This window comes from Triticum urartu, chromosome 7 (genome assembly GCF_003073215.2).
Source record: "Triticum urartu cultivar G1812 chromosome 7, Tu2.1, whole genome shotgun sequence".
Lineage (NCBI taxonomy): Eukaryota > Viridiplantae > Streptophyta > Magnoliopsida > Poales > Poaceae > Triticum > Triticum urartu.
The window spans coordinates 554,682,798-554,754,675 of NC_053028.1; the positions used below are offsets into that span (position 1 = coordinate 554,682,798).

Below are 71,878 nucleotides of genomic sequence, written 5' to 3' on the forward strand. Positions count from 1 at the left end.
GCATCTAGTGCCCCTTAGTAATTTTGGTGTACTGAAGACTTATAGGTTAAGGGACTGATGCGTTTGTGAGTGTACACAGGTCTATAAGTCTATGAGGAGTTTGATATTTATAGAGAAAGTCGACCCCTAAAAATGAAGTTCTTCGACTGAAGACTTTGGGTTTCTGAAGACTTTCTGAAGACTTTGAAAGTGAAGAAATTGGTGTAATCCTGAAGACTTGGTATTCATTCGAGGAACATGAAGCATGAAGACTTTTGTTTTCGTAGTTTCTTTTTCTCTTTCTTGAGTCATAGGAAACACCGTACTGTTAAAGGGGGTCGAGGAAATACTAAGGAAAAATTTCCAAGTGATGCTCAACTCAAATCCTACCCCTACCAATCCCTTCGAGTGAAGCCATTAGAAATCTCATACAGTTCAATAAATTTCATCAGTGACAGAGACGAAGTTCTTCTGGTCTCTGAGGAATTTGATCTGACTGAGGAGTTAGGAATTTGCCAGTGCGGATTGCCTACACAGTGAGGAACGTGATAGCCCTGAGGAATTTGATACTCAAAATTCTGACCGTTGTTGTGCTATGCGTCAGCTGTCCCAAATATCTACCCACCTAACGGTCATATCATTGAAGGGCATTTATGTCTTATCATGTCGGGCTGCTCCCTAGGCTATAAATAGCCGCCCCCTATAACCACTAGCTGGCTGGCTGCTCCGAGAGAAACTGATACTTGTCATTTGAGAGCATCCTATCCTCCGAGGACTTTGAGCGAAAATCATCAAGTGAGGAAAACCCAAACCCAAACACCTACAAACCCAAAGTGATTGAGCATCACTGAAGAGATTGATCCTGTGTTGATCCGACGTTTGTTACCTTTGAAGACTGTGCATCTTCCAGATGGTTAGGCATCATGGTCTAGAGCATCCAAGAGGAAATTGTGGATCGCCGAGTGACCGAGTCAGTGAAGGTTTGGAAGTCACCTGAAGACTTACCACGAGTGATTGTACGAGGTCTGTGTGACCTTAGCTCAAGGGGAATACGATGAGGACTAAGTTTCCTGAGCTGCGTGTTCAGGATTGGGTGTCCGGGACTGTGTGTTCTCAGGTTTAAATACCTAGCCGGCCTAACAGACGTACAACTGTCACAACAATTGGAACTGGTCTACCAAATCATTATCTTCACCAAGCTACCTGGTTCCATTTCCTCAACCCTTCCATTTCCTCATTTGTGTGTTGTGTGCTTGTTCATATATATTTGAAGACTTTGACTGAAGACTTTCTCTATTTCCTCAGTTCAATTTCTTCAGTCTATTTGTCTTTATCATGTGTTATCCTGTGTTTACGCTTTCTGTACCCTGTGCTTGTTTTCATTTCTTCATGAAGTCCATGCTCATGATCTGTTATGTTTACTTCTGAGTACTTATTCCGCTGCAAGTAGTTCTTCACTTAGGAATTTCCTCACCCTGAAATTCCCCAGTGAAGAATTCATTAAAATCGCCTATTCACCCCCCTCTAGTCGATATAACGCACTTTCATCTATCAAAGAATGATTTTCCAGTGCAAAAAAAAAGATTGTTGTACGAGTGTTGAGAAGATATACTACCATTTAAAGCCAAATATAGTAATCCAGATGCTCTTTTTCTTGGTAATATATATGTGCTAGAAGAAAAACCAATCTTAAGTACTCAAGCAAACATGTGGCTTCTCAATCCAATTATAGAAACTCCAATTCTTTTGTAAACATATCAATTATTATTATTTTAGATTGGACAGGCGCAGCAACGCGCGCCTTTATGATCTAGTGTGTCTTGTAGGTCCTTCAACTATTCCAAAGGTGTCACGTATGTACGCATTTACTGCATTTTGAGAAACTTCGAGGACCTGGATGACATTTTTTATAGTTTGAGGACTGACACATCTGAAATAGTTCATGGACTTAAGATGCACTTCACTGGTTCATGCTAGCTTTTGATCTACTTTGGCATTCAACAGTACTCCCTCCGTTTCTTTATAGAGGGAGTAGTTTGTAAACAGACCATATGGTTTCTTTATATGAAATCGAGGAGGTAGACCTCTCTTTTACTCAAAAGAAAAAACTTTATCACCGATTTGAGGTTAATGCGGCGCATCCTTCTGTCGTTAAAGAAACACGTTCTCAAATTTCCCCACAACATATCCGTCCATCAATTACATGTGAACTTTTTTTTAAAAATACTCCTAACTCAAGGTGGTATGATTTGTAGTCCGTGGCAGGTCAATTACCCTCCCTAGTACAACACATTTACTCCTTTGATTGATGACTTTTTTTCTTTTTCTTGCAAGGAATTAGATTAAAAATTCTGACAAGCCAATTCAAACATAAGCATCAAACATATCGAAGGGTTAGTTTACCACAAAATAAAAATGTAATCAAAGGGGTCTGTAAGAAATCAGACAACAACCTACATAAAATGCAAGTACTTGCACAATTACAACCAAATACCTCGACCGAGACTTACTGAAAACTCTGGCTTTTCGTACAACCTACTAAACACCTACAACAAACCAAATATTCTTTCACCCCAAATACGATTAACAATTCACATGGATGTGCAGGGTTTCTGATACGTCTCCAACGTATCTACTTTTCCAAACACTTTTGCCCTTGTTTTGGACTCTAACTTGCATGATTTAAATGGAACTAACCCGGACTAACGTTGTTTTCAGCAGAATTACCATGGTGTTATTTATGTGCAGGAGCAAACGTTCTCGGAATGACCTAAAACTTCACGGAGCCACTTTTCAGAAAATAAGAAAAATACCTACAAAAGATGAAGGCCAGGGGGCCCACCACCTCTCCACGAGGGTGGGGGCGCGCCCCCCTACCTCGTGGGCCCCTGTTGCCTCTCCGACTCCAACTCCAACTCCATATATTGAGTTTGGGAGAAAAAAATCAGGGAGAAGAAATCATTGTGTTTTACGATACGGAGCCGCCACCAAGCCCTAAAACCTCCCGGGAGGGCTGATCTGGAGTCCGTTCGGTGCTCCGGAGAGGGGAATCCGTCGCCATCGTCATCATCAACCATCCTCCATCACCAATTTCATGATGCTCAGCGCCATGCGTGAGTAATTCCATCATAGTCTTGCTGGACGGTGATGGTTTGGATGGGATCTATCATGTAATCGAGTTAGTTTTGTTAGGGTTTGATCCCTAGTGTCCACTATGTTCTGAGATTGATGTTGCTATGACTTTGCTATGCTTAATGCTTGTCACTAGGGCCCGAGTGCCATGATTTCAGATCTGAACCTACTATGGTTTCATCAATATATGAGTGTTCTTGATCCTATCTTGCAAGTCTATAGTCACCTATTATGTGTTATGATCCGTTAACCCCGAAGTGACAATAACCGGGATACTTACCGGTGATGACCGTAGTTTGAGGAGTTCATGTATTCACTATGTGTTAATGCTTTGTTCCGGTTCTCTATTAAAAGGAGGCCTTAATATCCCTTAGTTTCTGTAAGGACCCCGCTGCCACGGGAGGGTAGGACAAAAGATGTCATGCAAGTTCTTCTCCATAAGCACGTATGACTATATTTGGAATACATGCCTACATTATATTGACGAACTGGAGCTAGTTCTGTGTCACCCTAGGTTATGACTGTTACATGATGAACCGCATCCGGCATAATTCTCCATCACCGATCCATTGCCTACGAGCTTTCCATATATTGTTCATCGCTTATTTACTTTTCCGTTGCTATTGCTATCATCACTATAAAATACCAAAAACATTGCTTTTACTACCATTACCTTTTGTTACCGTTACCACTATTATCATATTACTTTACTACTAAATATTTTGCTGCAGATATTAAGTTTCTAGGTGTGGTTGAATTGACAACTCAGCTGCTAATACTTGAGAATACTCTTTGGCTCCCCTTGTGTCGAATCAATAAATTTGGGTTGAATACTCTACCCTCGAAAACTGTTGCGATCCCCTATACTTGTGGGTTATCAAGACTATTTTCTGGCGCCGTTGTCGGGGAGCATAGCTCTATTCTTTGAGTCACTTGGGATTTATATCTGCTTATCATTATGAAGAACTTGAAAGATCCAAGAACCAAGATCTATCCCACAACTATGAGGGGAGGTAAGGAATTGCCATCTAGCTCTGCACTTGATTCACCTTCTGTTTTGAGTAAGCTTGCGACACCTACACCTGCTTCTGCTATTCGTTCTGATATGTCGCATGTTATTGATGATGCCACTTCTGCTATTCATGATACTTATGATGGAACTACCTCTATGCCTGATACTACTATGCCACTTAGTGATTTTCTTGACGAACAACTTGCTAGGGCTAGAGAGATTGAAAATATTGAATCTGATGATACTGATGAAAGTGATGATGGAGAATCACTTGTTATTCCTAAGGGTTATGTTTTTGATCAAGAAGCTTCTTTAGCTATTTTAGCTTGCAAAAATAGAAATGAACTCAAAAGGTTATTAGCTAAATGGAGTAAGTAATCTCTAAATGCTAGAATGAAACCTGACCCTGCTTTTGCTACTTCACCTATCTTTGTTACTGATAAGGATTATGAATTCTCTGTTGATCCTGATATAATTACTTTGGTTGAATCTGATCCTTTTCATGGTTATGAATCTGAAACTGTTGTGGCACATCTTACTAAATTGAATGATATAGCCGCCCAGTTCACTAAAGATGAGAGAACTCGCTACTTTTACATCCTTAAAATATTTCCGTTCTCATTAAAGGGTGATGCTAAGATATGGTTTAATTCTCTTGATCCTGGTTGTGTGCGTAGTCCCCAGGATATGATTTATTACTTCTCTGCTAAATATTTCCCTGCTCATAAGAAACAAGATGCTTTAAGGGATATATATAAGTTTGTGCAAATTGAAGAAGAGAGTCTCCCACAAGCTTGGGGGAGGCTTCTCCAATTACTTAATGCTTTGCCTGATCATCCTCTTAAGAAAAATGAAATACTTGATATCTTTTATAATGGACTAACCGATGCCTCCAGAGATTACCTGGATAGTTGTGCTGGTTCTGCTTTCAGGGAAAGAACACCGGATGAAGCTGAAATTCTATTGAATAATATGTTGACAAATGAAAATAATTGGACACCTCCGGAGCCAATTCCTGAGCTTATTCATAAACCAACTCCGAAGAAGAGGGGTATTCTATTTCTCAGTCCTGAAGATATGCAAGAGACAAAGATATCTATGAAAGAGAAAGGTATTAAAGCTGAAGATGTTAAGAATTTACCTCCTATTGAAGAAATACACAGTATTAATTTACCACCTGTTGAAGAAACATATAATCCAAATCCATTACCTATTGAAGAAACTCATGGTCTTGATAACCCGACACAGGTAGTAAAGGTAAATCCTCTCTATAGATATGATAAAGATGAAATCCCATTTACTAAGCTTGCCAGCCCATGCTTAGATGAGTTTGATAAATTTATGGTTAAGCAAGAAGATTTTAATGCTTATTTTGGTAGACAATTGAAATATGCTTGAACTCTTGGGTGATTATATGGCTATTGTTAAAGGTGAACTTAAACTTATTAGTAACATGCTTATATGGTTACCACTCAAGTAGAACAAGTACTTAAAGCTCAAAATGATTTGCTCAATGAATTGAATAGTAAAGATAATGATAATGTTGTTAGAGTTATGACTAGAGGTGGTAAAATGACTCAGGAACCTTTGTATCCTGAAGGCCACCCTAAGAGAATTGAGAAAGATTCTCAGAGAAATAATATAGATGTACCTAGTTCTTCTAAAAAGAAGAAAAAGAAAAATGATAGGACTTTGCATGCTTCTAGTGATCCTATTGTTGAAACACCTGAGAATCCAAATGATATTTCTATTTCTGATGCTAAAACACAATCTGGTAATGAACCTGAAACTAGTGATAATGTTAATGATAATGTTCATAATGATGCTCAACCTAGTAATGATGATGACATAGAAATTGAACCTGCTGTTGATCTTGATAACCCGCAATCAAAGAATCGACGTTATGATAAGAAAGACTTTGTTGCTAGGAAACATGGTAAAGAAAGAGAACCATGGGTTCAGAAACCCATGCTCTTTCCTCCCAAACCATCCAAGAAAAAAGATGATGAGGACTTTGAGCGCTTTGCTGAAATGATTAGACCTATCTTTTTGCGTATGCGATTAACTGATATACTCAAAACCAATCCTTATGCTAAGTACATGAAAGATAATATTACAAATAAAAGAAAGATACCGGAAGCTGAAATTTCCACCATGCTTGTTAATTATGCTTTTAAGGGTGGAATACCAAAGAAACTTGGAGATCCCGGTGTACCCACTATACCATGCTCTATTAAAAGAAACTATGTTAAAACTGATTTATGTGATCTTGGAGCCGGTGTTAGTGTTATGCCTCTCTTTATATCGTAGACTTGATTTGAATAAGTTGAGACCTACTGAAATATCTTTGCAAATGGCTGATAAATCAACTGTTATACCTGTCGGTATTTGTGAGGATGTGCCTGTTGTAGTTGCAAACATTACTATTTTAACGGACTTTGTTATTCTTGATATTCCCGAGGACGATAGTATGTCTATTATTCTTGGAAGACCATTTTTGAATACTGCAGGGGCTGTTATTGATTGCACTAAAAGCAATGTCACTTTTCATGTTAATGGTAATGAGCATACGGTACACTTTCCAAGGAAACAACCTCAAGTTCACAGTATCAATTCTATTGGAAAAATTCCATCGATTATATTTGGAGGTTTTGAATTTCCTCTTCCTACCGTCAAGAAGAAATATGATATTCTTATTATTGGGGATGTGCATATCCCCATTGAGGTAACATAGTGTTATTCGAAATTTCTCCGGTTCCATATTATTCAGAATGAGTTCGTTAACAAGACTTGATCAACCTTGTTAGTGGATTCCTTTTGATGATCATGAGAAGGATGAAACTAGAAAGCACAACCTTCTGTACCCCACTTTTACTTTCCTTATTTATATTAAATAAAATAAAAATAAATATTTTTCTGTCTGTTATCTGATTATCCTTGCAATATAAAAATACCTCGAAAATAAAAGTTCTCCAAATGCCCTGAAATTTAAATATGATTTTTTTTCCAGAATATTTGAGAATATTTGGCACTAAGAACACAGCAGGGGGGCCAACCACCTGCCCACGAGGGTGGAGGGCGCGCCCTACCCCCATGGGCGCGCCCCCCTGCCTCGTGGGCCCACGGTTGCCCTCCTCCACTTATCCTTTCACCCATACACTTCTTCTTCCTCCCACAAACATGAATAACCAGCTCAAACCCGAGTCCAAGCTCGTTTTGCTGCAATTTTCAATCTCCTTGCTCAAAGCACCTCTCACAAAACTGCTTGGGGAGATTGTTCCTTGGTATGTGACTCCTCCATTGGTCCAATTAGTTTTTGTTCTAGTGCTTTATTCATTGCAAATTTTTGCTGCTTAGGTGACCCTGTTCTTGAGCTTGCATGTCAAATTTATATGGTCAAAAGTAGTTTTGATGCATGATATAGGCCCTAGGCACTTGTAGGAGTAGTTGCTATCAATATTATTGAGTTTGGTTTACTTTTATTTTGAAGTTACTAAAAAAATTCAGAATTTTTCAGAGGAAGAAATATGCTTAGGAAAATGTTCCAAGGTGGTTCTTCAAGGAAGCAAGGACCTAGGCTTGCAATGCGTGATGTTGATGACGAGCCACCAAGAGACGCTCCAGTGCGTCCTTGTGAATGGCCTTCTGAGAACTTTATGGATCGAGCGGGAATTAAGGAAGAATTCAACGCATATTTGCGTAACGCTGATCTTGTGAGCTTCGAGGAAGAGAAGTGCATCCAGTATCATAACCTCACCAGTACCTTTGTGAGGAGGTTTGAATTTTCAACTTCACATAATTCTCCAACTGCCCTGTTTGACCTTTATGATAATTCTTACACTATGGACTTAGAGGATTTTACCACTGCATGCAAACTTCCACAATGGGGTAGTATAAGGGATCCTCGCAAATCTGAGTTTAGAGATTTTCTTGCTAGCATAATTGTGGGAGAATCTAGAGATATTACACAAGCTACCATAGGGAGCATTCACTTTCCTACTATACATTATTTTTCTCTCTTCATAGGTAGATGCATTAATGGTAAAGATGAGACATGTCACATGTGTGTCCCTGACCTCAGTATTCTTAGTAGTGTTGTGTTAGGAGATAAATCTTATAATTTGGGAGCCATTGTTGCACGTAGGTTGCATCTTAATAGATTTAATGGAGATTTCTTTGGTGGAATTTATGCAACCCGCATAGCTAATTTTCTTGGTGTAGCCATACGCGAAGATGATATTGAATTACCTCCTGCTTATCTAGATATTAATGCTATGGTTCACCACCAGTTTGTCGAGAGGAATGAATCACCTCTCCAGTATCGACTAATCTTTGACAGACGCCGTGCTGTCCGTATTACTCTCTCTGCTCCCGCCTTCTTTGATTATCAGGCAAGAGGAAGATATACTATTACCAGAGAGGAGGCAGGTGAGTACGAGAGGAGAGAGGAGGCCGCTCGTCGCCACGCTGCAGCTCAGCAGGCGATAGCCGCCGCAACGCAGTACGACCCCAACTATTATTATGGATATCCGCCAGGCCAGCCGTGGCCATAGAACAACTTAGGCCAAAAGCCTAAGCTTGGGGGAGTACGTATTTCCCACCGACATTACATTTATGTTCACACACTCATTGCTAGATGTCGGTGTTCATACTTTTTCATTGTATCATCCATGCTAGTTTATTTCCCTTTTTATGCTTTCTTCTTGTGTGTTCAATAAACCTTAAGGAAAACCAAAAAAAATTGTTGTAGCTTTTAATCAGTTTAATTTCCATGCTTGTAGTAGTAATTAAAAAGAAAACCCAAAAAGATTTCATGTTCTTCTTTTTGCTTGTTGGGAGCTTTCCCGTGTAAATAGTTTTATTTCTTTTCTTTTCTTTGGGGGTCGATAGGAGAAAACCATAATTAAATTGTTGAAGTGGCTCTTATATGCATTATTGTTTATCTGACAAAAGAGCCCATATTGCCTTGTCTTCTCCTGTTTATTGAATGCTTGCAGATTCCAGCTTAGTCCAATGCACGTGCACTATTATCATTATTCACATCGTTCGGTTGTGCAAGTGAAAGGCAATTATGATGATATATGATGGACTGACTGAGATGAGAAAAGCTGGTATGAACTCGACCTCTTTTGTTTTTGTAAATATGATTAGTTCATCGTTCCTGATTCAACCTATTATGAATAAACATGTTTGCAATGACAATTAGAGATCATAGTTTCTTGTGCCATGCTTGATTAGCTATGAGTTATAATGGTTTACCTTGCGTGCCAACATGTTATTAAAATGGTTATGATGTGGTATGATAGGGTGGTATCCTCCTCTGAATGATTTAAGTGGCTTGACTTGGCACATGTTCACGCATGTAGTTGAAACAAAATCAACATAGCCTTCACGATATTTATGTTCATGGTGGATTATATCCTACTCATGCTTGCATTCAGTGTTGATTAATTTTAATGCATGTTCATGACTGTTGTCGCTCTCTAGCTGGTCGCTTCCCAGTCTTTTGCTAGCCTTCACCCGTACTAAGCAGGAATACTGCTTGTGCATCCAATCCCTTAAAACCCCAAAGTTATTCCACATGAGTCCACTATACCTACCTATATACGGTATCTACCTGCCGTTCCAAGTAAATTTGTATGTGCTAAACTCTAAACCTTCAAATAAATATCATATTTTGTATGCTTGAATAGCTCATGTATCAACTAGGGTTGTCCGTATCTTCCATGTTAGGCGGGTTATTCTCAAGAGGAGTGGACTCCGCTCCTCACTCACGAGATAAATGACTGGTCACCGAGATGCCCAGTCCCATGCTTTATGCAAACTAAATCAAAATAATTGCAAACAAACTCCCCCTGGGACTCTTGTTAGTTGGAGGCACTCGTTGTTTCGAGCAAGCCATGGATTGATACTTGTTGGTGGAAGGAGGAGTATAAACTTTACCATTCTGTTTGGGAACCGCCTATAATGTGTGTAGCATGGAAGATATCGCCATCTCTTGGTTGTTATGTTGACAATGAAAGTATACCACTCAAAATATTATTCACCTCTTTTTCAAAACCAAGCTCTGACACCTCTACAAATCCCTGCTTCCCTCTGCGAAGGGCCTATCTACTTACTTTTATGCTGAGTCATCATCCTCTTATTAAAAAGCACCAGTTAGAGAGCACCGCTGTCATTTGCATTCATTATTGTTAGTTTACATTGAGTATGACTTGAATGGATCTCTTTCACCATGAATTACAATCTCTAGTCAGTCCTTGGTCTTTAAAGGTGCTCTACATTTATGTTTTGCGGTCTCAGAAAGGGCTAGCGAGATACCATCTTGTTATACCATATTATGATTGTTTTGAGAAAGTGTTGTCACCCGAGATTTATTATTATTGCTCGCTAGTTGATTATGCCATTGATATGAGTAAGCATGAGACCTAAGAGTTGTTGTGAATATGGTTAGTTATAATCTTTGCTGAAAACTTGAATGCTGGCTTTACATATTTACAACAACAAGAGCAAATAGAGTTTGTAAAAGTTTTTCTTTATCACTTTCAGTTTGTCAACTGACTTGCTTGAGGACAAGCAAAGGTTTAAGCTTGGGGGAGTTCATACGTCTCCAACATATCTACTTTTCCAAACACTTTTGCCCTTGTTTTGGACTCTAACTTGCATGATTTGAATGGAACTAACCCGAACTGACGTTGTTTTCAGCAGAATTACCATGATGTTATTTATGTGCAGGAGCAAACGTTCTCGGAATGACCTGAAACTTCATGGAGCCACTTTTCATAAAATAAGAAAAATACCTGCAAAAGATGAAGGCCAGGGGGCCCACCACCTCTCCACGAGGGTGGGGGACGCGCCTGCCCCCCTAGGGCGCGCCCCCTACCTCGTGGGCCTCCTGTTGCCTCTCCGACTCCAACTCCATATATTGAGTTTCGGGAAGAAAAAAATCAGGGAGAAGAAATCATCGCGTTTTACGATACGGAGCCGCCGCCAAGCCCTAAAACCTCTCGGGAGGGCTGATCTGGAGTCCATTCGGGGCTCCGGAGAGGGGAATCCGTCGCCATCGTCATCATCAACCATCCTCCATCACCAATTTTATGATGCTCACTGCCGTGCGTGAGTAATTCCATCGTAGGCTTGCTGAACGGTGATGGGTTGGATGAGATCTATCATGTAATCGAGTTAGTTTTGTTAGGGTTTGATCCCTAGTGTCCACTATGTTCTGAGATTGATGTTGCTATGACTTTGCTATGCTTAATGCTTGTCACTAGGGCCCGAGTGCCATGATTTCAGATCTGAACCTATTATGTTTTCATCAATATATGAGTGTTCTTGATCCTATCTTGCAAGTCTATAGTCACCTATTATGTGTTATGATCCGTTAACCCCGAAGTGACAATAACCGGGATACTTACCGGTGATGACCGTAGTTTGAGGAGTTCATGTATTCACTATGTGTTAATGCTTTGTTCCGGTTCTCTATTAAAAGGAGGCCTTAATATCCCTTAGTTTCTGTAAGGACCCCGCTGCCATGGGAGGGTAGGACAAAAGATGTCATGCAAGTTCTTCTCCATAAGCACGTATGACTATATTTGGAATACATGCCTACATTATATTGACGAACTGGAGCTAGTTCTGTGTCACCCTAGGTTATGACTGTTACATGATGAACCGCATCCGGCATAATTCTCCATCACCGATCCATTGCCTACGAGCTTTCCATATATTGTTCATCGCTTATTTACTTTTCCGTTGCTATTGCTATCATCACTATAAAATACCAAAAACATTGCTTTTACTACCATTACCTTTTGTTACCGTTACCACTATTATCATATTACTTTACTACTAAATATTTTGCTGCAGATATTAAGTTTCTAGGTGTGGTTGAATTGACAACTCAGCTGCTAATACTTGAGAATACTCTTTGGCTCCCCTTGTGTCGAATCAATAAATTTGGGTTGAATACTCTACCCTCGAAAACTGTTGCGATCCCCTATACTTGTGGGTTATCAGTTTCTTACCCGGTTGGTCCACAATGAAGGCCGATGAAGAGGACGACAATGAGGTGGAGGTAGCAAAAATTTGCAAGGCAGGCAGGTGCGGGAGCACGCATCCCGGCCATCCAATGCCTTGTGATCCACGAAGTAGTTGGATCCCGTGTTGGAGATATGCCCTAGAGGCAATCATGTATGATGATATTTCCTATGCGTTTATGAATAAAGATAGTCCTTGGACATTATCAATGATGTATATCAACAAGTACGTGACTTGTTTGTGGGACTATGCATTGTATGATGACCGTCGAAAAGGTCCCTAGTAGAAAGGGTTGTGTGGACGCACAACCAACTAGACTAGCATATGACACGATGGATGACTGGTCTCACTAGCCATGGAGCATTGGATGCTAACCAGATAATATGGGCTCGAAAAGATCTGGTCAGATTCGACATGGCCAGATCCGAGTCCAAATATGGACTGAGTCGGACAGACCCGACTATGAGATGCAGCGATAAGTCATCTGTGAGTCTCTAGTACAACATGCATTCTATATCCTAAGACCTGAGGTGACGCATGTACTCGGGATGATGACAGAACTGCTTTGGGCCGACCAAACGCTACTCCGTAACTGGTTAGTCATAAAGGTAGGTTTCAGACTTGTCCAGACACATGTTGCGAGACATGGTTGAGCAAGATGGGATTTTCCCCTCCGATCAGGAGAGATATACTCTGGGCCCCTCGTGTGATCCGACCAAAATAAGCATATATCATATATCAAAGAGAACAGAAGTGTGACATGGTGTACAGGTTCACCAACCGACTTCATTGTCTATTTGGTGGTCGACACGCCTTGCTATAGGCCGCTACCAACTGAGCAGACCAGCGACCAAGCCGACTTGAACGTAATGGGTCGCTCGCTTAAGGAAGGAACCTGTGAGGCCGGAACCGATTCCATAGGTCAGATGTGATCCTACTCAGACTTGGATCTAGGCCGAAAAAACTTTGGGCTTTAGAATCCGTGCGAGGCCCAAGTGTTGAGCCCGCGACAGATGCCTATATATAGTGAAGATGCGGCACACTCATTCAGTTGATCGCTTCGGCGCCGTCATTAGGGATTTGCATGTGTTGCAACTAGCCACCTCCACTCGTCGCCGGTTGTGTGATCGAACCTAGTACTCCGCCGCATGACGTTCTTCCTGTATGCGCAGATACCGTTAGAGGCGGTGCACTTGCGCCGCTTCATCAAACCTGTTCGTGGGATACAATCGGCTACGTGGGAGATCAACGAGGAGGGGACGACTCCGGAGATGCGCAGAAAAACAAAAGAAAAATGTGTCAGTGACTCGGTGCCCCTGCACCCGCGTGGCCATGTGCCACAAATCATCTTCCGTGGAGGTAGGCAACCCCGGTGGAGGAGGAGCGGAGAGGGGACGAGACTTGCCTGCTCCCCCGTCTACGTGGCTTGATTTGATTGGAGCAAAATAAGGCCCGGCCCCACCCCCTTAAAATCAGGGGGGAGATGATTAGATTAGAAAGAAAAAAGGAAAAAAGACAACCGTAGGATTAAGTGGGAGCACGGATGGGAGCACGGGGAGGGAGCAGGCAAGCCGGATCCACGGAGAGGAGGCTCATCCACTTAATTAGCTGCGAGATACATGCACCGCACGACGAGACACCTACACTTATTAGTGATTTATAAACGGTTTTATATTTCTTTAAGTAGGAGGACATATTAATACCCGGAGGATCAACTTCAAAGGAAAAAAATAACCGGGAACAGACGGCGGCGAAGTCAAGTCAACTGCCGGCCGGGGGCAAGTGTTTCCTGTGCGCTGCTCCTCTCAACCCCTGCACCGTCACTCTCGTGGAAAATGACATCCGAAGCAACCGAGCTATAGATGGATCAGTGGGCACGACACTTGTCTCAGTCATCGACACGGGTAATGCCACGGCTTATGAGTAGTAGTGTGTGATGATTATCCACTGAGGAGAAAGCCGAGAGTCTGAGCAACTTTGCTACGCGCACGGCGGAGGAGCTACATGCTGCTCTCCCGGTGGTTGGCAGCCCTGACCTGGTTTTGCTGGCCAGTCGGACACCTGATCTGCCAAAGTCTACGACGAGTAAGTACGTTACTAGATAAGTTTTTGTGTGGTTAATAATCTGATCTCGTGAAAACATAGGCGGCTGACGACCTATGTGACCGTGAGATGTGGGTTACAATATTTGACATACCGGCTTGCGTCACGAGGGAGACGTACACAGATGACTGTCTATTTGCCAAAGTACACGCGTTTGCGTTTTTGCTTGACAAATGTATCAAAGTCATAAACCCGAAGGTGATGGTTTCTCTAACCATGCTCGTGAATTGGACACGAGGAGCACAAGAAATATTCGTGTCTTTAGAAGAAGAAAAAAAATGACGCTGCCTCACTACATCCTATAGAACTCATCAAGGAGGAGACCAAGCTTTGGGTAACCACGGAGACGAGACGTTTGAGTAACATATTGTCGAGAGAGTGAAACCTTTATTTGTTGCTTTTCTGCCATGCTGGGGTGCTTATTTTGTTGAGCAGTAACTCTCTAACCCTCTCCTTATCAATGGATGAGTGGAAAAAGACACCATTTCGAATAGGAAAAAGTATCAAAGTCGTGTTGGAACAATTCTAAGTTTCATAATTAATTTAATTTAATTTAATATCACAGCAATATTGAAGATATGGTAAAGTTGACATGCCAATATGCATGAAACACCGGACAGTACATGTACGAGCTCATGAGATCATTTTCTCTCTCTACGCACCGCCATTGGAGTCCCCCGGTTCTCCTATCGTCCTCTTCCCATTTCCTCCACTAGCCTTGCAGGCCGAAGCGGGATGAGGATACGCAATGCAATGTATGTGTATGCCGTGAAATTAAATGTAAAAGATTTTTGTATATGTGTATATGTAATGGGATATTTAAATTATTTATGTTTGATGTTGTGATTTTGTATATGTGTATATGTTGTGATTTTGACTAGCAGTGCAGCCCCAAGTTGCCAGCCAGAACTTTTTACATCACTAACCAGCCACACGTCTACAGCCTTTCAGTGATATGCTTCAGCTTGCCGTCCATAGGATAGTTAGCACTGGCTGGCTAGCCTGTTTGTTATATAGTCATCACTCACCGGCGGGCTGGTCCGTCGCTGATGACAACGTTATCACTGACCCCGATCCACTAACAAGTCAGAAGCGCATCAGTGATTATACGATTTGACCAGTACTATTCGATTCGATAGTAGCGAGGGACAAATATTATCGTACATGAGTATAGGAGTTAATGCATATGGGATAAAGACGACTCATAGATCTTAAGACTATGATTGAGTTTTATCTTAATAAATTTTTAGCAGTCGATGCCTGCTAAGTTTTCAATCATAAGAACACGTGAACAATGGATTTTAAAACATGTTAGCACAAGCGTTCCCCACATATAAAACTGCAATACATGAGTCTAGTATCGTAACTAATTGACTAGGAATAATTCCACAACATCTACCATTGCTACTGCACACTTGCTCTCTCTCTTTTTTTTTTGAGTTAAACACACTTGCTCTCTTTTATTTTAGTGTACCTTAACATTACGACAACTAAGTTTTATTTAGCAGTACTTTATAATCTTGCAAATTAACCACATCAAGGATGCTTTCTTAGAGCAACTCTAGCAGACCCCGCATCCCGTCGGTCCGTAAAACACGTTTGCAGTTCGCGCAAAATCGTTTTTGCGGGCCGGCGCGGACGGCCATAGATGTAGACCCCTCAAACAGACCTGCATAAAAGTATATTCGCGAAATATGCTTTTTTAGGGTCGGCTTCTGCGGGTTCTGCTCGGGCACCACCGCGACGACCCGCAAATAGAAAAACTGCAAATCTCGCATTTGACATAGGGTTTCACAAACAAGTTCAAATTCAAACGACATAACACAGTTTTACGCGCAAATAAAAGCCAAGTTCATTACGGCAAACGCAAAAGAGGGCCCTGCAAAAGTTTGCGCCCATGTCGGCATCATCTTGGTCGATCTTTACTCCGCGCCATCGAGTCCATCTTGAAGTTCATCGCCACCACCGAATCCACCTCTTACGCTTGTTCCAACTCCCGCACCGAAATCATCAACATTGCCATCATATGGAGCGGAGAAAACATCTCCGGAACTGTAGCACGCACCGGCCGACATAACCATTCTCCTCTTCAAGATTTCTCTCCTTGCCATATCATGCCATGTTTTGATGAGATCGTCCATGTCATTGCGGTTCATTGACATGATCTTGTTCTCTTCGGCGAGCAGCTTGGACATGGCTTTGTTTTCTGCAGCGCGTGCTCTTCTCTCCTCAATGGCAGCTTTGCGCAGCCCCTCTTCTTTGAGCAATTGCCACTTTTCTTGCTTCTCCTTTGCCTTCTTCTCGGCCAACTCTTTCTTGATCTCCAACGACTTCAACAACATCGGCTCGTTTGATTGCATGGCATCAATCTTCTCCCTCAAGCTCTATGCTTCTTGCTCTCTCTTCGTCTTCTCCTTGGTCTTCTTGTCGTAATCGGGCTTGTGCAAATTTCTTGGACCATCATCATCCTCCTTCATCCATGTTTATAAGTGAGCCTCTCTTTGGTGGGGACTCTTTGTCGATAAACTTCCACTTCTCGCACTTTTGGAGCAACTCCCAACAATGCTCTAGTTTGAAGAATTTGCCTTCTGAAGCTTCCATGTCCTTGTATCTATGTTGAGCAATCTTGTCCTGCAAAATATGAACAAAGTGATGCAATCATTTCCCATGATGCAAATATGATGATGCACAACTTGAAGAAAGGAAAAACAAACTCACATAGTCGGACTCCACGGTGTCACTTGGAGGTGCATTGCGTACTTGCTCCAAGCAAGCTGCCCAACAGCTGCACATTGGTTTGATATTCTTCCAACGCCCTTGAAGCGACCGAAATGTGCGTGGAGTCCTATTGGGATGCTTTGCCATAATGCGGAAGTATTGATCTTCGATCCTTTTCCATTATCTCTTGGCGGTCTGAGAAGTTCCCGTGCATGCATCAAGAGACACCACACTCCATGCTTTGATCAAAGCTTGATCTTCCAAGATCGTGTAGTTCTTCGATCTTTTGCTTTTCCCAGTTTTTGTTTGCGATTGCTCATACGCTTCCGCTTCGATCTCCTCCAATTCATCCTCACAACCATGATCATCCACGCCGCCCTCTGTTTCATTGTAGTCGAATGCGGCGAACGGCGCTTGATCAATGTCAACCGCATTCGTGTCCAACAAGTTCACGAACTCGGTTGTTGCATTGTTTGAACCACCGCTATAGCGAACAATAACAAGTCACGAGCTATCGAGGATAATGGCGAAAAATGAAAGGAAATCGCCATGACCGAAGACGCGTACCTTCCGGCCATTTCGTCGAACACCTCGCTTGCGGGGGGAGCGGCACTGTTGAATGGCATCGCCGGAGCACCTCCTTGCGGGGGGATGGAGTGAGACGATGAAGAAGGTGGCTTCTTTGTAGCCGGAATCTTCCTCCGCTTTAAGCCCGCGACCTTGCCGACCTTCTCCGCCGCCGGCCGGGATCGCATTGTCGCGTTGGCGCCCGAGCGCAGGCCATCGCGGCGGGGGCAGTCCCCCTGCACGACCACGTTGCTCTGCCGCTTGCGGGCAGGCGCGGCGTTTGCTTGGGCGACGGCGGCAGGGCCAACATGGCCGGCGACGAGATCCGCCCGTGGGGAAGGAGCGTGCGCGACCTCGATGGTGACGGGGGACAGCATGGGGTCGTCCATGGCGGCGAGGGACGGCCGCGGAGGAAGCACTGGAGCGTGCGGAGGCTGGGCAATGGTGGCAGAGGGTGGGGCGAGCAGGAAAGGGCGCGCGGAAATGTCCCTCCCGCCAAATCTCGCTGCAGATAGGAGTTGAGCTCAGGTTGGCCTCCCAGCCCGTGAAAATAGAGGTTGAGGGAGAAGATTTGCCGCGCCCCGCAAAAATATTTGTGGGCCAAGGCAGGATGCGGTGTCTGATCGGGCATGTTTTCCCGCCCCGACCCACAATTTGGCAGTTATTTTGCGGGCCGGGGCGGGATGCGGGGTCTGCAAGAGTTGCTCTTAACGGGTTGAAGCCTATCACCCGTGCAATTCAGCCCTCCCTTCTCTACAATTGTTCTTTTGTGGTTTTATTTGTTAATCCTCTGTTTTTTTTTCTTTGTTAGTCAATCTTTTTTGTGCGTGGGGGTATTTTTGGGATGTTGGGTGAGTGTAAATATATACACACAAATACAATAAAATATAATTGGAAATTGCACTATTGTATGATTATTCTTGCATACTAGAAGTGTAATTTCAGTACAAAGTTTTTCTTCATTTTATTTCTTCTTAAAGGGTAATACCAATGCCACTAATTCATTGTTTCTTATAATACTTCATTATTTTAATGTTATTTTAGTTGGTATTTACTTTATTTCTTATTTAAGGACAATATCAAAGCCACTAATTCATTCCGTCTTACGAAACTTCCTTTTTGCAAAAAAAATCACTATTATATGCTTATCCTTGCATATTTTTAAAAAGTGGATTTTTTGTGTACATTTTGTCATTGTTTGTTTTAGATTTTTTTTCATTTTATTTCTTCTTAAAGGGTAATACTAATGTCACTAATTCATTCTTTCTTAATAAACCTTATTATTTTTATTTTGTTTTAGTTTTTATTTTGTTTCTTCCTAAAGGGTAATATCAAAGCCACTAATTAATTACTTTTAGAAAACTTCATTATTTGATTATGTTCTAGTTTTCATTTCATTTTCTTTCTTCTTTAGTGGAAATAGCAATGCCACTAATTCATTCCTTCTTATGATATTATTTTTGTGAGAAAATTCCACTATTATATGCTTATTTTTGCATATTATAAAAAACACAATTTCTGTGTAAATAGTGTACTAATTTTGTCAGTATTTATTTTACTACTTTTTATTTTCTTTCTTCTTAAAAGGTAATGCCAATGTCACTAATTCAGTGTTTCTTAGAAAACTTCATTATTTTGATTTCGTTTTAGTTCTTATTTCATTTTCTTTTTTCTCAAAGGGTAATAGCAAAGCCATCAATTCGTTATTTCTTAGAAAAATCCATCATTTAGACTTATTTTTAGTTTTATTTCTTATTTGATGTTAATACCAATTTCACTAATTCATTCCTTCATAGGAAACTTCTTTTAAAAAGACACTATTATATGCTTATTCTGGCATATTATACTAAAGCAATATTTATTTATATATAGTGTGCAAATTTTTTCATTATTTATTTTATTTCTTCTTAAAAGGTACTCCCTCCATTCCTAAATATAAGTTTTTAGAGATTTCAAATAGACACCACATACAGATGTATATAGACATATTTTAGAGTGTAGATTTACTCATTTTTCTCCGTATGTAGTCACTTGTTGAAATCTCTAAAAAGACCATATTAAGGAACGGAGGGAGTAATATCAATGTCATTAATTCATTATTTCTTGGAAAACTTCATTATTTTGATTTTTTAGTCTTTATTTACTTTTGTTTCTTCTCAAAGGTTAAGAACAAAGCTACTAATTCATGCTTTCTCAGAAAAATTCATTCTTTAGATTTAGTTTTAGTTCTTATTTCATTTTCTTTCTTCTTTAATGGTAATTTTTTTCTCGAATACTTCTTTAATGGTAATAGCAATTCCACTAATTCATTCGAAACTTTATTTTTTAAATCTATTGTTACATGCTTATTCTTGCATATTATTGAAAAGAGCAATTTTCATGTAAATTGTGTGCCAATTTTTTATCATTTATTTTAATTTACTTTCTTCTTAAAGGTAATATCAAATTCACTAATTCATTCCTTGGAAAACCTCATTATTTTGATTTTGATTAATTTTTATTTCTTCTTTTAAGGATAATACCAATGCCACTAATTCATTTGATTACATTTTTATAATATTTTTCTTTTTAAGAGTAATATCAATGCCACTAATGCAACCCTTCTTACAAAACTTATATTTTGCAAAAATTGCACTATTATATGTTTATTCTTGCATATTGTTAGAAGACGCAATTTGTTTGTCAATTATGTGCAAATTTTGTCAATATTTGTTTATTTTTTAGTTTTTGTCTTCTTAAAGGGCAATAGGAATGTCACCAATTCATTCTTCGTGAGAAAACTTTACTTTTTGTTTTTCTTTATCATTGTTCATTTATTTTCATTTTTGTGTTGTGTCTTACTAAGTATCGTTCAGTTTCGGTTATGTTATCAAACCAAGCCTATGTATCTACTGGGCTTCTGTTTTGTTTTAATATTTGGTTTTGTTAAGTGATGCTCAAGTATAGACGTAAGCACTCTATAGTATGTGTGTAAGTTATACCAGAGTGCGAAAATTACACTATTCAATACTTATTCTTTGTGATATTAAAAAATGTGTAATTTTAGTGCAAAGTTGTGTGCAAGATTTATTTCTTAAAGGCTAATTCTAATGCCACTAATTCATTTTTCTTAGGAAACTTCATTGTTTTGATTTTTTTGTAATTCATTTCTTCTTTAAGGGTAATACCAATTTCACGAATTCATTCCTTCTTATAAAACTTCCTTTTGTGGAAATTCCATTATTATATGTTTAATCTTGCATAATCCACAATTTATGTGTAAGTTGTATGCAAACTTTTTTTATTTTCTTTCTTCTTAAAGGGTAATACCAATGCCTTTAATTCTTTCTTGCTTAAAAAGTTTATTTTTTATTTTTGTACATTTTTTTCTTTTCTCTTACTAGGTATCAAGTCAATTTTTGTTATGTTTTGAACTAAACCCAAGTATCTGGTGGGTTTTTTCTTTGGTCGCATATAGGGTCGGCTGCTCTTCTAAAATAAATTGACCGAGACAAAATTTGGTGCAAGTTAATTTTAATTTGGATGCACGCTCATTTGTTTATTGGATGTGGCAAAATCGGACTTATCGCAAGTATTAGAATTTTGTGTGATTGCCCTTTTTATTCTTCTGGTTATCGGTTAACTGGTTTGTATTGTTTCCTCGGTCCAAGACCTATCGAGTTAACGGGTTTCTATTTGTGCTAAATCTTGCGCTACGAACTTAAAATGGAATTTATATGTCATCAGGATTGTAATATTTGATTTTTACGCAAAATAGGAGTATGTTTTACCACGCCAAAAAAAGAGACTAGCCTCCTTTTTTTTCTTTCTTTTTTCCAATCAGACTAGTCTCCATATGGTTCGGTTACAGTGCTTTCGTGCACACCAATGGCGGCAGTTGTCCCTGTAACCGCCCTCCATGGAGCAGATCAACCGAAACCGCCCACGCGAATTACGAGCGGCAAGTAAGACAGAGTCCTCCCGCCTTAACCCCTCACTCACACCGCCTCCACTCCTCTCCCCTCCTTTATAGCCAGCTTCCTCCCCGATCGAGCCTCCTGTCCGCACCGATCGACACCCCCTCCCGTCCGTGCCCATGGCCATGGAGACCGGCACGGCAGCGGCCGCTGAGCCCACACGCCGGCTTCTCCTCCCACTCGCGGTCTCTTTCCTCCTCTGCGCGCTCGCCGCCGGGACGAAGCCGCCGCCGCCGTCGTCGTCGTACATCGTGTACCTCGGCGCCCACTCCCATCGCGCCGGCGTCTCGGCGGAGGAGGCGTCCACGCTGGCCACCGAGTCGCACTACGACCTCCTCGGCTCCGTCCTGGGCGAGTAAGTGCACTCCATGCATGTGCATTGTGCAGTCATGAAATGTGTGTCACGGCTGACCGATCGACGCGTGCGTACGTGCAGCCGGGAGAAGGCGCGCGACGCCATCTTCTACTCCTACACCAAGAGCATCAACGGCTTCGCCGCCGTCCTCGAGCCCGCCGTCGCCGCCGCGATCGCCAGTGAGCCAATCGTCCTCCTGCATGCGTAAATGTTTTGTGTCGTGTTGTATTCGCGCCGGACAGAAGTTCAGATCCCGGCGTGTCGATGTGTTTCAGAGCGCCCCGGCGTGGTGTCGGTGTTCCCGAACCGCGGCGTGAGGATGCAGACGACGAGGTCGTGGGAGTTCATGGGGCTCGAGAAGGCCGGCGTCGTCCCGCAGTGGTCGGCGTGGGAGGTGGCCAGGTACGGCGGGGACACCATCATCGGGAACCTCGACTCCGGCGTGTGGCCCGAGTCCCTGAGCTTCAACGACGGCGAGATGGGGCCCATCCCGGACACCTGGAAGGGGATCTGCCAGAACGAGCACGACCCCAAGTTCAAATGCAACAGGTACGTACGTACGTACGTAGCCTCATCGTCTACGGATTATTATTTCAGCTGCGGTATCTTGTTCTGATTCTGTATGCGCATGCAGCAAGCTCATCGGCGCGCGCTACTTCAACAAGGGGTACGCGAAGGAGGCGGGCCACCCGCCCGCCGACAGGCTGAACACGCCGCGGGACGACGTCGGCCACGGCTCGCACACGCTGGCCACGGCGGGCGGCTCCCAGGTGAACGGCGCCGCCGCCTTCGGCTACGGCAACGGCACGGCCAGGGGCGGCTCCCCGCGCGCGCGCGTGGCGGCGTACCGCGTCTGCTTCAACCCGCCCGTGAACGACGTGGAGTGCTTCGACGCCGACATCCTGGCCGCCTTCGAGGCCGCCATCGCCGACGGGGTGCACGTCATCACGGCGTCCGTGGGCGGCGAGCAGAAGGACTTCTTCGAGGACACGGTGGCCATCGGGTCGCTCCACGCCACCAAGGCCGGCATCACCGTCGTCTGCTCCGCCACCAACAACGGCCCGGACTTCGGCACCGTCAGCAACCTCGCGCCGTGGGTGATCACCGTCGCCGCCAGCACCACCGACAGGGCCTTCCCGGGCTACCTCGTCTTCAACCGCACCAGGGTGGAAGGGCAGAGCCTGTCGGAGGCGTCGCTCCGCACTAAAAGCTTCTACCCCCTGATCATCGCCACCGACGCCGTCGCCCCCGGTAGGACGGTCGAGGACGCGTAAGCACCCACACCGACGTCCGAGCTCCATCATCAGTTCATCACAACAGCCTTGTCTTGAGGTAGAGGTCGCTCATTTGCGCGCTGCAGTCAGGTGTGCATGCTGGACTCCCTGGACGCGGCCAAGGTGACGGGGAAGATCGTGGTGTGCTGCGTGAGAGGAGGCGTCCGCAGGATGGAGAAGGGCGAGGCCGTGCGCCGAGCCGGAGGGGTCGGGATGGTCCTCGTCAACGACGAGGAAGGCGGGAGCAACGTCATCGCCGACGCGCACGTTCTCCCGGCCCTGCACATCAACTACACCGACGGGCTCGCGCTCTTGGCCTACATCAAGTCCACCCCGTAAGCCACTCCTCGATCCGGTTACTGAGCTGTTGTTCTGCTGGGTTATTGAGTGGATTAATTTGTGCTCGTGTCAAGGTCTCCTCCTTCCGGTTTCATCTCCAAGGCGACGACGATCGTCGGCGCGAGGCCGGCGCCGGTCATGGCCTCCTTCTCGTCGGTGGGGCCAAACGTCCTCAACCCGGAGATCCTAAAGGTGGCCTGATTTTGCGCATCGATCATAAGCGCGGTCTCTTTTCATTTTGTATCCAAGTGAACAACTTGATGTGAACTCTTTCTCTGGGGTGGCAGCCGGACGTGACCGCGCCGGGAGTGGCCATCATCGCGCCGTGGAGCGGCATGGCGTCGCCCTCGGACCGGCCCTGGGACGAGCGCCGCGTCGACTTCACCATCCAGTCCGGCACGTCCATGTCGTGCCCGCACGTAGCCGGCATCGCCGGCCTCGTCAAGACCCTCCACCCCGACTGGAGCCCCGCCGCCATCAAGTCGGCCATCATGACCACCGGTGAGCTCCAACGTCGCATCAACAGCTGTGTGCCTGCGCTGCCACGACGAGCTGTTCACCAGACTCATTGGGTTGTTGCCTGGTGCATGCAGCGACGGACCTAGACATGGAGCAGCGGCCGATCCTGAACCCCTTCCTGCAGCCGGCGACGCCCTTCAGCTACGGCTCCGGCCACGTCTTCCCGGCGCGCGCGCTGGACCCGGGCCTCGTCTACGACGCCTCGTACCGCGACTACCTCAACTTCTTCTGCGCGCTCGGGTACGACGCGACGGCGATGGGCAGGTTCAACGAGACGCGCTACGCGTGCCCGGCCCCTCCCGTCGCCGTGCGGGACCTCAACTACCCGTCCATCACGCTGCCGGACCTCGCCGGCCTGACGACGGTGCGGCGCAGGGTCAGGAACGTGGGCGCGCCGAGGAGCACGTACACGGCCGCCGTCGTCCGGGAGCCGGAGGGGGTGCAGGTGAACGTGACGCCGGCCACGCTGGCGTTCGCGGCCGTCGGCGAGGAGAAGGAGTTCCAGGTGAGCTTCGTGGCGAGGGTCCCCTTCGTGCCGGCGCCCAAGGGCGCCGGAGGGTACGGGTTCGGCGCCATTGTCTGGTCCGACGGGCCCGGGAACCACCGGGTGCGGACTCCTCTCGCCATCAGGAGGCGCAAGCTGTAGTGGGTGGGATCAGGGTTAGGAGGTCGCGAGATTTTTTGTTTGGGATTGATTACGTAGGGTTTTATTAGGCGGTGGTGAGCAGCACGTAGCGAGAGGATGAATTAGATTGGCGGTGAATCTGGTCGTTAGGGGATAATATAAGCTTTGGCAGTTTTGTAACCATCGATTGAATAACAACGAGATGATGGGAAATGAGATCTTATTAATTTTGTGATTTTCTGGCGCATTTTTTCCTTTTTAGACAAGCATTTCTCGGGTGCGTGGGCTATATGTAAGTTGCCTGAATTTTAAATTTGGGTCAGTCGATTCGGGTGAGAAGAGGAGGTGAAGCTTTGAGGTCGAATCGGGAGTCCAAATTAGTGCAGTACTAGTAATTATGAATTGATTGTGCAGCATAATCATATTATAAGCATCATTTCTTTTATGTGAGAATGATGGCAATTTAAACCTCGTAATACACCCAGACAATTAATGCACTACTATATGTCCTTCGAAAACCCTGAACATTTATCATAACTTCCTCTATATATTAGAAATCTTCCTGAAAAGTTTCATGATTTTTGGATGGACAAAACTCCCCACACAAAATTAACTCTAAGATAAACTAATTGGTAGATTAAAGGTCTGTTAAATTGTTGAACTTTTTTTCTTAGTAAAATATCTTGAGAACTAGTAGCTACCCTTCCAATAATATTAGGAAGCTATAATAAAATATTAATTAATATTTTGGAAATTAAAATAATAAACCTGGAGTTCAAACCTCTATTAAAATCAAAAGCAATTTATATATATATATATATATATATATATATATATATATATATATATATCAGGGCCACCAAACCATCTAATATATGTCAATCAAAGAAAGTTAATGTCAAAATTTATTTCTTTCATGATTAGAAAATAAGGTGCATAATATTTTGGCCTGCATAACCGCCCCCGTGCGACCTGCAAACACATTTTGCAGGTCGGCAAAATGCGGGGTCTGCTAGAGTTGCTCTTATGGCCCAAAACAAACCCCTTTTTACAAAAAAGAAAAAAATATAAAAATTGCCCAAACTCTGTGTAAAAAAATAAAATATTAACAAAAAGACCATATGCAATAACTATTTTGCGATGTAGTGTACAAAAAGCGTTAAAATGGTCAAAATCTTGCCTTGTGTGATAAATAACACAAAAATGATCAAAAAATTGCCATGGCAAAATGCATACTCCAAGTGTGTGAAAAGTAACACAAAAATGATCAAAAAAATTGCCACGGGAAAATGCATATTCTAAAAAATGCTGTGTTATTTTTATCAATTTTGTCATACCTTTATGAGATAAGAAATTTGGCATGAATGTGAAATAATACAAAAAATTGATTAAAAATGTCCACGGCAAAATGCATGTTCAATTTTGCCACGCCCTTGTAGCCGTATGAACGGCAGCACAAATCTTTGCCCGCGTCATCTTGCCACGTCGGCTATTCCCCGCTTCTCTCCATCCCATGCGCCCCGCGTCTGCCCACCTTCTCACTCTGCTTTTCTTCACCCTCTGTTCACCGCCCCATCCAGAGGAGCGATGGACTGTGGCGGCGATGACCGTGAATAGGACCCGCAGCGGGGATGGACGCGCGCGCCGCGAAGGAGCGCGCGATGGGGAGGAGCCGCGGTGGGGAGAAGCCGCGTCGGGGATGTGCCGCGGTGGTGTGGAGCCGCGGTGGTGACGGTGAAGAGGAGCCACAACGGAGTTGTGTGTGTGTGCGCAACGGGAGAGGAGCCGTTGTTGAGGAGCTGCCCATGAAGCTCGATCTCGACCGCGGGAGAGGGGGGGGGCGGCAGGTCGACGCGCCGCCACTCCCTTCACGCGTCCGGCACGGATCCCCGCAGCCAGCCCATGCCCCCACCGCTGCCTCTGCCCCCATCCTTCCTAACCACACACTTAGCTCATCGCACAAAATCAAATCGCTAACGGGTGGTCCATACAACACGGTAAACAGTGGTCGGTTTTTTCTTGTTTTGGGAACGTTCTAGAATGTTCCTTTTGTTGGGGAACGTTGCAGAAAACAAAAAAAATTCCTACGTTTTCACCAAGATCCATCTATGAGTTCATCTAGCAACGAGTGATCGGATGCATGTACATACCTTTGTAGATCGTGAGCGGAAGCGTTCAAAGAACGGGGATGAGGGAGTCGTACTCGTCGTGATCCAAATCACCGCAGATCCTAGCGCCGAACGGATGGCACCTCCGTGTTCAACACACGTACGGTCAGCGTGACGTCTCCTCCTTCTTGATCCAGCAAGGGGGAAGGAGAGGTTGATGAAGATCCAGCAGCATGACGGCGTGGTGGTGGATGCAGCAGTCACCGCAGCAGGGCTTCGCCGAGCTTCTGCGAGAGGGAGAGGTGTAGCAGGGGAGAGGGAGGCGCCAAGGCTTGAGTTGTTGCTGCCCTCCCCCCTTTATATAGGCCCCCTAGGGGGGTGCTCCGGCCCTAGGAGATGGGATCTCCTAGGGGGGGCGGCGGCCAAGGGGGTGGAGTAACCCCCAAGGCAAGTGGAGGCGCCCCCTCCCGTAGGGTTCCCAACCCTAGGCGCATAGGGCCCAAGGGGGGGACGCACCAGCCCACTATGGGCTGGTTCCCCTCCCCACTTCAGCCCATGGGGCCCTCCGGGATGGGTGGCCCCACTCGGTGGACCCCCGGGACCCATCCGGTGGTCCCGGTACAATACTGGTGACCCCGAAACTTTCCCGATGGCCGAAACTACACTTTCTATATATAATTATTCACCTCCGGACCATTCCGGAACTTCTCGTGACGTCCAGGATCTCATGCGCGACTCCGAACAACTTTCGGATTACTGCATACTCATATCTATACGACCCTAGCATCACCGAACCTTAAGTGTGTAGACCCTACGGGTTCGGGAGACAAGCAGACATGACCGAGACGACTCTCTGGTCAATAACCAACAGCGGGATCTGGATACCCATGTTGGCTCCCACATACTCCTCGATGATCTCATCGGATGAACCACGATGTCGAGGACCTAATCAATCCCGTACTCAATTCCCTTTGTCAATCGGTACGTTACTTGCCCGAGACTCGATCGTCGGTATCCCAATACCTCGTTCAGTCTCGTTACCGGCAAGTCACTTTACTCGTACCGTAATGCATGATCCCGTGATCAACCACTTGATCACATTGAGCTCATTATGATGATGCATTATCGAGTGGGCCCAGAGATACCTCTTCGTCATACGGAGTGACAAATCCCAGTCTCGATTCGTGCCAACCCAATAGACACTTTCGGAGATACCTGTAATGTACCTTTATAGTCACCCAGTTACGTTGTGACGTTTGGCACACCCAAGGCACTCCTACGGCATCCGGGAGTTGCACAATCTCATGGTCTAAGGAAATGATACTTGACATCCAGAAAAGCTACAGCAAACGAACTACACGATCTTTGTGCTATGCTTAGGTTTGGGTCTTGTCTATCACATCATTCTCCTAATGATGTGATCCCGTTATCAATGACATCCCCATGTCCATAGCCAGGAAACCATGACTATCTGTTGATCAACGAGCTAGTCAACTAGAGGCTCACTAGGGACACATTGTGGTCTATGTATTCACACATGTATTACGATTTCCGGATAATACAATTATAGCATGAATAATAGACAATTATCATGAACAAGGAAATATAATAATCATTTTATTATTTCCTCTAGGGCATATTTCCAACACCTTTGTCTGGTTTTTACGTTCTTTTTATTTTCTATTTACGGGATTCTGTAGGTTTTTTCTAGGACAGGTATTGTTCAGTTTTTTTATTCACATAATTTTTAAAACGGGTGAATAATATTCAAAATTTTCAGATTTTTTATAAATTCATGAACAGTTTTTTAAAATGCGTGAACATTTTCCAAAGTTATGAACCATTTTTAGAACAAGCGAACCGTTTCCAAATTAGTGATTTTTTTCAAATCTGTGAACCTTTTCAAATCCATGAACGTTTTCTAAATCCATGAAGTTTTTTCAAACTCGCAAACTTCTCTCAAATTTTATGAATCTTTTTTATAGTCGTGCACTTTTTTTAATTTGGTGAAATCCACAGAATTTTCAAATCCTTGAACGTTTTCAGATCTGTGAACATTTTGAACTCATGATTTTTTTCTCAAATTCATGAACTTTTTTTCCAACTACATGAAACTTTTTTCAATTTCGTGAAGTCCACCAACTTTTTCAAATGCAAGAATGGTTTTCAAATCTATGAACTTTTTTCAAACTCATGAATTGTTTACAAATTCTTGAACTATTTTCAAATTAGTATTTTTTAGATCCATGTTTTCCCTAAAGTCAACAGCCAAGCGGGCACGAACCAACGTGCGGTTGAATGGTTAGGTGAACAGTGGAATCTCAGGCTCTCAGCCTACCAGGATTCAAATCCTAGTGCTCGTATTTATCTTGGATTTATTTTAGGATTTTCGACGAATCCGTTTAGTGAGAGGAGACCTTTTCGTCGACTACAAAACGCCTACGATAACTTTGTAAAATCTCAAGATAACCGAGAACTTTGTGCTTGCGTCATTGCGTGAGCGAATGGAGGGAACGAGCGAGCGAACCAGCGCGCTTGCTAGGCCAGCCCACACGAGACTGCTGCGAGTGCCAGCTTTGCGAACTGGCGTCTGAAGCGGCAAACTAGGAGGTCTCGCATATACAGCAGTTCACGCGCTCTTGAGCGTACTAGCACTCATGCGATCTCCATTAGCTTTGACCACTAGCTGTACCAAATGCACTTACCGCTAGCTTTGACAGCTCGCGATCTCTACACATGCACCAGACATTTTTTTTATTTTGAACCTTTTTACTTATTTTTTAAATCATTAATTTGGAAAATTTATAATTTGTAAAACATTCATGAATTTGAAAAAATATCATGAATCAGACAAAAGTTTATGAATTAAAAAAATCATGATTTTGATTTTTTTCACGAATTAAAAAGATTATTAATTTGAATAAAGTTTGCAAATTTGAAAACAAATTCAGGAACTTTGAAAAGATGTTCAAGAATTTCAAAAAGGTTTGTGAATTTGGATTATTTTAAAAATAAAAGAGAAAACTGAAATAAAAGAACAAACAAAACCCCACCTGGAAAAAACCAGCAAAAACCACCGCAGAAAAAACCGGTGGAACGATGGTTCTCAAAACCGTTGGAAGAAAAAGAAGGATGCAAATGTATGCGCGAATGAGAAAAAAAAGAAGAGGAAATGTAAATGGGACAAGCCCAAGGTTGAGCGTGTGTGCACTAGTTGCAAAAACAACAGGAACTGGGGCATAAGGGCCCAACAAGAATCACGCTCCGCTACTACCCTTTGGGCTATCATGTGTAAGGGCATCTTGAATCGGACACCGTCTACATCCACGGATCATAGGGACCAGTCCACCGACAGTGATGCGAGAGTTGGCCATCCAAACATTCATACATAAATTTCAAATTGAATTTTAACAATCCGAACAAATTTCATCAAACACGATGGAATTTAGCAAAGGTCGGACATAATTTACATAAAACAAACGATGTTTTGTCCGTTTAACTAAAACAAGCTGGCAACACTCAAAGTAATTAGAGAAAATAGCACACCACCAATAGCATGCAAATATCTCTAGTAAAACAATAATTCAAATTCAACGAGATAACTGAATGTTCAACAAGTTTTTTGAAATCATCTATTCCAAATCAACCATACTAGAGTCAGAACCAGCACATGTCGTCCCACACAAAATGTCCCTTAAGCTTCATAAAAAAAAGTACAAGCTGCCCTTAGTCCTGCAGTACATCATGGCAACACGTGTAGTTATATAACATAGAGAGCAACATTGATTGAATGAATGGATTAACCAATATATAGTGTAATAGAAAGCAACAATTAAGATCTCCATTGTCGACGAGCCCAATGGCCACCTTGTCTTCACTTGGTGAATCGCACCACAAAAGTTCATGACGGAATCACGCATGGTGTACCACCGATGCACTAGAGACTTCACATTGCCTTCAAGGATGACTTGCATGTCGTAGGGCGAGTGCCGAAACGTCGGCTCGAAAGATGCGGTCCTTATTCATGCCTACAAAGTCCTCAGAAACGGTCAACCACGCATCACACAACAACTCATCCTCAATGGACGAGTACCCCACCATCGTGCTTCTCTAGAGAACAACAAGAAGTTCAAAAAAAAAGCTAAATGTCATTTGACCGAACACCCGCCGGGCGTGGTGTCCGTCATGGACGGCGTCGACAGTACTATGGAGGGTACCTGGCTGCAAAGGGATTCCCGGGTGGACACTAGCATAGTTCAAGGCGGGCAGGCACGTGGGTGGGGTCTGTGAACATCCGAGGATGCCTGGGCGACGACCGAATAGGTACAGTGGCGGCGTCTGACGAGGAGGGTTCAAAGGAAAGGAGGGGGGGGGGGGGGGGGGTGTAGAAGTGGAGTGAAAGAAAAGGGACGGGTAGGGGGATTTCAATGGGGCAGGGGTGGCAGAGTCCTACATGGCCGGTGTCCGGACTTCCGCAAAGCCCTTTAAATTTGCCTCTAGTTTGCGAGAAAATGAACGTCCGGACCGATCTGCGGACAGATGATGTACCGTATTGGATGACAGAACATGTTTGAACAACTCGGTCCAAAGGGACGTGGGCGGTTTTAAGGATAATCGTTGGAGATGCCCCTACACTATTGCATGAGCTGTCGCACGTGATTCAGATCATCTAAGCTGTTCTGAGGTACCGTATTGTTTTCAGTTTAGCTTTTCTCATAAATCAGACATATAAAATATTGCGTCCCGATTGCACTCCCTGTTCCCTTTAGTTGAAAGAGGCCAAAGATAAAAGATCGGATCAGATATGATGTACTTCTGGTGCTTAAAATAGCCTGGCATTATTTTCCATCGTTGCTGGAAGTTAAGAGGAACATCGATCTCCATCACATAGTGCGAGCTCAACCCCACCTTTGTGAAAATATAAGAATAATCAAGATATGCTAGTTGTTGGATAATAAAGTGATATCGCCTGCAGATCACTCATCCTATTGTGCTGTACCTTTCCACAGAGCAAACACGTACGCACTAATCATCGAAAGAGTTGGCGAGCTGCACCATGGGTGTTACTGTTTGTGAGTAGTGTTGATTCAGCAGAGATCTTGGCCATCAAGTATGGTCATTACTTGGCAGCGAGGATCGGATGCAACCCTTGCTCACATTGTGTCCGATTCTAGTTTTGCGGTGGAGATTATGCAGAAACAAGAAGATTATCACGGCGAGGAGAGTGCAACGGCCGCAGAATGCACTCAGTTGGTTTGCGATTTTGTAAAGGCTTCGTTCTCTCATTGCTTTCGTGAAGCCAACTCGGTAGCTGATCGCATGGCTGGCCACTCCTATAGTACTAGATCTTCTGATTTTTAGGAAAGTTCAGTTCTTGATTTTATTTCTCAACTTCTTGTAAATGACATGTCTATCATTTGAGAAATAAAGTTTTATTGATATAGAAAAGAACATGTACGCACTAATAATAGAAAGAGTTGCCGATGGTTGCGGTGGAAATGTTTGGGAAATGAGGAGGGACGGGGCCCTACTCGTAGCTGCAGTCGACTTGTCTTGGGTTCTACACCATACAGATACAGGGGCACGTGAAGTGTATGCCAGGAACAGTGACTGGACAATGGCCGAACATTTGGCTGGGACTGAAAAATAGTAAAGAGTACTGACGGCCTGCAATTCTTAACTTCAATCAGCCTGCAAGCACAACACATTGGCACATATACTCTGAAATGTCAGTTTCAAAATGTCAGCTATCCTGGGTTGTAGGCCCGGCTCTCTTTGGTTCTTAAATGATGCTGTCTTCAAGCATGCCCACGACGCCATTAGCCGTGTCCATAATTGGTTCCTTAGAGCAACTCCACCCAAACGGATGCGTCCTTTGTCGCTTTTTGTCCGTTTAGATCGGCCAGACGGACGTGCGCGTTTGTATTTTAAAATGGGTCGGCTTGACCGCCCAACGGAGAGGCCGACCCAAATGTGCCACCATGAAAAAATAATAATAAGTTGCACGAAATAAACATAAATAAACATAATTAAATATAAAGTGGCCGGTTAAACGCCGGCCAAAGTCCATCTAAATCTAATAAACATTAAATAAAACATTACAAAAAGTTTGCGTCCGCCTGCTGCCGCCCGGCACGCTGCCCTAGACATCGTCGGCCTTGCTCTTGCCCTTGCCGTCGCCGTCGCCGTCGTCGGTGAGGTCGATGAAGACCGGAGCAGGGCCAGCCCACCCGAACACCGCCTGGTACCCTGCCAGGGCAGCCTCCTCCGGCGTCTGCTGGGGCGGCGGCATTGCGGCAAGCCGTGCACGCTCCTCCTCCTCCTCCTCAAGCCGGAGCGCCTCCGCGTCGTGTTGGAGCATGGCTTCGTAGCGCATCTGCTCCTCGCCGTCGGCCTGCTCCTGGCGGAGCCAGTGCTCCTTCCATCGCTCGAGGTGGGCCGTCTCCTCCTCCGGCGTCGCGGCGAAGTGGACGGGAGGCGCGCTCACCCACTCGCGGTACTGACCCGTCCACAAGTAGGCCTCCTCCGGCCAAGTGGATGGAGGCGGGGAGCGCTTACGCGTCGGCTCCGGCTCCGGCTTGGACTGGACGAGCGGCGACGGTGGCGGTGGCGGCACGAAGAGCGGGGTGTGGACAGAGTCCCCCGCTGCCGACAGGGCAAGGGCTTGCTCCAGCCCATCCCAGTGCGTGTCCTCCTCGAGGAGGCTAGCCTCCAGCGCGTGCTGCAGGGCCTACTCGAGGGCGGCTTGGTACTCCGCCTCCGCCTTCATGTCCTGCGTCTCTACCTGCGGGGGCGGCGGTGGGAACGGCGGCGGGACGGTGTCAACACCCGAGCGCCGTTGCTCCTCGTGTTTGAGGGCGAACCACGCCTCCCAGTTGGGGGAGTCGGCGGCGTACTCTGGCAGCCGACGCTGCTCCGGCGTGAGCTGCGCGCGGCGCCTGCGCACCTCGTCGTCGTGCGCCCGTTGGGTACGAGGAACCGCCGGCACTGGGATCCGCTGCGGATCCAGATGCCAACGGTGCGGCAGCGTGACATCGGGGTACGACAATGGCTGCATGTACTCCCAGTGCCACCGCGCTTGGTGCACCGGAATGTGCAGGCGCCGGCGACCAGGGCGGAAACGCGTCGCCGCCGGAGGAGGAGGAGGGGAAGGGGAGCACGGGAGGACGAGGCGCCGGGGGTGCCCTTGCCCTTGCCCTTGCCATTGCTGTTGCCGAAGAGGCCCATGGCTAGGGTTTGCGGTCGCCAGCGAGGAAGCAAAGGGAGTGGGGGGGGGGAAGGGGGCAGATGTGGACGGGAGAAGTGGATGAGGCCGACCCCGCCGCACGCGTGGTTAAAAAAGGACGCTTCCATTGGCTGACGCGTGGGCCCGCTGTCGGTGGTCGTCATAAATAAGTTGACCGGTGATGGTTGGGTGGCCATCAGGTGAGGACGCGGCGAACGACGAAGAGTTTGGGTCGGCCCGGACGTCAGCGGACACGATTTAAGTTTGGGGGCCGCCATTTTTGTCCGTGCCGACCTAAATGGATACGGACGGACGAAATGTGTCGCCCCATTAGAGCTCTTAGCTGCCAGAAGGCCCATTGGTTGTCCGGGTGCGAATGGGTATCTTTAGGGTATCATGCGGCTTTTTTTAGTTCACCACATGAACTCGATTTTTAAAGCTGCTTGTCTAAGAAACAATATTTGTGTTCTCCTTGATTGCACATGGAAAAATGGCAATGCCTTGATTAGGTTCTGGTCACCTCAATGTCAGGATTTGTGATTGCTAACCGCACCTGGCGCATAGTAGTTTCTGGTTACCGAAGACAAAAAGCTTTCTTGTTATAGAAGACACAAAGCTTACAATGACGCAATGATTTTGGTAATTCTTTATTTAATGTTTAAATGCTGTTTTACGATCAAAGTGTGGAAATCTACGACTGGCTGAGAATGCAATCGACAAGCCCTTGAGCGACTTTCAGACAGTCAAACAATGGTGGACTTCTAGTGAGGGTTGGCCTTGCTACTTCAGAAAGGAGACTAACTCCTTACATATGCTCATATGTTCGGAGATTTGGAATGAGCGACACTCTCGGGTTTTTCGTGACAAGGCCTCTGTACCGACGAGGATGGCTGCGGTCTGCACGTTGCAGGAGGAAGCGGAGCGACTCCTTCGCGAGTGTCAGTCAACGGCCGGGCATGGCTGCCGCGTCCTTGCACCCTTCCGCCGCTAGAAGGACAGTGACGACGACGATGACGATGGTGGTGTTGCCGGCCAGGGCGACCATGTCTACAAGGTCACCGTCCGCTCCAAGTTAGTGTTATTTTTTTAGTTTCTAGTTGAACTGAAATGCCGTTCGTTTTATGTATTAATATGTCCGAACTTAAGTGAATTCCTGCATGTTTACATGAAATTTGTCCGGTTTTGTTCTAACCCGGTTTGAAATGTATGCGGGCATGGTTGAATGGCCAACTTCAACATCAGTGTGTCGTTTTACGAGTTTTAGGAAATGCCCTAATGTTTTTCTAAGAAAATTGACATCTGGAAACTAGTATTTTTTTCATGAGCCCTGGCATGTACTCCCTTTGCTTCTTTTTATCCCGCGTATAAAGTTTGGTCGGGGTCAAACTACACGAAGTTTGACCAAATTTATATAAAAAGTATGAACATTTACAATGCTAAAACTATATAGTATAAAAATACATTTCATGGTGTATCTGATAATATTGATTTCATATTGTGAATGCTGATATTTTTAATATAAAGTTAATCAAATTTTACAAAGCTTGATCTTGATCTAATATTTTATACGGGGACTAAAAAAACGGAGTGAGTACGCAGGGGAATAAAGCCGGCCTTTGGTTGGGCGAGCGATATCGCCCCTCGAAGCATCCGTCCTCCCTGTTGTGCTCTCTCTCTCTCTCTCTCTCTCTCCATTGCTCAGTACCATCCCACCTCTCTCCCTCTCACCTAAAAGTCTTGTGCCAGAGATTTGAAAAGATCACACAGACCACTAGCTTTTAGGCGCTTGCCTTGCCTGCGAATTGCTGTGAGCTGCTGAACACTTTGCCCAACCCTCCTTCTGCTCCATTTTCTAGGCAGCCATGGAAGCAGCAGATGAGGAGAAGCCCCTGCTTAATGCACAGACCAATCCTCAGGTAAATCTCTCGCCTCCTCTTCTTTTCTCTCATCGAGATGATCATGAGAGTAATCTCTTCAGTTAGGAGGAAGAATACGAGTAATTCCGATCTTCTCGATCCTGTGCAACTTAGATATTTTTGTACTGTACTGCAGGATGTAGGTTCAGAATATACCAGCGATGGTTCAGTCGATATCAACAAACGGCCTGCTCTGAAGGGAAGTACAGGCCGTTGGAGGGCATGCTACATGATTTTAGGTAATACTATCAAAATTCGGACAGCAATTCATGCAAACTGTACTCGTGTCCATCTACTCCTTTTCTTACATGCTACTTGAACGCATCCTAGGTGTTGAGTTCTGCGAATGCGTGGCCTTCTTCGCGGTCTCGAGGAACTTGGTAACCTATCTCACCACCGTGCTCCACGAAAGCAAAGTCGCCGCCGCGAGAAATGTCTCCGCCTGGGTCGGCGCCAGCTTCCTCACGCCGCTCATCGGAGCCTTCTTGGCCGACACCTACCTGGGAAGATACTGGACAATAGTTGCTTCCCTCCCAGTCCACATCCTTGTAAGTTCTAGTACACAAGATAACGATCAACAAACCTCTTAGTTGCAAGTTGCAACTCTGATAAACACTTGATTCTGTCAGGGAATGCTGGTCCTCGCAGTGTCAGCATCAGCCCCAGCATCTTCCTACAGCGGCGGCGAGGTTCATCGCACCATGGTGTACGCGGGGCTCTATCTCGCCGCGCTCGGCGGCGGCGGCATCAAGCCCTGCACGTCGACCTTCGGGGCCGACCAGTTCGACGGCGCCGACCCGGCGGAGCTGGCCAAGAAGGGCTCCTTCTTCAACTGGTACTACTTCATGATCAACCTCAGCTCCCTCCTGTCGAGCACGCTGCTTGTCTGGCTGCAGGACAATGTCGGGTGGGGGGTCAGCTTCGCGATCCCGACGGCGCTCATGGCCTTGGCCCTCGCAGTGTTTCTTGGTGGCTCCAGGGTGTACAGGTTTAGAGAACCCACAGTGAGCCCCTTCACCAGCCTCTCCCAGGTGGTCGTCGCGGCCCTCAGCAAGTGGCGTATGCAGCTGCCGGACGACGTCTCCCTTTTCCACGAGCTCACCGGTTCGTCTGAATCAGGCCACATGATTCAGCATACGAGTCAGTTCAGGTACTTCAGATAATGTCTAGATGTTCATTTGGAAACAAACATTTGCACTGAGCCAACTATCCGATTGTAATCTTCAGATTCCTCGACAAGGCTGCCATGATGCTGCCCCACTCGGACAAAACATGCGTGGCGCCGCCGACGAGTTCTTGGAGGCTCTGCACGGTGACACAGGTCGAAGAGCTCAAGATACTGCTGCGGATGTTCCCCGTCTGGGCATCTTTCGTGATCTTCCACGCCGTCACCGGCCAACTGTCGTCGACGTTCATCGAGCAGGGGATGGTCATGGACAACCGCGTCGGCGGGTTCGCCATCCCGCCCGCCTCCCTCTCCATCTTCGGCGTCTTCAGCGTGCTCGTCTGGGTGCCCGTCTACGAGACCGTGCTGGTGCCGCTCGCCCGGCGCTGCACCGGCAACGGCAAGGGCTTCTCGCAGACGCAGCGGCTCGGGGTCGGCTTCGCGCTGTCCGCGCTGACCATGGTCTACTCGGCGGCGCTCGAGACGAAGAGGCTGGCGGTCGCGCGAGCCAGCGGCCTGGCCGGGCAGAACGTGCCGGTGCCGATGAGCATCCTGTGGCAGGCGCCGTCGCACGCCCTGCACGGCGCGGCGGGGGTCTTCGCCGGCATCGGCATGACGGAGTTCTTCTACGACCAGGCCCCGTGCGCCATGAAGAGCCTCTGCGCGGCGTTCGCGCAGCTCTCGATCGCGTCCGGGTTCTACTTCAACACGGTTGTGCTCAGTGTCGTGGCGGCGGTCACCACGCGTGGCGGGGCGCCTGGGTGGATCCCAGACAACCTCAACGAAGGGCATCTCGACTATTTCTTCTGGATGATGGCTGCTCTCAGCTTACTCAACCTGGCGCAGTTTGTGCACTACTCCATGCGGTGTAGAGAGAAGACAGCTTCTTCACCCTAAATAGTGGACACTTGACACGAGTTTAAAGTTTAAATCCTTTTCTATATGATGATCACAATAAAGTAAGCCTCTTCCATCATAGTGATAGATAATCCCAAATGATAAGTGCCACAGTTTGCATGAAGCACTTCACCCTGACAGTTATTACAACTAGATATCTGTATTGAAAAAATTTAGACTTATCAATCTGCACTGAACGGACATGCTAGATATCTATCCCGTCCCGTATAGTAAACGTCTCTTCGGCATTGAACAGGCACGGACAAATGAGACGCGACACTGGCGGCGCTCGCGCGTTGCTTCAATGCGAGTGACAGTGAGGGCTGCGTCCGCTCCGGGCCGGCGTCAATGCAGAGCGACCCTACAGCGGGATGAATGCGGGCAGCTGGCGCCGGGCAGGAAAGCATGCGAGCGAGGGAGAAGGATTTAGGGCGGGCCAGGTTTGTCAGTCGTGGGCGTGGAAGCAGCTCGGATGCCCACAAAGCTCCCCTTCCCCAGTTTGCAGAAAAAATGCGTCCGGACTGGCCTGCGAATCGATACAGGACCGTGTTGGATGACAAAATATGTTCAAACCATACGGTTCAAACGGGTGCGGGCGGTTTGAGTGTCTGTGTTGTAAACGCGCTAACAATGCAATGCTACAGCCATAAATCGATCTCATGGACTGTAGCAGTGATGAGCGCCGTGTTCCTTCCTTTTTTCACTTGATTAAACATTGGCCTTCCATATGTATCCTAGTTCCCACGATCAGCGGCAGCACAAGCCGTTAGGGGAGCAACACATGAAGTCTGATTCGTAAGCACACAATGATTTGATTCGTAAGAACAGAACGATTTGATTCATGTATTGATTTGGTTCGTGTCACCCATTCCTGTTAGTAGCACATGGTGAGAAAGAGAGAGATGGGATGACCTAAGCAATTTAGGTTCGTTGCATGTGCAGCGATCGGCCTTCAGCCGGTGTGATATACCTCCGTCCGTAAATATTTGTTGTAAAAATAAATGTCTAGATGTGTTCTTAGTTTTAAATACATCAATTTCAATCCATTCTTACTGCAAGTAATTCAAAACGGAGGGAGTACTACAGAACGGAAAAGAGAAAATGAGAAAGGCCTTCTTGGTTCATAGGATAGGAATTTTATAGGAATAGAGAAATCATAGTAAGTGAGATGACATGCATTTCAATTTTTATAGAGAAAGAGATACTATTTGGTGCATAGGGTAGGAATTTTTTAATTGAGTCTAGGCCAATGTTTTTTTTCCTTCAAAATGTGAAGAATTGATTTCTATCCTACATACGAACAGGAATCCATTCCCATAAACCAAAGGGTTTCAATTTGTTTTCCTTTACAAATCCTATTCTATAGAGTTTCTATAAAATTCCTACAAAAGACGACCTATTATAGTGATGAGCGAAAGGGAAACTGTTTTCCCAAATAAAATAGTGCTACTCCAATTTATGCGGAAGAGACGTGGAAATAACCGGTTGCGAACTAGTATTGTAAAGTGACCCAGTGAGTGAGTGATGCTGACGGCGCAGCAGGCAGCTCCAGGAGCATCGTCTCCATCCGCCTTCCTTGTCCGTTTAGCACGTTGTAGCCTAGCTTAGCTTAGTAGCTAGTAGAGACTAGTTTAATTTAACAAGATGCCGCTCATTTTTTAACGAGAGCGTAGTAGGAGATACGAATCTGCTGCCGCATTCGTCTTCCTCTTGAGGAAAACAAGTCTCATCCGCCGCATCCGTCGTCACTCAGGTCTCTCTCGCTGTTCAGCTCAACGTGGAATCAGAAGAAGAAAAAGTCAGCTTGTTCTCCTGCCATTTGTACAATTACGCTGAAAATTACATCATGTGTTTTTTGCTTCTCATGATAGACCTTCTCTTTTCTTTCTCTTTTTGTATTGTCCAATCACTCTACACAACGGGGTCTCTAGATAACAAGTTCCTGATAGCTCCGCGTACACAGAATTCTTCTCAGGAACTTCCTAAGAGCACTTCTTCTGAAGACTACACCGAGAGAGAGAGAGTGTCAGATGGAAGCAGCAGATGAGGAGAGCCCACTGCTGAGCCATCGCTGCCTGCGTCCACAGCCACAGGTGATGGATTTTTCTCTGCTCAACCATGCATTATCCCTGCTGTCCAGTTGGTATCCTAAGTGCGGAAATTGGTAACCAAATTTATAGCCTCTGCATTGTTGTTCAGGACGAATATTCAAGGTACACGAGCGATGGAACGGTTGATGTCAACAGACAGCCTGCTCTCAAGCACAGCACCGGCAACTGGAGAGCATGCTTCTTCATTCTAGGTGCTCCACAAAACTTCTTCATGCTCCACATTTTGTCATTTTCCATACAGGAGGAGTAACATGTTGAGCCTTGGACCTAAATCAGGCGCCGAATTCAGCGAATGCTTGTGCTTCGCCGCCGTCGCCAAGAACTTGGTCACCTACCTCACCAGTCACCACGGTGCTCCACGAGAGCAACGTCGACGCCGCGAGGAACGTCTCCACCTGGGTCGGCAGCTGCTTCCTCACGCCGATACTCGACTGTTGCAGTGTTCCTCTCTGTCTACATCTTTGTAAGCCGAGACAACCAGAATGCTATCAGACCACCTTAATCTGCAACGTTTCTGAAGTTACTGTACAAAAAATTCTGTGCAGCATTTCTGAAACTTTTTCATTGACAATGTGCCAGGGGATGTTCATCATGACCTCATCGCCGGCGCTTCCGCGGCTCCTGCCTCGTTCCTCCGACGAGAGCGGCGGTGTCCATCGTGCCGCCGTCTACCTGGGGCTCTACCTTGTCGCCCTCGGCACCGGCGGAATCAAGCCCTGCGCCACGGCCCTGGGCGCGGATCAGTTCGACGGCGCCGACCCGGCGGAGCGGGTGGCCAAGGGCTCCTTCTTCAACTGGTACTACTTCTCCATCAACATCGGCTCGCTGCTGTCGGCGACGTTGCTCGTCTGGGTGCAGGACAACATCGGGTGGACCGTCGGGTACGCAATCCCGACGGTGCTCATAGGATTCGGCCTCGCCGTGTTCGTCTCCGGTGGGAAGATTTACAGGCACAAGCCACTGGGGGTGGGAGGTAGCCCACTGACAAGGGTCTGCCAGGTGGTCGTCGCTGCCGCGAGGAATTGCCGTCTCGAGCTGCCCGATGACACCTCGGCCCTGCACGAAAATGGCATGGCTCAGCACACCAGGCAATTCCGGTTCTTTGACAAGGCCGCGATCGTGCTGGCGTCGTCGGAGAAGAAGGGCCCGTGGCGGCTCTGCACGGTGTCGCAGGTGGAGGAGCTAAAGATGCTGCTCGGATGTCACCCGTCTGGGCGTCGATGCTCGTCTTCTTCGCGGTCACCGCGCAGATGTCAACCACGCTGATCGAGCTTGGCATGACCATGGACAACCGCGTCGGCGGTTTTGTCGTGCCGCCGGCATCGCTCTCCACATTTGACCTCGTCAGCGTCCTCATCTGGGTTCCCCTCTACGAGGCCGTGCTGGTGCCGCTCGCACGGCGCGTCACCGGCGAGCACAGGGGATTCACGCAGCTGCAGCGCATTGGCGTCGGCCTCGCGCTGTCCGCGGCCGCCATGGCGTACGCCGCGTCGGTCGAGACGAGGCGGCTGGCGTCGGCGAGCTCGATGAGCATCATGTGGCTGGCGCCGTGCTACTTCGTGCTGGGCGCGGCCGAGGTGTTCACCAGCATCGGCATGCTCGAGTTCTTCTACGATCAGTCCCCAGTATCCATGAAGAGCTTGGGCACGGCCCTCGCGCATCTTGCCGTCGCTGGCGGGAGCTACCTCAACTCCGCCCTGCTCGGCGCCGTCGCGTCTGCCACGGGGTGGATCTCGGACAACCTCGACCAGGGCCACCTTGACTACTTCTGGTTCATGGCGGCTCTCAGCACGCTCAACCTGTTGCAGTTCGTTTACTGCTCCATCAGATACAAAAGCTAAAGAGGCCACCGAAATAATTGTTTGAAGGGGAAAAGGTGTGGCTGAATTGCTTAGGTGTACCCACCCACCCCAAGAACGTTTTCCTTTTTATTTCCCCAAAAGAAATTTCAAGCTTTGCAGGTGAACAGTACATTTGAATTACAATATGCAAAAAATGTTTTTTATATGCAACATAAATACTACTCCACAATGCAGTGCGACACGCTTTCCAAGGGAGATGGAGGGAGTACTTAAAGTTATATTACTTGTATTAATCTCATTTAATATATTGATGCTGCACCAAAAAAATCTAAAATATTTCTTGTACATTGTAGTACTAATGTTTCAGAGATCCCCACAAATTAATTTTCAAGGACAGGAAGAGATGGGCGAACGGGCGACTGGGCGGGCGACCGGGGCCACGGCCGCGGCTGCGCAGCCGCCCCTAGCCGCCGGTGATGGCCGGCGAGTTGCAAGCCAGTTCTGGGCTCTTGCGGATCCGGACGAGGAGGACGCGGACGACGACGGGGATGGGATCCCGGCGAGTTCTCCACCGACTCCGACTCCGACTCCGACTCCGTCAGATCTCATACGTGAGTTTTTTTAATTCAGGGTACGACGAAGATGAAGTGGCAACAACGATCGATAGTGTTCTGCCACCTGATGATCCGACAAGAATTGGATTGCACGCGGGAGAGAAGAAAGAAATGATTCGTCGCGTAGTTCACCGGAGAAAGGCGGCGACGGCAATCAGACCATGGAAAGGTCCCCTCCCGAAGGTAAGTCTTCCAAATCTTACTCTTTTCGATTTGATTAGGCCGCAATCGTGGATCACAGTTAAGAGAAGGAAGAATGTGCGCCGGCAAATCGCGTCTAGGGCGCCGACGGCGGCTGTGGCGTCATCGCCGGCATCTCAGGAGATCAGGATCGCCGTTCAGAGGGTGCTGCGTTTGAATTTCCTTTTGGGCCGTGAGCTGGGAGCGTGTGCAGTTGGGCCGGCTCTGGGTGAGTTGGGCCAGAGCATAGACGGGCCAGGGTTAGCTGGGTATGTGGCCCAGGCTAACCCGACCGCTACTCCTTCTCGCTGCGACGCCCCATGCACTCGATCGATCGCTCCTTCTCTGGTTTCGCCGTTGTCTACTCGGGCTAGGGTTCCGAGGCGCGGCAAGTCCGGGTTCCGAGCGTGTGGAACCGGTAGAACTCGGCGCATCCCATCCGCCCCGGCTATGGCTGGCCGCGGGTCAGCCGCGTCGCCAGGCAAAGGCGCTGCCTCGGGTGGGACTGGCCGAGGTGGGGCGGCTTCGCTGCCAGGGTCCGGCCGCGCCACTACAGCGCTGCCAGCGGCTGGGACTGGGCGTGGGGGCGCGGTGCAGGAGTCGCCGCGGCCGCCGGCGCCGGCCGGTGCAAACCCCGCCGCCATGGGTCGGGGTGGTGGAGCGAACGGCCTGAGGCCGCCGACTCCGGCTGCTGCTGCCACCTTGGGTCGGGGCGGGATTGGCCTGGGTTCTTGGCCGTCGCTTCAGGGCCCGGGGATTGCTGGACGGGGAGCTCCGATCGGCCCGCGACCTACGCTGACGGCGGGGGTGTCGCCCGCGGTCGGGCGTGGTGGACCTCGGCCTCCCAAGCTGGCGATCGGGCGTGCTGGACCTCGGCCTCCCGCGCCGGCTAATGCTACTGTGGGGAGTGGCGTTGCTCCGTCGAGGCCAACGACACCAGCGGCTGTGGGGCGTGGTGCTGCTCCGCCGCAGCCTCATTGAGGGAGTCCTGGATTAGGGGGTGTCCAGATGGCCGGACTATACCTTCGGCCGAACTCCTGGACTATGAAGATACGAGATTGAAGACTTTGTCCCGTGTCCGGAAGGGACTTTCCTTGGCGTGGAAGGCAAGCTTGGCGATACGGATATGTAGATCTCCTACCATTGTAACCGACTCTATGTAACCCTAGCCCTCTCCGGTGTCTATATAAACCGGAGAGTTTTAGTCCGTAGGACGAACAACAATCATACCATAGGCTAGCTTTTAGGGTTTAGCCTCTCTGATCTCGTGGTAGATCTACTTTTGTACTACCCATATCATCAATATTAATCAAGCAGGACGTAGGGTTTTACCTCCATCAAGAGGGCCCGAACCTGGGTAAAACATCGTGTCTCCTGCCTCATGTTACCATCCGACCTAGACGCACAGTTCGGGACCCCCTACCCGAGATCCACCGGTTTTGACACCGACATTGGTGCTTTCATTGAGAGTTCCTCTGTGTCGTCACTTTTAGGTCCGATGGCTTCTCCGATCATCAACAGCGATGCGATCCAGGGCGAGACTTTTCTCCCCGGACAGATCTTCGTATTCGGCGGCTTTGCACTGCGGGCCAATTCGCTTGGTCATCTGGAGCAGATTGAAAGCTACGCCCCTGGCCATCAGGTTAGATTTGGAAGTTTGAACTACACGGCCGACATCCGCGGAGACTTGATCTTTGACGGATTCGAGCCATAGCCGAGCGTGCCGCACTGTCACGATGGGCATGATTTAGCTCTGCCGCCGAACAGTGCCCTGGAGGCCGCACCTGTGTCCGCTCCGACCCCTAGCTCGGAGCCGATCACACCAACCGAGGATGGGTGGTTAGACACCACCTCGGGGGCTGCAATCTCTACGGCGATCGAGCCGAACACCAGCCCTATTCTCTGCGAAGCCCATGACTCCAGAGAGCCGGACTCCTCTCCAGACTCCGAGCCCTCCGCGCCCCGACCGATCGAACCCGAGTGGGCGCCGATCATGGAGTTCGCCGCCGCGGACATCTTTCAGCACTCGCCCTTCGGCGATATTCTGAATTCACTAAAGTCTCTCTCTTTGTCAGGAGAGCCCTGACTGGACTATGGTCAGCAAGGTTGGGATGCGGATGATGAAGAAATTCAAAGCCCACCGACCACCCACTTTGTAGCCACTGTCGATGATTTAACCGACATGCTCGACTTCGACTCCGAAGACATCGACGGTATGGACGCCAATGCAGGAGACGATCAAGAACCAACGCCTATAGGGCACTGGAAAGCCACCTCATCGTATGATATATACATGGTGGACACCCCAAAAGAAGGCAATGGCGATGGAACAGCGGAGGATGACCCCTCCAAGAAGCAGCCTAAGCGCCGGCGTCAGCAGCGCCGCTCTAAATCCCGCCCAAACAAAAACGGTGATTCCGGCACGGGGGATAATAACACCCCGGACAGTGTCGAAGACAACCACCTCCAGCAAGATTCAGCACAGGAGGATAGAGAAGCCAGCCCTCATGAGAGAGCGGTAGACAGAGAGGTCGAGGACGATAATTATATGCCTCCCTCCGAAGACGAGGCAAGCCTCGACGATGACGAATTTGTCGTGCCGGAGGATCCCATTGAACAAGAGCGTTTCAAACGCAGGCTTATGGCCACGACGAGCAGCCTCAAGAAAAAACAGCAACAACTTAGAGCTGATTAAGATTTGCTAGCTGACAGATGGATTGAAGTCCTTGCGGCCGAAGAGTATGAACTCGAACGCCCCTCCAAAAGCTACCCAAAGCGCAGGTTGCTACCCCAATTAGAGGAGGAAGCACTTAAACCTACATCACCAGCGCATGATGCGGCCGACCGGCCACCCCGTGGCCGTGACAGAGAGGCCTCTCGACCCTCCACTCAAGTCGCACCCCGGCGCCGCTCAAAAACTACCAAGGCAGGGGAAAATGCGCCAGACCTGCGAGATATATTGGAGGACAAGGCAAGGCAAACAAGATCGATCTACGGATCACGTGGGCGCCCCACAGCACAAGACGATACTCGTCACGCCGGATAAAGTAAATCTGGCCGGGCCGAACACAGTTGACAATGCTCGTTTGAGTTGCGTCGTGATGTAGCCCAATACAGAGGCGCCGCACACCCATTATGCTTCACAGATGAAGTAATGGATTATCAAATCCCCGAGGGTTTCAAACCCGTGAACATCGAATCATACGATGGCACAACAGATCCTGCGGTATGGATCGAGGACTATCTCCTCCATATCCACATGGCCCGCGGTGATGACCTACACGCCATCAAATACCTCCCACTCAAGCTTAAAGGACCAGCCCGGCATTGGCTTAACAGCTTGCCAGCAGAATCAATTGGTTGTTGGGAGGACCTGGAAGCCGCATTCCTCGACAATTTCCAGGGCACTTATGTGCGACCACCAGACGCCGATGACCTAAGCCACATAATTCAGCAGCCAGAGGAATCGGCCAGACAATTCTGGACACGGTTCCTAACCAAGAAAAATCAAATCGTCGACTGTCCGGACGCAAAGGCCCTAGCAGCCTTCAAGCATAACATCCGCGACGAGTGGCTTGCACGGCACCTAGGACAGGAAAAGCCGAAATCTATGGCAGCCCTCACGACACTTATGACCCGCTTTTGCGTGGGAGAAGACAGCTGGCTAGCTCGCAGCAATAACATGACCAAGAGCCCTGGTAATTCGGATACCAAGGACAGCAGTGGCAGGTCGCGTCGCAACAAGAAAAAGCGCCGCATTAACGACGACAATGCTGAGGATACGGCAGTTAATGCCGGATTCAAAGGCTCTAACCCCGGTCAGCGGAAAAAGCCATTCAAAAGAAATACTCCAGGCCCGTCCAGTTTGGACCGAATACTCGACCGCTCATGCCAGATACATGGCACCCCAAAAAACCAGCCAATCACACCAACAGGGATTGTTGGGTGTTCAAGCAGGCAGGCAAGTTAAATGCTGAAAGCAGAGACAAGGGGATGCATAGAGATGACGAGGAGGAGCCCCGGCCGCCGAACAACAGTGGACAGAAAGGTTTTCCCCCACAAGTGCGGACGGTGAACATGATATACGCAACCCACGCCTCCAAGAGGGAGCGGAAGCGTGTGCCAAGGGACGTATACGCGATGGAGCCAGTCGCCCCAAAGTTCAACCCATGGTCTTCCTGCCCGATCACTTTTGATCGAAGGTACCACCCCACTAGCATCCGTCATGGCAGATTCGCCGCATTGGTTCTAGACCCAATTATTAACGTATTTCACCTCACTAGAGTCCTTATGGATGGCGGCAACAGCCTGAACCTGCTTTATCAGGATACAGTGCGGAAAATGGGCATCGATCCCTCGAGGATTAAACCCACCAGAACGACCTTTAAAGGCGTCACACCAAGTGTAGAAGCCAACTGTACAGGCTCAGTTACACTTGAAGTGGTCTTCGGATCTCCGGATAATTTCCGAAGCGAGGAGTTAATCTTCGACATAGTCCCGTTCCGCAGTGGCTATCACGCACTGCTCGGGCGAACCGCATTTGCCAAGTTCAATGCGGTGCCGCACTACGCATACCTCAAGCTCAAGATGCCAGGCCCTCGAGGCGTCATCACGGTCAATGGAAACACCGAACGCTCTCTCCGAACGGAGGAGCATACGCCGGCTATCGCAGCGGAAGTACAAAGCAGCCTCTCAAGGCAATTCTCCAGTCCGGCCATTAAGCGTCCAGACACCATCAAGCGCGCCCGGAGTAACCTACAACAAGACCGCCTGGCATGTTCCGAGCAAGCGTAGCAATGCGGCCCCAACCCCAACCCTCGCGAAATTGTGAAACCAGTGCCGCACGTACATAACTACGCTCTGGAAATACCATGGGCACAGGGGGAGGGGCACCATCACGGCACGCCCGAAACGTGGCTTAAACCGCACTAGGGGCTGCCGATTTCTTAATTTTCTCTTATTTTCAGGACTCCATTCTTCGGAAGGCTTGTCCGGTAGTACAATTGCTGCACAAACGATACAACCAGGGAATCAGAAAGCTACGCCGCACTACGGAACTCTAAGGTGGTCTCTATAACGAGCAGTATACCTGTTTCGCATAACATTCCGCAGCTCGCCCCTGGAAAGGACATATTTGATAGTCCCATCTTTTGCTTATCGCACTATTTGTATCGTTCTGCTTTGATCGCAGCTTTCTTAAATAAACAATGCATAGCTTCCATCTATTATTGTATTACCTCTTTTTTTACGAATATATGTTCATTAATGACATGTTGCACCCGTACACTTTGGTACGACCAACACGCCAGGGGCTTAAGTACCCCACAACATGGTGTGAGAAGTCCGAACACTTTCACAAGTGCGGCACCCCGAACTTATAGCATTATATGCATCGGCTCCGAATCATGTCTTGGGTCAAATGTTGGGTTTGCCCGGCTCCTATGTTTTGGTACCTTACGTTCCGTTATATCGACTAAGGTAGCACTAGGAGAACTACTGCGATTGTGCCTCAGTTGAGCTGAGCTAAGCACCTCAATAGACAAAGCTAAAACTGACCGTCATGATGAGGCGAGAGCTGGTCGCTGTTCGAGAGGTTTTCGAGTCCCTAAAGACTTATGCCGCTTAGAGCGAGGAGTCGGCTTTGTCCGGCCTAGGCGTGGATAGCGCCCCGAACTCGGTCTTCCGAACACTAGGGGAAAATTTAAAATTATAGAATTAGATGGCTAAGTGAGAGTGTTCAAGCATTATAGTCCGATTGCCTTGTTCGTTGTGTTGAGCGCCTCCCTCGAAGGACCCAATAATGGGGAAAAGAGCGCTCATGTTTATCCCGAACACCCCAGCACTCGTGCCACGGGGGCAGAAACTGACGACTCGCCATCTCTCAAATTTGATAAACGGCCACACAGAAGGTAATATTTTAAATTCAAAAAGCATTGCTTAGCGCACATGAACAAGTTTTCAGCGCACAGGACAAAACGAGCGAGTTTACTGAAAAATTACATCCATGGAACATTCATCCGCCACAAGGCGGGCACCCTTCAGAACGCCCTCATAATACATCTCGGGCTTGCGATGCTCCTTGCCCGGCGGTGGCCAGTCCTTCACAAGCTTCTTAGCATCCAGCTTGCCCCAGTGCACCTTCGCACGGGCAAGCGCCCTACGGGCACCCTCGATGCATACGGAGCGCTTGATGACTTTGAGCCTTGGACAGGCCTCCACCAGCCGCCTCACCAGCCCGAAGTAGCTCCCAGGCATGGCCTCTCCAGGCCACAGCCGGACTATGAGGCCCTTCATGGCCTGTTCGGCCACCTTATGGAGCTCGACCAGCTGTTTCAGCTGGTCACTTAAGGGCACCGGGTGTTCGGCCTCAGCATACTAAGACCAGAACACCTTCTCCGTCGAGCTTCCCTCCTCGGCTCGGTAGAAGGCGGCGCATCCGACACGCTACAGGGCAAGTCTGCGAATGCTCCTGGAGAGCTTTGGATTCGGGTAAGTGACAAGTAATTCACTTTTACGTGCTTGCTTTGCATAAAGAATGCCTTACCCACCGCTATCTTTTTTATTGCCTCAACCTCCTAGAGGGCCTTCTGGGCTTCGGCCTTGGCAGACTTGGCATCTTCAATGGCCGCCGCGAGCTCAGACTCTCGCGTCTTCGAGTCAAGCTCCAAACTCTCATGTTTTTTCATGAGAGCCTGGAGCTCTTGCCGCACCTCGCCAACCTGCGTCTCATGCTTCTCCCGCTCGGTGCGCTCCTTGGCAGCCCTCTTTTCAGCCTCGGACAACGCTTGCTTAAGGGTCGCCACCTTAGTTGTGGCCCCTACAATAGCTGCATTAATCCTGTCACTTTTTGCAATTGCACCTTTCACATATTTCAATAAGGTATTTCTTACCTTCCTTCTCCTCGAGCTGCTGCTTGGCTAGGCCGAGCTCTTGCTCGGACCGCTCGAGGTTCTGCTTCAGTGTATCCACCTCCGCAGTCAGTGCGGCGGAGGCCATCAGCGAAGCCTGCATACGCATATTGACTTGATTATGTTAGACTCCTGTGATTATTAGATCCTCTATTCGGCTTTTCTTTCCAAACGCCGAACAGAGCATCAGGGGCTACTGTCTATGCGGTAATATTTTTTACATATTCTTTACTGTAAGTGCATCTAGTGCCACCCCTAGTTGGTTTTGGAGTATTGACAACAAACTTAGTTGAGGGACTAATGTGTTTGTGAGAATTGCAGGATAACACAGGTAGAAGTCCCTCATTGATTCGGTTTTCCTACCAGAGATGACCCCTAAAAATGTATGAAGACATTGAAGTCAAAGGTGGTATATTTGAAGACATTCACATTGAGACTATGACAAGAGAAGACATCGCATGAAGATATGGAGCGCGAAGACTTAGATCTTTCGTAGTTCTTTTTCTTCTTTATTGAGTCATAGGAACCACCGTACTATTAAGTGGGGTCCAAGAGAACCAGTCAGAATGACTGAAGTGATGCTTAATCAAAACCTATGTCTTCGAGTGAAGACTATGAGAGCGAATCTTGTCCAGAGTCGGACAAGTCACAGCTTTGCTTGTAGCCCAAGTAAAGTTGCCGTGTGAGTTTGATATCTGACTGTTGGAACACGTGTCAGTTCCTTAGTGACCCAGGGTCATTTCGGACAAATCAAGTCAGGTTGCCTAGTGGCTATAAATAGCCCACCCCCTACAACCATAAACGGTTGGCTGCTCAGAGTTAGTGTACGGCTTTTGTCGTTTGAGAGCAACCCACCTCGAAGCCTGTGAGAGAGAATTCCTTGCGAGGATAAAGCCCTAACCACCCAAAGCCAAAGAGAATTAGGCATCACTTAAGTCTTCTTGTCTGTGTGATCTGAAGACTTATTACACTTGAGGACTGTGAATTCTCCACCCGGTTAGGTGTCGCATTCTGAGCATCCAAGAGACATTGTGGATTGCCGGTGAATGAAGTCTGTGAAGGTCTGGGAGTCTACCTTGAAGACTTACCAGAGTGATTGGGTGAGGTCTGTGTGACCTTAGCTCAAGGGGAATACGGTGAGGACTGGGTGTCCTGAGCTGCGTGTTCAGGACTGGGTGTCCGGGACTGTGTGTCCTCAGGTTTAACGACCTAGCCGCCCTAACCAGATGTACAGTTGTCACAACAACTGGAACTGGTCCAACACATCATTGTCTTCAACAAGTCACTGGTTTCATCCTTCCCTTCTCTTTACGTACTGTTACTCCTTGTGAAGTCATTGTATGATTGCACTATCTTATATCTTCACTGAGTGACTGCGTGTTCTGTTTGGCTTCATAATATCTTCCTACCTGATCCTTACTACATTGCTGCTATTAGTCATTGTGCGTTCTCTCTGTTGAATACTTGACTATGGCTTGCCTAGTGTAGTCCACCTTTCGCTGCAGGGTAATAGGTTTATTTCTATCATTTGTCTTCATAACTTCCATGTTTTGAAGACTTTCATAAAAATCGCCTATTCACCCCCCTCTAGTCGATATAACGCACTTTCAATTGGTATCAGAGCAAGGTACTCCCTTGTTCTGTGTGATTTGGTTTAACCACCTGGAGTTTTAGCTATGTTGACTGATAATTAAAGTCTCCATTGCGTGCCCCATCTTCGATGGAACTGAATATCCCTACTAGAAGAATAAGATGCGCATGCATCTTGAAGCCATTGACGTCGACCTATGGTATGTCGTCAAGAACGGCGTTCCCAAGGCTAGAGAAGGTGTCACTGCTGCTGGCGTCAAGAAGTTCGTTCAACTGGACTCTACTGCCAAGAATATCATCTGTGGTCATCTAACCAAAGGACAGTATGGCCGCGTGAGTGCTTTGGAAACATCTAAGCTAGTCTGGGACTGGCTCTCTAAGGTCAACGAAGGCGTCTCAACCCAGAGAGATTAGAGAATCAGTGTCCTTCGCAATCTCTTCAACCGCTTCAAGAGAAATGATAATGAGAATGTCCAGCTCACATTTGATCGACTCACTGACATCACGAATGAGCTTCAAGCCCTTGGCGCTACTGAGATCACCAAGCATGAAGTCGTCAAGACACTACTGAGATCACTTAACAGTTCGTTTGACACCCTAGCCCTGATGATTCAAGAACGTCCTGATTTCAAGACACTCGATCCGTCTGACATACTTGAGAGGCTCAACACACATGAGTTTCAGCTTTCTGAGAAAAGAGATATCTACGGTCCAAACTATGGGCGAACTCGTGCCTTGAAGGCAAAAGCTGTCTCCTCATCTGAAGAACAATCTGACAGCAGTTCTGATGATCCTGAAGACATTGGAAGGGAACTTGCTATGCTTGTGAAGAAGTTCCAAAAATTCACCAAGAAGAAAGGCTTCAGAAAGTCTTCCCGATCAAGCTCAAGGAACGATGAAGCTTCTGCTCATGACTACAAGAAGAAAACATGTCACAAGTGCAAGAAACCTGGCCACTTCATCTCTGAGTGTCCGCAGTGGGACAATGAGAACAAAAAGAAGAAGAAGAGCAAGGAATATGACTCTGACGACAAGAAGAAGAAATACTCTAAGTCTTCTTCCAAGTCTTCTTCAAAGTCTTCATCACACAAGAAGAGCTCATCTGGCAAGGCACGTGCGTTTGTTGACAAGGAAATGGATTCATAGGAGGAGTCCGCTTCTGAGGAGGCAGAGGTGGAGTCTAAGGAGGAGTCCGATTCTGGCGTCGCAAGTCTGGCTACAGCATACATTGCTAAGTCCATCTTCAACACTGAAGACAATGACCTCATCACCGACACCGATGCAAATGACAAGGACTACTCCGCTCCTACCTACTGCTTCATAGCACGTGGTGCCAAGGTAAACACACGCACTACTCACTATCAAACATCCAGTGACGATGACTCTAATTGTGGTTCAAAACCCAGCTACAAAACACTTGCTAAAATTGCAACTGAACAGAAAGCCATGGAACATATTCAAAAACTGTTAGACAAAAGCGATGATCTGTTAGGCGCTGAAATGACTCGTTCTGAGTCCTTAATTGAAGACATAAAAAATCTTCATGTTAAGTATGAGGAACTTGAAAGTCGTCATGAAACGCTCTCAACAACTCATGAAAAGCTTTCCTATGATTATCTTCAAAGGAAGCAAGATCTTGAGAAATTGAGAGCGGCTCATGAAGATCTTCAAAAGGAAAATGAGTCACTTCGCTCCAAACAGATCAGTTCTGCTCAGGAAGGATTTGAACCACCATGTCTTAAGTGCATTGAGCGTGATAATGCTACTATTGTTGCTGAATGTTCTACTGCTGCTACTGTTGCAATATCTTCAACTGTTGATGTGGAAACTAACCCCTCTGCTGAGGATTCCACTGCTATTGCTGATGAGAATGCTAGCTTGAAGACACTGCTTGAAACAGGGATGTACAAAAGTCTTAAAGGGCATCAGACACTATGTGATGTCCTCAAAAAGAAGATCTTGAACCGAAACCCGAGGAAAGAGGGTGTTGGGTTCGTAAGGAAAATGAATGCTGATGGCTCTTACTGGAAACCTAAGCAGTACCCCAAAACCACATGGGTTGCTGCAAAGGAATCTTCAGCAGATCTATCCAATCTATCTGGCTTCTCTTGTGCAAATCCCATTGTCATTGATGAATCCTTTGATGCAAACTATAAACTGTTTAAGAATCAAAATGGTGAAGTGTTTGCCAGGTACATTGGTACTAACTGCAGGAATGGACCGCCTATGAAGAAGATCTGGGTTCCGAAAAAGTGTCTGGAGGATCTTCCTGTGAATGTCATCATGACACCACATGTGAAGAAGACAAACCTCAGACCACAGGCTTCATACGGTCCAAAGGCTTCATACAGGCAGAGGACTCACCTGAGTCTCACTAACGCAAATGTTTTGCAGGGAAACCGTACTCAGGCCTATGAATATGAGCGCGGTTCATCAAACCGCCATGTTCATAAGACCAAGAACTATTCTGCTTATTCTTATGAGTACTATTGTCTGCCTGCAAGACTTTTTTCTAGGGCTCCAAAGCCAAAGTTCTCAGATGCTGCACTTAGACTTATTGCTTCTAAGCCACCCTTGAAGATGTGGGTGGCTAAGAAAGCTTAACTCTCTTTTGCAGGGAAAGGTCTCCAGCAGAAAACCAAAATCGTCTGACGCTATTGCTGGGGACCTTAAACATCTTGTAGGGCGCAAGATCAAATGCCCGAATGGTCTTACTATGTACTTCGTTCCTGAATCGCTTGCTACTCTCCCTATCAGTCCTAATCTGGATCTAAGCTTTCATAACCCATTGGTTCGTCAAATGTTTTTGCTTCACAATTCTCTTCGTGAAGCCTATCCCCCTAACTGCACTGTAGGGTACGACACCAACGTCTTCAGAATGGATTATTGATAGTGGGTGTACCAACCACATGACTGGCAAAAGAAGCCTTCTTATGGACTCAACCTTACGTCCATCCAACAAGAGTCACATCACATTTGCTGACACTGGTAAAAGTAAGGTATTGGGTCTAGGTAGAGTTGCAATCTCAAAGGATCAACACATGGATAAAGTCATGCTTGTTGAATCCCTTGGCTTCAACTTAATGTCTGTCTCAATGCTTTGCGATTTGAACATGATCGTAATATTTGGAAAATATCGCTGCCTTGTACTAATGGAATCTGACAAGTCTCTAGTGTTTGAAGGGTATCGTAAAGATGATTTGTACGTGGTAGATTTTTCGGCAGGACCACAGCTTGCCGTATGTCTTCTAGCAAAGGCTTCAGAATGTTGGCTCTGGCATCAGAGGCTAGGGCATGCTGGCATGAGGAACCTCCACACCCTTGCAAAGAAGAAGCATGTCATAGGCATCGAGGGCGTCAAGTTCAAGAAAGATCACTTATGCGGTGCCTGTGAAGTAGGGAAGATGATGAGGGCCAAACATCCCTCGAAGACAATCATGACAACCACTCGACCCTTCGAACTGCTCCACATGGATCTTTTCGGTCCCACTCATTACTCAACTCTTACTACTACTGCTTGCCTCTATGGCTTTGTTATTGTTGATGATTATTCTAGATATACTTGGGTGCACATAATCCTCTACAAGACTGAAGTGCAGGATGTCTTCAGACGCTTCGCCAATCGAGCAATGAACAACTATGGCGCCAAGATAAAGCACATCAGAAGTGACAATGGCACTGAATTCAAGAACACTGGCCTTGATACATATCTTGATACCTTGGGCATCACACATGAATTCTCAGCCCCATACACGCCACAGCAGAATGGCGTCGTCGAACGCAAGAACAGAACACTCATTGAGATGGCCCGAACGACGCTTGATGAATACAAGACTCCAAGAAAATTCTGGCCTGAAGCCATACGCATACTGCTGGCCTATGCAAATCATCATAACATACTTCTATATCAAATGGATGTGAAGAGTGCTTTTCTCAATGACAAGATTGAAGAAGAAGTGTATGTTGCACAACCTCCTGGCTTTGAAGATCCAAAACATCCTAACATGGTATACAAGCTCAACAAGGCACTGTATGGCCTCAAACAAGCCCCTCGGGCCTGGTATGATACACTCAAATACTTCCTGAAGAGCAAAGGCTTCATACCTGGTTCCCTAGACCCCACTCTCTTCACGAAGACATATGATGGTGAACTGTTTGTGTGCCAAATATATGTGGATGACATTATCTTCGGCTGCACCAATCAGAAGTACAGTGAAGATTTTGGATATATGATGCAAGAGCAATATCAGATGTCCATGATGGGAGAGCTGAAGTTCTTCCTCGGTCTTCAAATACGACAGCAACGCAACGGCATCTTCATATCTCAAGAGAAGTATCTCAAAGATTGTCTGAAGAAGTTCGGTATGCAAGACTGCAAAGGCTTCACGACGCCAATGCCAGCCAAGCATCATCTGGGTCCTGACGACAATGGTAAAGAGTTCGATCAAAAGGTATACCGCTCCATGATTGGTTCTTTGCTTTATCTATGTGCATCTAGGCCAGATATTATGCTTAGTGTTTGCATGTGTGCTCGATTTCAAGCGGCACCAAAGGAGTCGCATCACTTAGCTGTGAAGCGAATTCTTCGATATTTGGCTCACAACCCAACTCTAGGATTATGGTATCCAAAGGGCTCAGAGTTTGATCTGGTTGGATTCTCGGATGCTGATTATGCTGGTGACAAGGTGGATCGCAAGTCTACATCAGGCACATGTCATTTTCTGGGACGATCACTTGTATGTTGGTCTTCAAAGAAGCAGAACTGTGTATCTCTCTCCACTGCTGAATTTGAATACATTGCTGTTGGATCTTGCTGCGCTCAACTTCTGTGGATGAAGCAAACACTCAAGGACTATGGCATTCATCTGAAGCAAGTGCCACTCTACTGTGACAACGAAAGCGCCATCAAGATTGCCAACAACCCAGTTCAGCACTCGAAGACAAAGCACATTGAGATTCGTCATCACTTTCTGAGAGATCATGTTGTGAAGGAAGATATTGATATCATACACGTCAACACTGAAGAGCAATTGACAGATATCTTCACCAAGCCCTTGGATGAGAAGAGATTTTGCAAGTTACGGTGTGAGCTAAATATCCTAGAATCCTCAAATGTCCTGTGATCAGGTACACATCCTAACACTTATGCATATTGATGACTTAGATGTGCAACACACGAAGTAAAGTATATCTTCAATCAATGAAGACATACATTCTAAGTGTGAATACATTAATGTGGAATTTGACTTCGGAGCTCCACGATAATTGTGCGCCGTGTCTGGGTCTAATACTTCCTATACGGTGGGTAATGCCACCACCAAATGTTCTGTTTGAAGTGTTTCACTCATTGCGTTACATTTGCTATGTCTTCACATTTGGTTTGGCTTCAATCTCAACATGTCTTCATGATTATCTTCACTATGTTGAATATATATATATATGTACTAGTGTTCTGTCCTCTACAGCATTCACTTATAGCTATGTCTTCTTGTTGAATCTTTTGAACTAAGTGAATGTGATCGGACCCTAACCTCTCTATGCTTTCTATCTCAAACTCTATCTCTCCAAATCATATGCATTCTATTGAAACTGTCAAATGTCTTCTCTGCGTCCTTATCAGCAGAAGATACAGAGACAACCATTAAGTCCGTTTTCAATGCTCATTCCTCCACCTGAAACCCGGAGAAGTGGGAACGACCACCCGACAATCCAGGCGTGCGTGGGACGTGGAACAAACCCCAATATGCTGCATGATGGACACGTGTTCCTCAGATGCGAATCGCCAGGGGCACCTATGTAATAACGCAGTGCCGCCCCTGTACCTATAAATACACACCTCACAGCAGTCATTATCTCTCCTTCCACTCTCGCATGAACCCTAGCGCCACCGCTAGCCCTCGACGATGCCGGCGACGAAGCGCTTCGCTGCCGCAACCTCTCCGACGCCGTCTTCACGCCGACCGCGGACATCGTCTTCTTCGTCATCGCCGTAGGTGTCCTCCGTCGCCAAGTTAGGGCACGAACGATCGAACTGCTCGGCCTCCTCTTCCACTCCGTCTAGCAGTTCTTTGTGTGGTAAATAAAACCTCCTTTTTACGGCCCCCTTTGATCCTATAGCTTTATCACTTTCTACCACAAGCAGTTTCTATTCACACAAGTTGGATCTCTTTCATACTGCATCTCATAACATGCCTAGTATATTCACTTATGCTTCACAAAGTAGTTAGATTCCTTACTTGTACTGATCCGTGGATTCGTACAAATCTGGAACCAACTCCTTATCTATGAGTGAATGTCTTCGCACGATGAGGTCAATGTCTTCTAAACTGATTTATCTTCAAAATCTTCTGAGAATGCATATGACCTCTTCCCCTTCCCTCGCACCTTAATGCTGTCACAGGTACATGTCCATGGGAGAATCCCTTGGTTCCATGGTCTGCATTCATTTGCAGAATTCTTACAGCATCACATAAATTCTCCCGAAGCCAGTTCCTGTTTGTCCAGCAAGCAAAAACCTTTGAAGCCTCTGAACGTATTGAAGCCTTTCAGATTAAGGTTCATGGCTTTAGAAAAATCAGCAAGGAAGGGTGGCAAAAAGCGTCGAGGAGAAACATCAAGTGATCTGCCCGATGACCTCTCAGAGCTGTACAAGACAGATCCTGAAGAGGATTACAATCAGCGCAAGACGCGAATCCAATGGATTCGACGCTATTGGGTAGAACAGTGGTTCAAGTACAGATTTGTAACCAAGGAATATGCTGAAAAGAATGCCATCAAGCGACCATGGGGAGACATCCTCTACAAAAATCTTCAACCCAGGACTAGAGATGAAGCCATTGAACAAGGCTTCTATCCCTGCATGGTCCGTGGACCACAACCTACGGATGCTGACCCATCGTCCCTGCTATGGTGTCGTGACGACATTTTGTTCAAGCGCAACTTCCAGTTTGCCCAGAACTCAGCAAAGCAGAACAAGAAGACATTGGGACTAGACTTCAACCCTGGTCCTTCTGCTCCAAGGGCTGACGGCACACATGATGCATAACCCAATGTCGTCGGTCCTTTCTACAACCTTGAAGGTCTCATCACCCATATCTTGGTTTAAGGGAAAGCAGTGGATGAGCCTGTAGATGACACTGAATCAGATGAAGCGCCTGCAGCGCCGAAGCCAAAGAAGCAGCCTAAAGCTTCAAAGCCTGCCTCTGCTCCAAAAATCTCACGTGTGAAGCCTTTGGCAACTGCACCTCCTGAAGATAGTGTGCAGTCTGAAGATTTGTCATGCATCTCCAAGCCCCAGAAGGTCAAAGATGCCTCTGCCACACACCAGCCAAGAGCTAACAGCTGCTGCCATTCTGCGCAATGATGCCATTGATCTGTCAAGTGATGAAGATCTTGCAGATGACGCTCTTGAGCAACTCATCAAGAGCAAAGAAGAAGCAGAAATCTTCAATGATCTGCCTCTCTTTGATGTAACAATCATCCACAACTTCATTGATGAGTGGTTTGACACGCCAAACATCAGCTTCGAAGATCTGCAACTACCCATTGGCCTCAGTGTCGCCTTCCATGGCGCCATTGCTTCAGAGCTAGCTATTGCCCAGCGCATTGTTGAACTGAAGCAGAAGATTGACTTTGAGAAATCTCAGTTCAAGAAGCATATGGCCAAGCTCAGCGTGCAAGAGGTGAAGAACTTCAAGATTATGCTGCACGAGCTCAAAGAAGCCTTTCTCAAGAAACGTGCAGAAGCTCAGGGTTCTCGTGAGCGCATGAAGGTTCTGGCTGACAGATGTGTGCAAGCCTACAATGAGGCTGAGAAGCGCAAGGCCCTTGGGCGTTCGGGCATTGATCCCAGGATGGCTGCTAAGCAGAAGAAGAAGCCCACTATGGCCGAACCCGATGCACCAAGGCAGGAAGCAGATCCCATTGTCTTCCCAACTAGAATGACTGGCTCGAAGCCAAAAAGCCGGTCAACCGCTTCAGAGCTGAAGAAGACGAGGACTGCTGAGGCTGAAGCCAGGAAGAGGAAACATCCTGAAGCCTCTCCTACTGCCCCCTCCAAGAAGAAGAGGAAGACCAAGAAAGAACGGGCTGCTCCCACAGAGCCTTTGATTGTTGAACCCATTTCCATGGTTCGTCCTGACGCTGAATGTCAACTGATAATCCATGAGCCTGCTTTCACAGAGGCTCATGAAGCTGAAGACTTTCCAGCAGCTGATCCCATCGCTGCTGAAGACATTGGTCACCATGACCATGTAGAAGATGGTGCAGTCCTTCCTCAGCTCGAGCACAGCGAACTCATCAGCATTGGTCGTCCTCTGACGCCAATCGCTCAGGATGCTTCATGGGCTGATCGCCCACAAGAGGAAGAAGACTTTGAGGCCCAGCCAACTCCAATTAGACAGGCGTCGCTGTCGTGGTTCTAGCTCTGATAGTGATGTATGGGGGTATGTATGGAGAGGCTAGATCTCAGCTATTGGGAAGTTGTAAACACACCAAGATGTATGAGTTCAGGCCCTTCGCGGAGGAAGTAACAGCCCTACATCTCGGTGCCCGGAGGCGGTCGATTGGATTACTGGCGTGTGAATAACAGAGTTGCGAACCCTTCATACTGAGGAGGGGGGTGGCTTATATAGAGTTCGCCGGCCCCCTCCTGCCCTCAATAATGCAGGGTTTAAGGTACATTTAAGGTTGGGTGTTACTGGTAACGCCCCTAATAAAGTGCTACAATGACCATAAAGACTACTCAATAGCCGACCGTTTGCCTGCGGAGTGACTTTAGGTCTTCTGGCAGTCGAGTGGTTGGCTTCGTGGTCGAGTGATAGCTTCTTGGTCGAGTGTCTTGAATCCGTCGAGTGGGATACCTTCAAGTCGATTAAAAGGTGACTTCCTCTAGGGACGTCCTTGGGTAGGGCTCTTTGGACAGGTCCGTGCCCCTACCCTAGGTACGTAGCTTCATCATTAGCCCCCGAATGGATCGAGGTTTTGAGTGGGGAAAGGGTTGGAGAACTTTTCGACTGGCTCTTTGGGCTACGTGAGTGCCTCGTTTTGGGTCAATCGTCACGGATGACGTTGCCAACCTTTTTCAGTCGCCTTGATCCATTCCAGGCCTTTCGTCGAGTGAATTTCTTTATTTGTGACATACCGAGCGGCGCGGGCGGGGTCTTCCGTTTTGACAAGTTGTTCTGCAGCCCGCGGATGTCGTGGGATTTCGGATTTTGGGAAGCGCGCGGGACGGGAGCGGCCGCAGTAATCAGAAGCGATAAAGCGGAAGCTCCTCGATCCCCGCGTCACCTTTTTTGCCATGTACTGTGCGCGCGTCTGCTGCGGGATTTGACTGGATAGTTTGGGCCTACCAGTCAGCCACTCGGGAGCGGCCCCTTGTAAATCGCCGGCTCGGGGTTTCCAAGCAGTGCGCTCTCTTCTCCTCCTTTCTTCTTCCTCTCTCCCTTCACAAGTCCTTCCGCCACCTCCGTTCTCGCCCCAGCGCAGCAGGCCCGTGCGAGACTTCGCCGGCGACTAATGACGAAGGGCAATACCTCCACTCTGGAGCGCGCGAAGAAGGCGGTGGCGCAGGGGAAGGGGAAAAGATCTGCTAGGGGCAGATCCTCCTCAAGGTCCGCTCTGCCCAAGGGCTGGATCCAGGGCGATTGGATGCCGTCAGTGATCCGGCAAGAGGATCTCGACGACATGGTCGAGGGGGGAGTCATTCCCCACGAGGCTGCGCATCTTCCAGGGAGAGAGATCGAACCTCAGCCCTGCGATGGTGAGTGCGTGCTCCTAGCCACCCACATGGACCGAGGGTTTTCTCTGCCGCCCCATCCTTTTTTCCGGAGCTTCTTGAACTTCTTCGGAGCGCAGCTCCACCACTTTACTCCCAACTCCATTGTATACCTTGCCGCTTTCATTTCCATGTGTGAGGCTTTCTTGGGTTGCCGCCCCCATTGGGGGCTTTTCAAGCACATCTTTACCTGCTATTCTCAATCGGTCAAGAAGGCCAAGTCGAGTGATGAGAGGACGCAGGTGATCCAGTTGTGCGGGGGCTTGGCGATCCAGACGAGGGGGAAGAGCTGTTTTCCATCCATTACTTTCCCGGAGTCGGTCCGTGGCTGGCAGGCGACCTGGTTCTACTGTCAGGACCAGGCGACCCCAGGACAGTCGACTGGTCTTCCTCCTTTCTCCCTCGACCGAGCTGAAAAACCTGCTTCTCTGAAAGTGGCGCCGGAGGAAAGGGCCCAAGTCAAAGTGCTGGCAGGTCGAGTGGTTGAGCTTGTCCGTGAGGGTGTGACGGGCATGGATTTGCTGGAGGTCTTCCTCCGGAGGCGCATCCAACCACTCCAGGCTCGTGACCACCCGATGTGGCTGTACTCGGGTCTTGACGACACCACTCGGATCCACCCGGAGGAGGTCACTGATGAGATGCTGGAGGGGTGGCTGTCGAGCATCACAGGAAACAAGGACAACCCCTGAGGAGCCAGGAGGGTAATTCCACTCGACAACTCGTACGACGTGGACCAGGTATGTCTCTATGCTCCTAACTGAGATCTTGTTTTTCTTCATTGGTCTTCTTTGAGTTGGTCGATTGACCTTTGTCTTATCTGTTGTTTTTCAGGCGACTACTGAGATGTACTCGACGCCCAATGGGGCACAGGGGCCAACTGAGGAAGGGGAGGCGAGTGGAGGTGAGAGCGGGGACGATCAAGGCGAGTGGGAGTCCGACGGTGAAGGAGAGGGAGGCGACGACGTCGACTCCAGCGAAGAGGAGGAGGAGGAGGTTGAACCCACCCGCCCGGAGGGGCGATCCAAGCTCACACACGATCCAGCGCGGGAGCGTGGTAGTGCGACTGCTCCTGTTGGGCAGTCGTCGAAACGCCCCCGGACCTCTTCTCCTACGCCGACTGGAAAGGCTCCCAAGCACCCGCGCGTAGCGCCATCCAAGCTGCCCAAGGCCCTGCCCAAGATGAAGATGGCCGTCCCCACCATTTTTGGGTAATAATAAAACTTGTTTTCCTTTATCGACCGTGGACGGATCCTTGGTCGATCCATTGAGCCAACCGACTGACTTTCGAGGCTTGCAGTGCTGCTACTTCTGAGATCTCCGCCAAGGACGACGACCAAGAGATGGAGGATGCTGTTACCTCCAACCCTGGTACGATTACTGACGTTCCGCTTCGGGTCGACTAAACATTTATTGCAACCCTGGTCGATTGAACGTTTCCTTTGTAGCCCCTCCTCATGTTATCGACCTCCCGGATGACGACGACGAGTGGGGAAAGCTCTGAAGAAGAAGGATCGAGATCTTGCAGAGGCACAGAAGGAGGCCTCGAGCAAAACGAAGCTCGCAGAAGAGAAACTGGCTTCGGTCGGAGCTCTTGAACAGGAGAACCCCAGACTGAAAGCTGCTCTCGAGGCAGCTAATCGAGATACCAGTCGACTGAAGAAAGAAAAGATGGCTCTGCACGACAAGGCGGGTGAGCTGGCGGGGAAGGTAAAAGATCTGGAGGCTTATCTCGGTGGACTCGCCAAGAAGCTGTTCGTCATGCTCGGAGGTAATTATTCCAACCCGGCTGTCTTGTAGTTACCGAGCCCGCGTACGGCCACTGTCTTATTCTTGAATTGTGTTTGCAGAATTCTGCCAGAGCTTCAAAGAGGAAACCAGTCAAGTGGAGCCAGGCTTGGACCCCGCCAATTCTCTCGTGAAGGACGAGGCTGCTATGAACGTGCTCCGGATGGAGTCTCGTGTTACCAGCGTTGTTGATTATCTTGCTCGGCTGAAGGTTGCGATGTCGCGGATCGACACATCACTCTGGCCCGGAACGACACTTCAGAACGACCTCGAGTCCCTGATGGTCCGACTGAATGAAGTCCCGGGTCGAGTGGCGGAATGGAAGAAATCTTCTGCTAGATGTGGTGCTGATGTCGCCCTGTCTCTGGTCCGCGTCCATTGCAAGGAGGCGCGAGAAGAAAAGCTGGCCGCCATCCAAGTTGCCAATACCAGGAAGCACAACTTTCAGGACTTCATGGAGACTTTTATTGCTGCTGCCACTCGTATCGCAGACGGGATCGACTTGGACGAGTTCGTCGCCCCTTCCAGTCCTCCTCCCGAGGAATGAAAAACTTTCATGCTTCACTTTAAATTTGCCTCGGAATGCCGAGTGGATTTGTAACCATTAAACTCCGCCGAGCCGAGGGCTCGAGTACTTTGATCTGAGGTCTGGGACCTTTTAGGCTTTATCCGATCTTGATTTCTCGTTGAATATCTTAATGGTTTGATTCGTCGATTGGAACTTGATCTTCACTCGGAATAACCTTGTATTTGCGGCGCAGCTCCGAAGGAGAAGGTAGCAGTCGACTCACGGATTGGGTTGTGTCCTGTACTTAGGCGAGCGCTGGGCTGCAGCTAAGCCCCCGAGTGGGAGGTTTGCTCTCCACTCGGTAGGATTTTTTAAACACTTAGGCGAGCACTGGGCTGCAGCTAAGCCCCCGAGTGGGAGTCTGGCTCGCCACTCGGTAGGATTTCCAAACACTTAGGCGAGTGCTGGGCTGCAGCTAAGCCCCCGAGTGGGAGGTTTGCTCTCCACTTGGTGGGATTTTTAAACACTTAGGCGAGCGCTGGGCTGCAGCTAAGCCCCCGAGTGGGAGGTTTTCTCTCCACTCGGTGGGATTTTTAAACACTTAGGCGAGCACTGGGCTGCAGCTAAGCCCCCGAGTGGGAGGTTTGCTCTCCACTCGGTAGGATTTTTAAACACTTAGGCGAGCACTGGGCTGCAGCTAAGCCCCCGAGTGGGAGTCTGGCTCGCCACTTGGTAAGATTTCTAATCACTTAGGCGACCGCTGGGCTGCAGCTAAGCCTCCGAGTGGGAGGTTTTCTCTCCACTCGGTAGGATTTTTTAAACACTTAGGCGAGCACTGGGCTGCAGCTAAGCCCCCGAGTGGGAGTCTGGCTCGCCGCTCGGTAGGATTTCCAAACACTTAGGCGAGCGCGGGGTTGCAGCTAAGCCCCCGAGTGGGAGGTTTGCTCTCCACTCGGTGGGATTTTTAAACACTTAGGCGAGCGCTGGGCTGCAGCTAAGCCCCCGAGTGGGAGGTTTGCTCTCCACTCGGTTTGATTTTTAAACACTTAGGCGAGCACTGGGCTGCAGCTAAGCCACCGAGTGGGAGGTTTGCTCTCCACTCGGTAGGATTTTTAAACACTTAGGCGAGCACTGGGCTGCAGCTAAGCCCCCGAGTGGGAGTCTGGCTCGCCACTCGGTAAGATTTCTAATCACTTAGGCGAGCGCTGGGCTGCAGCTAAGCCTCCGAGTGGGAGGTTTGCTCTCCACTCGGTAGGATTTTCAAATACTTAGGCGAGTGCCTGACTGCAGCTAAGTCTCTAAGTGGGAGAACTTAGGTGAGTACTGGACTGCAGCTAAGCCCCCGAGTGGGAGGATTTCTCTCCACTCGGTAGGATTTTTTCAAACTTAGGCGAGTGCCTGACTGCAGCTAAGTCTCTAAGTGGGAGAACTTAGGCGAGTACTGGACTGTAGCTAAGCCCCCGAGTGGGAGGATTGCTCTCCACTCGGTAGGATTTTTTCGAACTTAGGCGAGTGCCTGACTGCAGCTAAGTCTCTAAGTGGGAGAACTTAGGCGAGTAATGGACTGCAGCTAAGCCTCCGAGTGGGAGGATTGCTCTCCACCCGGTAGGATTTTTTTCAAACTTAGGCGAAACGGATTCGCAGCCAAGTCACCCACTGGGGGATTTCGTATGCAAACAAGAGTGACAGCAATTATTGGGACACTCTTGTCTTTGGTAAAAATGAACTGCAGAATTTTTTTCTTATTACATCTCGTCCAAGGGAGAACTCAAGTGTAAAAGGGGCGGAGCAGTTCCGCATTCCAAGCTCGTGGCTCGTCGATCTGGTGATCAACATTGTAGAGGTGATATGATCCATTGTGGAGGACTCTGGAGACGATGAAGGGGCCTTCCCAAGTAGGAGCAAGTTTGTGTGGTTTCTGTTGATCCACTCGGAGGACCAAATCTCCTTCCTGGAAGGCTCGGCTCTTCACATTTCTGGCATGGAATCGACACAAGTCTTGCTGATAGATGGTCGATCTGATCATAGCCATTTCCCTCTCCTCCTCTAGGAGGTCGACTGCGTCTTGCCGGGCTTGCTCTGCTTCGTCTTTGTTATAAAGCTCGACTCTGGGGGCGTTGTGAAGTAGATCACTCGGCAGGACGGCTTCGGCTCCGTAAACCAGAAAAAATGGCATTCTTCCGGTCGACCAGTTCGGGGTGGTCCTCAGCCCCCACAAAACCGACAGAAGTTCGTCGACCCAAGCGCCTGCTGCGTGCTTGAGATCAGCATCAATCGAGGCTTCAATCCTTTGAGAATCAGACCATTTGCTCTTTCAGCTTGTCCATTCGACTGAGGATGCGCGACCGACGCGTAGTCGACTCGTGTGCCTTGAGAGGCGCAAAAAGCTCTGAACTTGTCTGAATCGAAGTTTGACCCATTGTCGATGATGATGCTATGCGGGACCCCATATCTGAACGTTAGCCCTCTGACGAAACTGATAGCAGTGCAAGCATCGAGATTCTTGATAGGCTTGGCTTCAATCCATTTGGTGAACTTGTCTACTACCACAAGCACATGCGTGAATCCGCTCCTGCCTGTCCTCAGTGCACCGACCATGTCCAGTCCCCAGACAGCAAAGGGCCAGACGAGTGGAATGGTCTTCAGGGCTGATGCAGTCTTGTGTGACATGTTGGAGTAGAACTGGCAACCTCCACACTTGTCGACTATCTCTTTTGCCATCTCATTTGCTCTTGGCCAGTAAAACCCTGCTCGGTATGCTTTAGCCACAATGGTCCAAGAAGACGCATGGTGACCACAGGTCCCCGAGTGGATATCATTAAGGATCATCTGACCCTCTTCTGGTGTTATGCATTTCTGACCGATTCCAGTCGCGCTCTCCCTATACAACTGTCCCTTTATGACTGTGAAGGCCTTGGATTGGCGGACAATCTGTCGAGCCTCTTCCTCGTCCTCCGGGAGTTCTTTCCTCAAGATATACGCGATGTATGGTACCATCCAGTCGGGAGTGATAGCCAAGACCTCCATGACTAGGTCGACCACAGCAGGAATTTCGACTTCAGTCGGATCTATGGCACTTTTCGGTTGCGGGGCTTCTTCTGTGAAAGGATCCTCCTGGACTGACGGCGAGCGGATGTGCTCCAAAAACACATTGCTGGGGATGGCTTCTCTCTTGGAGCCTATCTTTGCCAGATCATCTGCTGCTTGATTTTTCAGTCGGGGGATGTGATGAAGCTCTAACCCCTCGAATTTCTTTTCTAGCTTTCTTACTGCGTTGCAATAGCCAGTCATAGCTGGGCTTCTGACGTCCCACTCCTTCATCACCTGATTGACCACCAAATCTGAGTCGCCGTAGACCATGAGGCGCCAGACGCCGAGTGAAATGGCCATGCGCAACCCGTACAAGAGTGCTTCATATTCTGCTTCATTGTTGGAGGAATCGAAGTGAATCTGGAGGACGTATCTGAGCTTATCTCCTCGGGGGGAGACCAATACTACCCCAGCACCGGAACCATTCAGCATCTTAGATCCATCGAAGAACATGGTCCAGTGCTCCGAGTGAACTTGAGTCGGAAGTTGCTGTTCAATCCACGCGGCGACGAAATCTGCGATTGCTTGGGACTTGATAGCCTTCTTTGCTTCGAACTTGATATCTAGGGGAAGGAGTTCAATCGCCCACTTAGCCACTCGACCAGTTGCATCTCTGTTGTGCAAGATCTCTGACAGTGGAGCGTCGCTGACGACTGTAATGGAATGGTCAGAGAAGTAGTGTGCAACCTTCTTCGTGGTCATGTAGATCCCATATACAAGCTTCTGGTAATGGGGATATCTTTGCTTCGAAGGGGTCAAAACTTCAGACACATAATAGACTGGGCGCTGAACTCTGAAGGCCTTTCCTTCTTCTTCCCGCTCGACCGTGAGTACTGTACTGACAACTTGTCCCGTGGCCGCGATGTACAGCAGCAGAGGCTCTTTACTGATTGGGGCAGCAAGCACCGGCTAGGTGGAGAGCAGAGCTTTGAGCTCTGCAAACGCTGCGTCAGCTTCTGGAGTCCACTCGAACTTGTCAGACTTCTTCATCAGTCGGTAAAGAGGCAACGCCTTTTCACCGAGACGAGAAATGTATCAACTTAGAGCGGCCAAGCAACCTGTAAGCTTCTGGACATCGTGTACACGCACAGGGCGCTTCATCCGGAGTATGGTGCCAACTTTCTCGGGATTGGCGTCGATTCCTCGTTCGGAAACGAGAAAACCGAGTAACTTTCCACCTGGAACTCCGAATGTGCACTTTGATGGATTGAGCTTGATATCATATCTCCTGAGGTTAGCAAAGGTTTCGGCAAGGTCAGTCAGTAGGTCGGAACCTTTCCGTGACTTAACCACAATATCATCCATGTATGCTTCTATGTTCCAACTGATCTGAGTGAGCAAACACTTCTGAATCATCCTCATGAACGTGGCTCCAGCATTCTTGAGGCCGAAGGGCATGGTGACATAACAGAAGCACCCAAATGGGGTGATGAAAGCCGTTTTGATCTCGTCGGGTCCATACAGACGGATCTGATGGTACCCTGAATAAGCATCTAGAAAAGACAAATGCTCACACCCCGCGGTCGAGTCCACTACCTGGTCGATGCGGGGGAGAGGGAAATGATCTTTCGGGCAGGCCCGATTGATGTGTTTGAAGTCAATGCACATGCGAAGTGACTTTATCCTTCTTGGGGACCATGACAATGTTGGCGAGCCACTCGGAGTGGTAAATCTCTCGGATGAACTCCGCTGCTAAGAGCCGAGCCACCTCCTCGCCAATAGCTTTCCTCTTCTGGACGGCGGACCGTCGAAGATGTTCTTTCACAGGTTTGAACTTCGGGTCAACTCGTAGATGGTGCTCAGCCAGCCCCCTGGGAACTCCAGGCATGTCAGAAGGCTTCCATGCGAAGATGTCCCAGTTCTCACGGAGGAACTGGATGAGCGCTTCTTCCTATTTGGAGTCAAGCGTCGTCGAGATGTGAGTCGGAGCAGCGTCGGGGTCGGTCGGGTGAATGTGAGCTGTCTTAGTTTCACCGGATGACTGAAAAGCGGATTCTGAAGTAGGCTTCTTGGCTCGTAGCAATTCACTCGGGTCAGCAGTCTTCTAGTACTCTTGTAGCTCAACAACTGCCATCTGAGCGTCAGCAATCTTGGATCCTTTCTGAAAACACTCCTCTGCTTTCTTCCGATTGCCGATAACGGTGATCACACCTCTGGGGCCGGGCATCTTCAACTTGAGATACACGTAGCACGGTCGAGCCATGAAGCGTGCATAAGCTGGCCGGCCCAGAATAGCATGATAAGCACTTTTGAAGTCCACAACCTCAAACGTCAACTTTTCCTTGCGGTAATTCTTTGAATCACCGAAAACCACGTCGAGAGCAATCTGGCCGAGTGACTCGGCTTTCTTTCCAGGAATGACTCCATGGAAGCTCATGTTGCTGGCGCTGATCCTGGACATCGGAATGCCCATCCCTTTCAATGTTTCGGCATACAATATGTTCAAGCCACTGCCACCATCCATCAGGACTTTGGTCAGTCGAGTGCCTTCGACAACTGGGTCGACCACCAAAGCTTGCCTCCCAGGGGTGGCAATGTGCGTAGGGTGATCGGACTGGTCGAATGTGATGGCAGTCTGGGACCACTTCAGATAACTGAGTGTTGCCGGAGCAACCATATTCACCTCACGGTTAATGACTTTCAGTCGACTCTTGCTTTCGACATCAGCAAAAATCATCAGGGTGGAATTGATTTGGGGGTATCCATCGTCGCTATCCTCCTTGTCCTCAACTCTGTCCGACTCTTTTTCCTTATCTTTGGGCTGTTTGCCCTGAAACTGCTGGATCAGGAGCCGCCACTGTCGAGTGGTATGCTTTGGATAAATAAAATTACCCTCTTCATCCTTCTTGGTGTGGATGTGACATGGCAGATCCAAAACATCATTTCCATCTTGATCCTTGACTTTCTTGGGCTTCCAGGGGCCTTTGGGTTTTCCCTTGAAATTTCCCTGGGTTACGGCCAGGGCCTCCCCAGGGGCGGCTGGCTCGGCCTTCCGCTTCTGCTTCCGACTGGAATTGCCTCCGGTTTCCTGGGCGACTGCTTTCTGCTTGCCACTCCGGAGTCGATCTTCATCTTCTCCGTTAGCGTATTTGGTGGCACTTTCCATCATCCGATTCAGGGACATTTCTCCGGTCCGACCGAACTTCAGGTTCAACTCTCTGTTCTTGACGCCTTCTTTAAAGGCACAAACTGCTTGATGATCCAGTACATTCTCAACCGTGTGATGCAAAGTGATCCACCTCTGGATGTAATCCCTCAGAGTTTCACTCGGCTTCTACACGCAAGACCGCAATTCTGTAAGGCCTGCGGGTCGCTTGCATGTTCCCTCAAAGGTTGTGACAAACACTCGAGAGAGATCCTCCCAAGTGTAGATGCTGCTGGGTGCTAACTGATTCAGCCACGCTCTGGCCGAGCCCTCTAACAGGAGAGGCAAATGCTTCATGGCCACCTCATCATTGCCACCGCCAATCTGTACAGCCACTCGGTAATCTTCGAGCCAAGTGTCAGGCTTAGACTCACCGGTGAACTTGCTGACTCCAGTCGCCAACCGAAAGTTGGGAGGAATCACTGCGGCCCTGATGGCTCGACTGAAACACTCTGGCCCTGAAACGCGTACTCTGCTGCTGGCGGGCGCATCCCTGTTCTGGCCTTCCCGATGAGCCCTGTTCCTGTCAAGCAAACCTTGAACGAGGAGAGATCTTGCGTCAAAGCCTGGGTCCCTGGGGTCGACTGGAATCCTCTGCCCAACGCTATGAGGGCGTCTGTCATCTCGATGTCGAGGCGCATATGACCCACTCCTCGGGGGAGGGGTTGGCACTCGACGTCGATCATCACGATCGGATCGGTGATCATACTGCTCATTCCTCCTGTACTGATCATGCCGGTCACCACGTCCCTCACGCCTCGGGGGCGACCTCGGGCTGTGAGCCGACTGGACTGTATCTGTTGCAACGGATCGACTGTGGATCCTATTCCGCGACTGAGAAATAGCGGAATTCTGGTTTCCCACCGCCCGGAGCAACGCTCTGATCTGTAACAAGCCCCTGCCAGCCTCCGACTGGGAGGGCCGAATCGATTCTGCTATACGGGCCGTGGCAGCCAAATTCTGAACTGGGGTTCGGTATACCTGCGTCGGCGGGAAGAGCTGGCGTCGACTAGACTCGGGAGCCCGCTTACGCGCTTGCTTGTCAAGTGCTCGCTGGAGATTCTCCAGTCGAGTGCGCTCGGCCAAATTAGCCAAGCGCGCGTCCTCCAAGGCCCGGGCCTCGGGGGTCTCTCCGACGATAGGAGTGCGGAGTGCGTCCATGTTCCGGCGGCGAAGCTCCTCTCGCTGTAATGACGTGAGAGGTTCGGGGAGATACTCATCGTGGGGATGCGACGGGTCGCCCCCACCCGCGCCTCCATCAGCGCGAGGGAAACCGGGAGGACTGTGCGTTCCATCGACCGCCAAAATCTCAGCCGCTGGGTCGCTGCTGTCGCACTCGGATGCGGTTTCCGCGGAGCCAGTCGACAGGTCGAACAGGCCGCAGAGAGATTCGTCGGGCTCGATTGCCGCGACTTGCGGGGCGGCCGACTGGCGAGCCACGGCATGCCTCACCCACCTCTGAAGTCTCGACCGACCGGAGCGCTTGCGCCGGTGGGAGACAGAGCAGGGAGACGATATGGGGGCCGACCGATACTGGGTCGACGGCTGCCGCAGGAGGACGCCACGAACGCATGCGCGGAAATGCGTCGCGCCGCGGACGGGGAGCGCGTCGATGTCGAGTGGCACCTCCTGAAGCCAGGCGGAGTCGTCGGCGATGAACGTGAGCGCGCCGAGGCGGATCTCGCGGCCCTCCACCAAAACTCCGCACGAAACCATGATTAAAGGGATCGGAAAAATCGCAACTTCTCCAATCAGGCGCTAAGATTCCTGCCCCATGGTGGGCGCCAACTGTCGTGGTTCTAGCTCTGACAGTGATGTAGGGGGGTATGTATGGAGAGGCTAGATCTCAGCTATTGGGAAGTTGTAAACACACCAAGATGTACGAGTTCAGGCCCTTCGCGGAGGAAGTAACAGCCCTACGTCTCGGTGCCCGGAGGCGGTCGATTGGATTACTGGCGTGTGAATAACAGAGGTGCGAACCCTTCATACTGAGGAGGGGGGTGGCTTATATAGAGTTCGCCGGCCCCCTCCTGCCCTCAGTAATGCAGGGTTTAAGGTACATTTAAGGTTGGGCGTTACTGGTAACGCCCCTAATAAAGTGCTACAATGACCATAAAGACTACTCAATAGCCGACCGTTTGCCTGTGGAGTGACTTTAGGTCTTCTGGCAGTCGAGTGGTTGGCTTCGTGGTCGAGTGATAGCTTCTTGGTCGAGTGTCTTGAATCCGTCGAGTGGGATACCTTCAAGTCGATTGAAAGGTGACTTCCTCTAGGGACGTCCTTGGGTAGGGCTCTTTGGACAGGTCCATGCCCCTACCCTAGGTACGTAGCTTCATCAGTCGCCTGCGTTGCGCAGGCTTCGCAAAGGACCAAGGCCTCCAGTCTCTGCGTCTGAAGCTGAATCTGCTGAAGACATTCCGGCTGCATCAGCCGATGAAGA

The 71,878-nt window shown here is 48.1% G+C and overlaps 2 protein-coding genes and 1 pseudogene across 2 annotated transcripts; all 3 read left to right on the forward strand.

The window, feature by feature from the left end:
* The first annotated feature begins 21,600 nt into the window (after positions 1–21,600).
* Positions 21,601–24,822, forward strand: LOC125524076 (subtilisin-like protease SBT5.3). Its single transcript, XM_048689147.1, has 8 exons — positions 21,601–21,859; positions 21,941–22,038; positions 22,135–22,408; positions 22,494–23,129; positions 23,220–23,468; positions 23,547–23,664; positions 23,760–23,973; positions 24,066–24,822. Exons 1-8 carry the CDS (start codon positions 21,624–21,626, stop codon positions 24,635–24,637), a joined length of 2,397 nt encoding a protein of 798 aa, XP_048545104.1. The 5' UTR covers positions 21,601–21,623; the 3' UTR covers positions 24,638–24,822.
* A 10,788-nt stretch (positions 24,823–35,610) lies between these two features.
* On the forward strand, positions 35,611–38,006 carry LOC125521152 (protein NRT1/ PTR FAMILY 8.3-like). The gene is made up of 5 exons (XM_048686200.1): positions 35,611–35,865; positions 36,002–36,104; positions 36,196–36,413; positions 36,495–37,015; positions 37,093–38,006. Exons 1-5 carry the CDS (start codon positions 35,812–35,814, stop codon positions 37,925–37,927), a joined length of 1,731 nt encoding a protein of 576 aa, XP_048542157.1. The 5' UTR covers positions 35,611–35,811; the 3' UTR covers positions 37,928–38,006.
* A 1,650-nt stretch (positions 38,007–39,656) lies between these two features.
* On the forward strand, positions 39,657–42,060 carry LOC125525942 (annotated as a pseudogene).
* Positions 42,061–71,878: the final 29,818 nt, after the last annotated feature.

Coding starts and splice junctions, on each gene's coding strand:
- LOC125524076 (XM_048689147.1), top strand. CDS start 21,624: ATGGCCATGGAGACCGGCACGGCAGCGGCCGCTGAGCCCACACGCCGG. Junction 22,039..22,134: donor CGTCGCCGCCGCGATCGCCA/GTGAGCCAATCG, acceptor GATGTGTTTCAG/AGCGCCCCGGCGTGGTGTCG. Junction 22,409..22,493: donor CCCAAGTTCAAATGCAACAG/GTACGTACGTAC, acceptor ATGCGCATGCAG/CAAGCTCATCGGCGCGCGCT.
- LOC125521152 (XM_048686200.1), top strand. CDS start 35,812: ATGGAAGCAGCAGATGAGGAGAAGCCCCTGCTTAATGCACAGACCAAT. Junction 35,866..36,001: donor ATGCACAGACCAATCCTCAG/GTAAATCTCTCG, acceptor ACTGTACTGCAG/GATGTAGGTTCAGAATATAC. Junction 36,105..36,195: donor GGCATGCTACATGATTTTAG/GTAATACTATCA, acceptor AACGCATCCTAG/GTGTTGAGTTCTGCGAATGC.